General features: G+C 44.7%; 2 protein-coding genes across 2 annotated transcripts in view; one reads left to right on the top strand and one right to left on the bottom strand.

Annotated features, from left to right (window-relative positions):
- The window catches only part of Dnah6 (dynein axonemal heavy chain 6), a 205,615-nt gene extending 195,151 nt beyond the window's left edge, over window positions 1-10,464 (bottom strand). The window contains exons 1-4 of the mRNA XM_087907121.1: window positions 10,337-10,464; window positions 8,417-8,652; window positions 3,697-3,858; window positions 1,672-1,934 (exon numbers count right to left, since the gene is read on the bottom strand). Of these exons, the coding sequence (XP_087763247.1) occupies window positions 1,672-1,934; window positions 3,697-3,858; window positions 8,417-8,644 (653 nt within the window). The 5' untranslated portion in view covers window positions 8,645-8,652; window positions 10,337-10,464. The remainder of the gene's footprint in view (window positions 1-1,671; window positions 1,935-3,696; window positions 3,859-8,416; window positions 8,653-10,336) is intronic.
- A 16,583-nt stretch (window positions 10,465-27,047) lies between these two features.
- Window positions 27,048-55,457, top strand: Suclg1 (succinate-CoA ligase GDP/ADP-forming subunit alpha). Its single transcript, XM_048416452.3, has 9 exons — window positions 27,048-27,203; window positions 35,605-35,708; window positions 39,868-39,984; window positions 41,771-41,983; window positions 42,197-42,254; window positions 47,068-47,151; window positions 48,865-49,016; window positions 53,297-53,485; window positions 55,237-55,457. Exons 1-9 carry the CDS (start codon window positions 27,107-27,109, stop codon window positions 55,261-55,263), a joined length of 1,041 nt encoding a protein of 346 aa, XP_048272409.1. The 5' UTR covers window positions 27,048-27,106; the 3' UTR covers window positions 55,264-55,457.
- Window positions 55,458-71,364: the final 15,907 nt, after the last annotated feature.

Below are 71,364 nucleotides of genomic sequence, written 5' to 3'. Positions count from 1 at the left end.
CTGCTTGAATCCACCAGTCACTTTCCATGCTCTCACAGTAGGAGCTGAAGTCCTTGCAGTGACCAACAGGGGCAAGCAGTCCACCCCAGTTCTCCTTCGTCCTGTGGCTGGGCACCAGCCTCCTCTGCCCCTTCAACATCACAGGTATCTTCCTACCTCAGGGAAACAGGGTTCAGCCTCCTGCTATCTGGAATGTTCTTTGTGCCTTCACATAATTCCTTCCTTTTCCTTCAACTTCTTGTTCAACCACACTGACCATCCTGGTTAGTTTGCCACCTCTCTCCCGGCACTTCTGATCTCTTTTACTTACTGGTTTTCCCATGTATATCACTTTTAGCCTCTATGAAACTAGTTCATGTGCTGTGTTTGCCATCTTTCTTTATTGAGATATACACTATCCATCCTACAAATTATTTCTATTATTAAAACTTTTGGGATTCACAACAAACAAGAATATTAGTTTACATTTTCATGAAAATAGTGTCTCCTCTCACCAGAACAGTTTTTTCAGTGTAATCTGACGTACAGATCACTATAGTTTAAAGGAGAGTCTTTGATAAGGAAAACAAGAGAGCCAACGATGAGGACGATAGCTTGAGAAACTGGGGTCACAACCAAGCTGTTATCCCCGTGAAGGGAAGACTTGACAGTATCTTTCAAGTTGACTGAGTAATGGAGAAAGGCAGCATCATCTTTTGAAGTAGGTAGAACAACTATCATCTATGCTTCTGACCTTTGCTGCTTAATAGCTCCAAATCATCAACAGCCACATGATACTTCAGATTATAGCAACAGCATGTATGCTCAGTGTCAACGGAGAGAGTGTGTGTCCCTTTGATAATGTCTCCTATTCCTTGAAACCCTTATTTCTACTCTATAAAGAAAACCTGATGTAAGCTTGGAGAAACAGCCAATCAGTTAAAAGTACTTGCACAGCATTTGGGAAGCAGAGGCAGGCAGATCTCTGTGAGTTTGAGGCCAGCCTGGTCAACAACTGGAACAAGAGCCAGTTCCAGAATAGGCTCCAAAGCTACAGAGAAGCATTGTCTCGAAAACAACAACAACAACAACAACAAAAGAAAGAAAGAAAAAATAAGACAAACAAGCAAACCAAAAGCACTTGCAAAGGACCTCTGTTGGGTTCCTAGGATCCACATAGCAACTCAGCAGTCTGGAACTCCAGTTCCACGATATCTGATGCCCTCTTCTGGCCTCTGAGGGCACTGCATTAATGTGGTACATGTACTTACATGCAAATACTCACACACATAGAACAAAACAAAATTTAAGAAAACCCAAAGTTATATGTAAAATAAATCATGTATCATCTACTGTTTATAGTTTGATATTTTTCTCAATAATAAAAAGACCAAAATGTTTACATATTGATCAAAATAATGCTGTAATATTATGTTAAGTTAATGCTACATAAATATATGAGAAACACAGTAGTGCATTGTCCTGTAAAATAGTTAATTTTTATATCTAGAAAAAAAAGATAATGGGAAATACAAATAAAATTACTGCATGAGGTTTCACTTACCCTTGGGAGACAATTAACATTATTTTTGATCATATCTATCACTAGTGCCAAATCAATTATGGATAATATTTGCAATCTTATTTGTGATTTGTTACACTAAATGAATTGCTTCATAAAAAGGAACTCACTTTAGATTATATGTATCGTATTCAATGGAAGACTTGGGCACTGCAGAAATCAAGTAAAGGAATCCGAGATGCTCGTTCTCATGGATGATCTTGATGATTTGCAAAGGGTCTCTAATGTTGGCCTTAACGACTTCCTCTCGGTCGTGGAAGATGTATTTAGGGTAAGTCGAAGACCTCTTTCCGAAGAGCCCTCTTCTCCCAATACCAGTGCGCGGCACTTTAGAAGGGGAAGGAGCAAACATCTCAGCAGAGGAGCGCTGGAGCTAAACAAAGACAACTGGATTAAACTCGACTTTCTGCCAAAGGGAAAACGAAAAAGGCAGAAAATCCCCAGAGAGGGGAACATTCTCCAGTGGAAAACTCTCAAACAGTGCTTGAGGTGCGGTTTCTCAGTCACACCACCGCTCCACCACACAATAGCCCCGCTGCCTTCTCTTCTGTAACTCCGTGCACATCTTCCCCAAGTGCTGCTAGCTCTCAGGAGCCCCTGCGAGCTCACGCCCGCCCCCTCAGCTGTGTTGTGTCTGAATCCCCCCCACCCCCCGCAAGCCTCAGCACTTAGTGACAACCTTGATGCTCTTTGAAGAATGCAGTCTTCAACAGCTGCCATCATAACCTGTAATGAACCTGACTTCTTTGTGGAGCTCGGGGACGGTCACAGTGAGTCCTGGAAATCATTGCCGCTACAGCTCTTGGGAAGCATTTATTTTATTAACGGATACTCGCCTGTTCCACGGACCCGTGTTTCTCAGATGTAAATGTACATGTGGATAGGGGGTGGGGAGTGGGCTTGTTTCAAAGGCAGGTTCTGATTCAGTCCTGCTGGGATGGAGCCTGGAATTCTGCGTCTCTAACCTGCTCTCAGGAGTCCTGGAACTGCCTAGTATCTGGGTCGCATTGTGAGCGGGAAGGCCGAGCTCAAAACCCCAATGCAGAATTTCAACAGCTTTCTGGGTAATCCATATTCTGAAAAAATATCATTCTCTTTCTCCTGGCATCTCCTTTTCTTCCACATTTCTCTTTAACCCCTTTTAGCAAATTCCTTCAATCACATCTAGCAGCTGTGCATTGCTCAGCAGCTACCATTCCTTCCGTGTAAGATGGCCACAGGATTTCTCCTTTCTTCTTAACTCTCAGGTTGTGAGGCCCATTTTATACCAAATGAACAGTTTATAATAAAGTCAAACATTTTCCTGGCTCTGCTTCCATTGTCTCCTGAGAAGGAGCCCAGTTTCTCTCACCTGTATCTCTTTCTTAGTTATCTACAATCACTTAAAGCAGCAGTTGTTGTGACCCCTTTGGGGGCCAAACAACCCTTTCACAGGGGTCGCCTAAGACCATCAGAAAACACAGATATTTACATTACGATCTATAACAGTAGCAAAATTACAGTTATAAAGTAGCAACAAGGAAATTTTATGGTTGGGGGTCACCATAACATGAGGAACTGTATTAAAGGGCCTCGGCATTAGGAAGGTTGGGGACCACTGACTTAAAGTCATCCTCTGACAAGCCTTTCTTAAATTCATTCCCAAGAGAACTATATGGCAGTAAATCAGCTTTATAGTTTCCACTGACTTTAAGGTATCTTTTGGTTCTGCTTTGTCTCTATCTTTTGAAGTCACTATGTAGACTAGGCGGCCTCAAACTCACAGAGATCCACCTGCCTCTGCCTCCCGAGTGCTGGGATTAAAGGTGTGTGCCAGCACACCTGGACTGATCTCTATTTTATTGCCCTTCTTTAGAGTTTTCCAAGTTTCCCACTTTTGGTATAAAAACTGTTACAAATTACAAATAATTATATACAACATTTGGGACACCATTAACATGCAAGAAAATGTCAGAAGACAATAAAGACAATAAAAATCTCTCCATGGTTTTTCCATCCTGTGCTCATTTTCCTTAGAAACATCCTATTTTCCAAATATGAACAACCTTATCTATATTCTTAGGAATTAAAAGTGAGTGAGCAACACTACACACGTGCCACTTTTCAAGATTGCTTAAGCATTTGACATATCTTACCTGCTTCCTTTTCAGAGCATCTGAAGACTCCTCAACGGTAAGCAAAGACCTGTCAATCATGCTTGGTGATGGCTTAAGGATCCCAGATCTTATTAGTTGTTGCCGATTCTGTTCATATGTGTATTCTGGCTGCTTATGGTCTTGGTAGACTTTCAGCACTGGCTTTGGGGGGTAAGAGATGGGGTAATTTTGTCAGCATCTTTGCAGACTTCATTCTTCACTGCAGTTGAACCCTTGCCCTGTTGGAAATAGATCCCCTCTACTCTAAGTTTCTATGCCAAGCCACAGTACTCCTGCATCCTGTCCCTGATCTGCTGCTCGGACAAGACTCTGATGCTTGATGTCAACAAACACTTCTAGAATGAAGATGAAGAAAAGTTCAGAATGGTGAATCACATACCCCTAATTAACTGTGATCATTTTACTACCTCTCAACTGTTGGGAGCTAAGAGCAACAACACACAAGTCTGTGTGGTGACTGAAACAGGACCAAGGCTCTAGGAAACACAAGGATGCCTAAAGATTCCCAGCAGACACTCATTAGAAAGGAGGCCAATCTCTACCATGATTGGTCTTTGTCAGGTTGACACAAACCAGAGTCAACTGAAGAGAAAACATCGTTTGAGGAATTGCCTCCCTCAGAATGGCCTGTGGGCATGTCTATGGGGCATTTTCTTGACTAATGATTGTCATGGGAAGACCTAGACCACAGTGACACAGATTGACCTAAGAGGTATAAGAAAGGGTTGGACAAACTGTGGGGAGCAAACGTTCCTTCTTCAGTTCCCACCCCGAGCTCCTGCCATGGCTTCCCTGGACGGTGAACTGCTACTTGTAAGTGGAAATAAACCCTTTGTTCTCCGGGTTGCTTGTGGCCATAGTGTTTATCATAGCAACTGAAAGAAAAATTATGATAGTTTCTCAAAATTTCTGTTTTGGGTGAGAATTATGAAATTGTGAATAATTATATTCAAAATACTGTTGCACCTTTTTCTACTATGTGAGGGGGGAAATGAGAAGATGTGTACCTGGTAGAAGTGTCCTTTAAGATTTTTATCTACTGTGCAAGTTTTCCTGAATACAATTCCCAAAGCCATACACAACCTGTCTTTGTTACTGTTCTATTGCTGTGAGTGATCCTATGATCACAGTTGATTTGGGAGTCCCCTTTGTGTGCTGTGGTTACCATTAATAAATAAAGAAACTGCCTTGACCTGTTAATAAGGGCAGAACTTAGGTAGGCAGGGAGGACTGGACTGAATGCTGGGAGAAAGAAGGGCAGAGTCAGGGGACACCATGGAGCCGCTGCCACTGGAGATAGATGTGCTGAAACTTTGCTGGTAGGCCACGACCTTGTGGTGATGCATAGATTAATGGAGATGGGTTAAACTAAGATGTAAGAGTTAGCCAATAAGAAGTTAGAGCTAATGGGCCAAGCAGTGATTTAATGGATACAGTTTCTGTATGGTTATTTTGGTTCTGGGCGGTGGGACAAACAAGTGGCTCCTTGCAACACACAGAAACTCTGAGTTGGGGGCTTTCTGACAGTTTCAGAGGATTAGAGTCCACTGTCATCATCATGGTGAGCACAGTGACAGGCATGGTAGGGATGATGCTGGAGAAGTAGTCGAGAGCTATATCCTATTCACAGGCAGAAAGGAAGAAGGCCTGAGCTTGGCAGGGGCTTTTGAAGCCTCAAAGCCCACCCCCAGTGACACTCTCTCCAACAAGGCCACCTCTACTCCAACAATACCATGCCTCGTAATCCTTATAATCCTTTCAAATAGTTCCATTCCCTGGTGACTAAGTATTCAAATATGTGAGTCAGTGTGGGCCATCCTTATCCAAACCACTACACAGCCTCATCAATAATAAGTTTACCATGAGATTAGCTGTGGAAACTAGGTATAAATCCTTCAAATTCCAGTCTCTAGATGTTAGAGGCAGACTGAAGATGTCAGAGTAGTGTGGCTGTAGTAAGCTTTCCAAGATCTATACTAAGACAAAGTCCCAAGTGGGGAGCAACTTCAGACTAGATTCAATGCAGGAAAAATGAGCAGAACACAGAAATAACACAAGTTTTTGTTTGTGTTGTGTTGTGTATATACATACATGTTCAAGTCCATGTGTATGTTTATATGTTTATGGGGGCAGAGGGGCACTGTGGATGTTATTCCTCGGGCGCAATCCACCTCATTTTTGGAGACAGGAATCTCATTGGCTTGGGACTCACCAAATAGACTAGGCTGAATAGCCAGACAGAGAAACCTCCAGTTACAAATTGATTTAGTTACTAGGAAATAAAATCAGGAATATTAGAATTAATAATACTTATTATATAGCTTGAAAACAAAAGCTGAAAATTAAATATGAGAATTTAAAAGGATATTACTGGCAATAAACAGAATTTTTAAAATTTTAATATGTGTATGTGTCTGAGTATATGTGTGTATGTATGCTACATGTGTGCGGGTGCCCATAACAGCCAGAGTGGGGTTGTTAGATCCCTGGAGCTGGATTTACAGGTGGTTGTGATAAGATCAAACTCAGGTCCTTCAAAAGAGGAGCAAGGGCTCTTAGCAGCTGAGTCATCTCTCCAGACCTCCAACAGGGCTTCTTTAAAAATAAGGAACAAAATCAAAACACTCCACAATCAATTTTATAAGAAAATGATAGGAGTTTATTATAGAAAAACTGCTAAACCACCAGAAATAAAATTAAAGAATAAAAAGAGCCAAATGTGAATTGTGGGAAATATGACATGGAAGCATTTATAGATATATAAAATAACTAAATAAAAATGTAACACTTATTTTAATAAAAAGCATTAATTAAATGTGATATAAATTACATCAACATAATACTATTATAAATCCATTTGTATAGCAAAAATAACATCCAGTACGCAAATGTGTGGGTGTGCGCACCCTCACCTCCATTAAAAGGCAAAAAAGTTTTTCTGGCGGGCAACCCAAAGCACTTTTCAAAGTTAAAAGTGTTTATATTGAAGGCAGAAGCAAGCAAATGACTGTAAGATCAAGGCCAGCCTAGTATGCATGACAAATTCCAGATCAGCCAGGGCTACATAGTTAGAGCCTATCTGAAGAACATTGTGTGTGTGTGTGTGTGTGTGTGTGACATGACTTATAAAATACCACTGCTAGGAATCCATCTTTATATCTGTACATGTACAAAGGAGCATTATATATCATAGGAAAGTAACACATCACAAAATAAGAAATGACCTAAATTCCCTTCCATTGGAAAGCAGTTAATGGGTGTTTACTACAGTGCAGCTAGGCAACAGTATGTAGCAGTCTGTTGGAAAAGAACCCTTCATCTGGGTGTGGTGGCAGATGTCTATAATAACAACACTCAGGAGGCTGAGGCAGGTGGCCTTTGCTTTGCGTTCTATTTGTAGTGATATTTCATTTGTATTTTAATAAATAAAGCTTGCCTAGAGATCAAAAAGCAAAACAGCCAGCCACTGGCTCTTACCTCTATCTCAGTCTGAAATGGTGATCCTGCCTCCAGGAACCTCAGAAGGAGACTGTGTCAATGAGCTGTCTCTTCCCATCTTACATTCCTCTCTAGGGCTGGGATTAAAGGCATTCACCATCCGATTTCTACGGCAAACTAATGTGACTACTGGGATTAAAGGTGTGTGTTACCACTGCCTGGTCTGTAAGACTGACCAATGGGGCTGTTTCACTCTCTGATCTTCAGGCAAGCTTTATTTATTAAAATACAAATGAAATATCATTACACTCCATAGTAAGACTCCATCTAAGAAAGAAGGTACCACCAAATGCATGGGTTAGAATAATTTCTGCATGTGTTTAATTGAAACAGATACTCTAAGGGCTGTCAGGATGACTCGGTGGGTAAAGGCACTTGCTGCCAGCCCTCAGGACCTGAGTTTGTTCGCTGGGACCTGCAGGTTGGAGGAGAAAACTGACTCCAGTAAGTTGTCTGCTCACCTCCACACACGTGCTCAAGCCCACACGCTCACCTCCACACGCGTGCTCAAGCCCACACGCTCACCTCCACACGCGTGCTCAAGCCCACACAATACACATACGTACAAAAATATAATTTAACAACATATTCTCAAAAAGACAAGAGGAACTTTGGAGATCAGTATGCACTATAATAACCTTATTTTAAAGTCACCGGTAGAGCACTCAGTAGAGACAGTCATTGCAAGTTCCAGGATGGCCAGGGCTACACAAAACTTACCTCAAAAAAGATTTTCACACACACACACAAAATTAACAAACATGAGGCATATACTTGCATAAAACTTTGTCAGTGTGCATAAGACTTTTCCTAGCATTAAACATTACCTGAGAAATCCTCATAAAGCATATCACTGAATATCAGAATTACACAGAACCTTCTAGAGGATTTATCCACTAGGAAGCTTAGGTCATCATTGTGCTCCCAACTTAAACGGTGTCTAAAACTTTATGTTTGTTGAACAAACATCTGTGTTATTTACAATGTTATATAAGCAAGTTCTTAATTAACTTTTAAGGTTTCATCTGCTCTTTGCCACTCAAGAGTCTGGGATTCAGTCTGGTAAGGCAACTTCACAACTCCTTGTGTATGTGAAAAGTGGCCCAAATGCCTGTTCTTGTCTGTGGGGGTGGTGTGTGTGTGTGTGTGTGTGTGTGTGTGTGTGTGTGTGCCTGTGTGTGGTTTTCTGTTTTGAACTTACCAGAGGCTCCAGTTTTACAGGTTGCTGCCGTTTTCTTGTCTTCTCTTGGGCCTTTGTAGTGTGCTTGAAAGTCAGGGTTTGCAGTTGAGGTTCATTTTCTTTGTGGGTTGCATAATTCAGAACGCCTTTTGCCTTGATACTGTTTAGTTTGGTAAGCACAGGATTTTCTTCTTGCCGGCGTTGGACATTTTTCAGGTCAATTTCACTCTCTGGGGCTTGGAAAGCCATCTTTACTCCTGCATGAATGGGGTAAAGGAAAGGAAAGAAACTGAGATGTGATGTTGAACAAAATGCCTGGGGAGAGATGTAGGAAGTGGAGAGAGGATTAAGGACTAGGGAGGACTGAACTCACCTGCTTCCGCCAAAGGAAACCAACTAAAGCACTCGAAGTCTTTCCCAACAGAGTGCTTGAGCCGGAGGAATAAAAACTGAGATGTGTGCCTAGTCCTGAAGGAGGCCTGGTTTGGGGACTGTACTGGCTTGGATTTGGAAGGATGAAGAGAAGGGCATTGAACACTAAATTTCTCAGACCTGAGTATGCAAAACATCTCCCAAGAAACTTGTTTTATAAAAAATGGATCTAAGGGGCTGGGGTGATGGCTCTGTCTGCAAATTGCTGTTTCACAAGTGCCTTCGGGTTTCTATTGCTGTGCTAAAACATTGACCAAAAGCAACTTGGGGAGGAAAGGGTTGACTTCATCTCACAACTTGTAGGCCATCTTGAAGGGAAATGAGAGCAGGAACTCAAGGCAGGAATTGAAGCAGACACCACGGAGGAACACTGCTTCCTGACTTGCTCCTCGTGGCTTGCTCAGCCTGCTTTCTTAAACCACCTGTATTTAGGGGCTGCACAGCCTGCAGTGGACTGGACCCTCACACATCAGTCATTAACCAAGAAAATACTGGACACACACAACCAAGAAAATAGGCCAGCCTTATGGAGGTATTTTCTTGATTGAGAGACCTTTCCAAATGATTCTAGCTGTACCAGTCAAGTTGCTAAAAAGCCAAACAGGACAACAAGCCCGAGGACTTGAGTTTAGATCTCTCGCATGCACATGAAAAGAAGTGCTGCATGCAACCCTAGCATTGGGGAGTAGTGGCAGACAGGTGAATCCCAGGGCTTGCTGGCCAGCCAAGCTAGCCAAGCTCCAGATTCAGTGAGAGACACGGTCTCAAAATACAGTGTGGGAGCTGGTGGTGCTGGTAGTGCTGGTACACACCTTTAATCCCAGCACTTGGGAGGCAGAAGCAGTTGGATCTCTGTGAGTTCGAGCTAGCCTGGTCTACAGAGCAAATTCCAGTCAGCCAAGATTATACAGAGAAACCATGTCTTGAAAAAACAAAACAAACAAACAAACAAACAAAAAAACAACCCACAAAATAAAACACAAAAACAGAGTGGAGAAGCAATTGAGGAAGATAGTCCAATGTCAATCTCTTAGCCTCCCATGTGTATATGCAAGGGTACACACATAGGTGTATACACACACACACATACACACACACACACACACGTCATGTAGTAAAAAGCATCTTGAATCAGGTGTTGATATACCTACGTTTTAACCTAGCTCAGTGACAATAAGAATCAAAAGCCCCTTATGTAATTTTAACTTCTCAAGTAACTCCATTAAAAACGAGAGGTCTCGATTTTAATGATGTGCTTTACCTAGCAATGATGCTGTGTGATGCAGGGTTATATTTAATTTTTGCGCGTGCATTTTATATCTGGTATCTAGGAACTGTCCTATTGGTCAGGATAAGTCTAGATTGGTCAGTGTAAGGTCCTGTGTAAGCCTGACATCTCTAGTCCTCACTTTCCAGTCCCCCGGGGTAGTAAGCTACCACCAAATCCATCCTCTCTGAGGCTTTCCATTTTCCATCGCTGGGGAAGCGATGCTGGGTGTCTGGACTCACCCAGCGGTCCAACTGCGGCCGTTCCTGAGGGGTCTCCAGAGGTCGACGCAAGTGGTCCTGGGACAGAAAGCTGGGTCCCAGTAGGAAATGTTTCCCGTTGCGTAGCAACCACTGGGCCTCCAAGGACGCTCGCTACGCCTGGGAGGAGCCAGTCACCGCGGTCGTGCCTTGGCTCTCCTCAGCTCTCCTCCAGGAGCGCGCCAAGTAATTGGGCCAATCAGCGTTTCTGGGGCGTTTACGTCACTAGTTGGCAGGGAGCAGGAATCCACCCGGAAGATTGCTCCTCTGGGATGGGATTAAATCTCTGGCTGTGTAGACAGCAGGTTTAGGAGGTCTGGTCGGTTGTGTATGTTCTCTCCTTAGTGGACGGTCCATGATCGTTGACCCAACCTCTAACAGAAGTCTGTTGTTCCTCAAGAGGCTCGAGTCTGACTTGACGTTCGCCCACATCTTTAAAATCTCGAGGTGAAAGAAACGAGCTTCAGGAGAAGGCTGGGTGGACTGTTGAAGCCCTTTCACCTGCCATGAACCACTGTCTCGCCGGTTGGCAGAGACTCGTTTTCAACCTTTGCTACAAAAAAGAGGGCGGATTGAGAAGCCAATGATAATGACACCGGATTTGGATTCTACTGCCTGTACTGGCTTTTTGGGAGCCTAATCTGTTTGGATGCGCACACCTTCCTAGACCTGGATGGAGGGGGGAGGGTCTTGGACTTTCCACAGGGCAGGGCACCCTGACTTCTCTTAGGACTGGAGAACGAGGGGGAGGGGGAGGGGGGAGTGGGAGGGAAATGGGAGGATGGGAGGAGGTGGAAAATTTTAATTAATAAATAAATAAAACAAAAAAATGTAATCACCGCTGGAAATATCTTCTTTTTTTCTTCCCTCTGTTACAGTCTTTGCATCTTGGGTGGCGACCTCCTAAGTGAAACTGAGCAGACAGCGGCACCTACCGCATATGGCATGCTGGTTTGATCCCACCTACCTCCAAGAGGATTAGCTAGAGCTGGAGTGTAGATTCAGATCATTCAGTCTAACCCACCTCCCCTCGCACAGCATCTGAGTATTGAGCTGGCATTAATCTCTTGCCTTGCTAAGTTTTCAGGAAACGTGTGTGTTGAGGGGGAGGGGTCTAGTGGGGGATGTCCTACAGCGCGTATGTGGAGAAGAGAGGACAATTTACAAAAGTTCAGCTCTCTCCAACCACTGTGTGGATCACAGGGCTGGAAGTCGGGTCACCAGGCTTGGCAGCAGGTGCCTTTACCCACTGAGCGACCTCACTGGCCCTAGGGAGTATTTAAACAGTATTTTTTTTTTAAGTTGGCAATCTGGCTTTTTAGAAGTTCATAAAATGAACATCACACGTTTTATGAGTGCCCACTAATTTAGCAGCAAAGGTATTAACGAAGGCCTGATGTTAGAAAAAAATAAACAAGAAAAGACTCTTAGCACGCTAAGGTGAGAACTTCAGCCCTGGACCCAAGGCGGATCTCTGGAATGCCCCAGAGCCTCTGACTCTCAGCCATCTCACCCCACTCTTTGACTTTTGCACCCGCATAGGGTGCGGTCCCTTCCCAGGCCTTCAGCTCTCCAGCATGAACAGGCTGTATGTACACCATGTGCTCGGGAGGCTTCCCGGCAGGTAGGATTTTGTGCTCAAACTCCAGTCCTGGGACTTTAGTGCTTCATTCTGCCTTTCCTGGAGTCTCACAGAGTCACACACACACACACACACACACACACACACACACACACACACACACACAGAGAGAGAGAGAGAGAGAGAGAGAGAGAGAGAGAGAGAGAGAGAGAGTGCAGCCGCATGTGTCAGAAGGCTGAGGTGCCACACTCCGTTTTCGCTGCTCGCAACAGAAATTTCCACTCTGCCCCATTTGGCAGCTTGTCTGGACATCATCTGGCCTCGAGGCTCTCAGCCTGGATTCTCCAAGGCACCCTGGCCTGCTATTTATTCACAGCGTGTTCGAAACAGTTTGCCACTCTGTATAAAGTGCTGGCATTTGTGTAAGTTGGCTTTTAGATGGGGGGAAAGGATAGCTTGTTTTGCTGTTGTTGTGTTTCTATTTCTAGAATTTAAAATTTTTAAAATTAAGAATACTGGTTCTCCACTTTAAATGATCTTCATTTGTAAGCATATGATCTTGCCTTTGCAGATAATATGCTGAGTCAGGAGGCAGAGGCAGCAATTTCAAGTGTTCAAGGTCGTTGTTGATTATATCTCAGAGATGTTCATTAACCTGGGATCCCTTCCACCCGTCCCAAACTAAGTCAATAAGATAAGATACACAATAGAGTTCAAGACTTAGAATGTAAGATATAATGGAAAATATCTCACTATTTTTATATTGATTACATGCTACAGTGATAATATTTTAGGTAAATTTTGTTAAATAAAATATATAATTAAAATAAAGAACATAATGTGTTAACACCAATGGATTTTTTTTCTTTTAAAAATTACATATACAAAGGGGGGTTTGGGGAGATGGCTCAGTGGTTAAGAGCACTGGCTGCTCTTCCAGAGGTCCTGAGTTCAATTTCCAGCAACCACATGGTAGCTCACAACCATTTCTAGTGGGATCTGATGCTCTCCTCTGGCATGCAAGTGTACATGCAGAACATTTATACATGAAATATAAACTTAAAAGTTACATATACATTTTATTTATTTACTTATCTATTAATTTTGTATGTGTTGTCATGGCACACATGTGAAAGTCAGAGGACAACATGAGAATTGGTTCTCTCCTTTCACTGTGTGGATCCTGGGGACCAAACTACAGGTTGCCAGACTTGGTGGCAAGCACTTTTACCCTCTGAGATAACTAACCAGACCCACTAATGGTTCTAAAAATTATGAATTTTCCATTAATGCTGTTGAGTGCAATGAAAAGCAGAATTGCCTATATTGACATTATTTTGAAGTACATTAAGTATCTTTTTAATTTTTAACTTTCATTTTATGTGTATGAATGTTTTGCTGCCATGTATGACTATGCAACCACATGGGTGCCCACAGAGGTCAGAAGAGGGCATCAGATCCGCTGGGTCTGGAGTTAGAGATGGTGATGAACTGCCACGTGGATGCTGGGCATCAAACCTGGATCCTCTGGAAGAACAGCCACTTAACCACTGAGCCATCTCTCCAGCTCCTGTATTCATATTTTTATAATGTGACAAAATTAATTTTTGGTGGTACATCAAGCCTAAAAATACATAAACTGCATTGGTTTCTCAGGCTTTGAAGATAAAATGGTACTGGCTTTCACTGAGAATCTGAGGGGATGGGGGTATCTTGTGGCTAGCTGGTTTTTGAGGTATATTTTCTGTCATTCACTTCCCAGCCCCCTCACTGGCTGCAATATCTTCTTCTTCAAATCCTTTTTTTTTTGGCTTTTAAGAAATCAGGCACATGTGGCTGTGTCTTATTAATCATAGTTGACACAGAAAAAATACATCTATGCATTGATGGGCACTGTGGAAAAACCTTGGGGCCGCTGGAGTCCCAAAAGAGGCCATGGGGCAGCTGCAGCGACAGCTGCCATCTGTGTAAGTGTTCTCTGTACTTTCTTTCAGCTTTTAAAACTATATAAAACAAATATGAAATACATACCAGACCTTATTCCTCAGACCTAAGGCAGCCTGCTACCCATTGGTCAACATTTCCTCATTTCTACCTACCCATCCCCACCTCAAAATACTGGCTTTTTCTTTTTAGCTGCTAAATGATATTTTTAGAAAATATCCAGGGCGTCCTAGCTAGTTTTAATGTCAACTTGTTACAACCACCTGACACAGTCATCTGAGAAGAGAGTCTCAGTTGAGGGACTGCCCAGATGGACTGGCCTGTGAGTGTGTGTGTGTGGAGAGAATGTCTCGAGTGTTCATTGATGCAACAGGGCCCAGGCCGCTGTGGGCGACATCATCTCCTGTACAGGTGGTCCCAGGTTATGTAAGAAAGCCAGAGAAGCATGAACTTAAGCAGGCCAGCAGGAAGTGCTCCTCCTTGGTTTCTGCTTCAAGGGATTCTAGGCATTGAACTCAAGTCCTTCCTCATACTTGCAGGGTAAGCACATTGCCAACTGAGATAATATGCCAGCCTCCTCCTCTAGTGATCCCCTGCCTCAGGAAAAACATAATCACTGTGCTGGGTAGTTCTATGTCAACTTGACACAAGCTAAAGTCATCTGAGAGGAGGGAAACTCAATTGAGAAAATGCTTATGTAAGATCAAGCTGTAGGACATTTTCTTAATTAGTGATAGGCGAGGGTCCAGTCCATTGTGGGTGGGGCCATCCCTGGGCTGGTGATCCTGGGTTCTATAAGGAAACAGGCTCAGCAAGTCAGGGTTAGCAAGCCAGTAAGCAGCATCCTCCATGGCCTCTGCACCAGCTCCTGCCTCTAGGTTCCTTCCCTTCTTGAGTGCCTGTCCTGACTTCCTCCAGTGATGGACAGTAATAGGAAACCTTAAGCCAAATAAGCTTTTCCCCTAAGGTACTTTTGGTCATGGTGTCTCATCACAGCAACAGTAACAGTAACTAAGACATTTTATGTGAATTGCTCCATGGTGTGATTATTTAATTCTCTATAACTTTATAATCACTTTTTTTTCCCTTACCCGCAGATGTGGTTCTTAAGCAGAATCATCCACAGAGATGTTGCAGATCTGCTACTCAGGACACCATTTTTGGATTCTATCTACTAGGTTTGCAGAAGCCTGGAAATCTGTATGCTTCGAAAGTCTTGTCTCTGGCTGAAAGTAGAACACTAAACTATGAGTTCGGTCGATTGTATTGTTGTAATATGTATGACTGGAGACAGAGTGATGGCTCAGAGGTTAGGAGTGCCATCTTGGTGTGGAGTTTCCTCTTGTGTGGTGAAAACATCTTAGAAGTAGGCAGTGGTGGCAGCTGTGCAGGTGAGAATGAACTTAATATATCCCTGCTTGTGAAAAACCAAACCAGTAGCTGGGCAGGTGCTGTGATCGGACCGACGCCTGCAGACTGAATGTGCTTGCTCTCACTTGTGCCTTCTGCTCCCCACGTTTCTTTAGAAACAAGCTGCCTTTGGCTTGAATCTCTGGGCTATAGTCACACCCTGTGGCGTGACAAAACCCTCTGACCCAAAGCTGCTTTGAGAGAGAAGGGGAACCCCTTGTAATCTTAGTGTTGGGAAGGCAGAGGCAGGCAGATCCCTGGGATTCTCTGGCCAGCCAGCCTAGTTTCATCACTAAGCCAACGACAGAAAGACCATTTCTCCAAGGCAGACAGTGCCTGAGAAATAACACCCATGGTACATGTGCGCACGCACACACATACACACATACACACACACACACACACACACACACACACACACACGTGCGCTCACACACAAATAAGACTTTACTTTTGCAAGTACTGATGACATATAAACTCAGGAAGTATATGGAAGAAGACCTTGAATGTTCCTGAGATATATCTATATGATAGCCTTTGTTGTTACGTATTTTAAAACAAAGACCTTTCCTCAGCTGTCACCAAGGTGCTCCATTGGTCATTTCTGAGGAAGCTAAGGACGCATTGGGGTGAAGTCTTCACTTCAGCCTGCGACTGGCACTGTGAGGGCCTTCATCTTTGAGTTCGCTGCATTCCCCCCTTATCCTGCACAACCATGACGATGACGAGGAGATGTCTCAGAGGATGAGATCAATGCCCTCATCAAAGCAGCTGGTGTCAATGCTGAACTTTATGGCCTGACTTGTTTGCTAAGGCCTTGACTAATGTCAACATTGGGAGCCTCATCTGCCTTTAGGGGTTGATGGGCCTGCTCCGGCAGCTGAAGCCGTGCAGCAGGCAGTGTTGCCCCCTCCACTGCTGCTGCCACAGCTGAGGAGAAGGTGGGAGCAAAGAAGGAAGACTCCGAGGACACCGAGGACTCCGAGGACTAAAGAAACCGGCTTTAGTCTTGGACTAAACCTTCTAACACGTCCAATAAAAGCTGAACCTGTTGCTGGGCTGGCCTTGGTTGCATGCCACAGGCACAGGTTCTTGAGGTTTCAAAAACGATATAAGAAACAAAGACCTTATGCTATTTTAACAACCAGAAAAGTTAACTAGGTGTAAAACTGGCACAAGAAAGTACAAACTTTGGCAGAGGCCAGGGAGGAATGGATTAGGAACAGCATAATTTAACCTTCAGTGAAAAGCAATGGTATCAGGCCCAGGAGATGGTCCGGTGGCTAAGCGGGCTTGGCGCCAAGCCTGACGACCCGAGTTCGGTTGCCCAAACCCACTCAGGGGAAGGAGAGAATTAACTTCTGCAAGTTAGCCTCCCCACACACCTACGCGAAATAAATAAAATTTGAAAACTTTTAAAAGAATGTCTCTGTTCTACGAAGATAAAAGGAAAACAGCAGGTGAACAGAGCAAATTGGAAGATTTAGGGCCATATTTTATTCTCCTGATGAAGCAGGAGCTACGGTCAGCTGTTGAGAAGGATGGAACAAAGGTGTCATATAAAGGCAAGGGAGGACTTAAATTTCAGGTCCTGTGAACTGCTTGAAATTGTGTTCCTATTTGCGTATATACTTTTTTATATAAATTTTGTCAGTTCTCAAAGGAGTCTTTGATCTGTTCTTCTTCAGAACTGGAAACGTGGCCTCTAAAATTAGCTACCCTTAAATTTTGACTTGTGTGGGTAGGTGCCTGGCTCAACATTGCAGTGTTCGTGATGAGTATTTTGTTCCTTTGGCGACATCTGGTGGTCAAATAATATATTACTAGATGAGTTTGGAATTGTGGATCTGATTGGTAGATTTTGTAAAAGACTTGAAAGATTAGTGTCTCAGAACTATGAAAACCAATAATCATTATTATTATATTTCCCATACAGTGTTGAGACATTGTTAATATATATAGAACTGATAATCTACAGTCAGTCTTAGGTAATTGTATTCTGGGAATTTTTTGGAAAGGAAAAAAAAAAGATTCCCTGTCCCTCAGGTGATTCCAATGTGCAATCAAGTCCTGGTACCTCTGGCTTAGGTCCTTGCTCTTCATGGTGTGATTTGTGGGCCAGGAACATTGGCGTCATCTGGAACTTGTTAGATACACAGACTCTAACGTCCTGCTCCCAACCTCCTGAATCAGCCAGTGTCATATTTCGCAAGCAGCTCACTGAATGTTAAGTTTTAAGAAGGGCTGTCACGGAAAACAAGAAGGGTATACAGCATCACAAGACAGCAATGGTACCCAGTGGGTGGGCTTCTCCTTTCTTATGACTTCCAGCTACAGGATGTGTGTTACTTTATGACCCCATTGGAAGACTTTTACCATAAGAGATTCCATCTTCAGCAGAACCATCATCTCTCTGTTCCGCGGTGCTCCCACGATCTCTTCTAAAGCATTTGAGAACAATATTCTTCCTTTTGCCTTTCTCCTTTGAGTCCCTCTTCCTCCTAAGCATCCCGTATGTTAAGTTTATATACAATACTTTTGCAGAACTTTTTCTAGAAATTTCACAATAAAAATAGCCGTCAGAACTGAGGGTGATCTGGGAAGCCCTAGCAAGCTAGACTTGACCATCCACCCTCTATAGGTCAATTAAATGGGTGACTGATAGGAAAGTGTAGAAGGGGGGGGATTTGTTCAATGTAGCTGTTTTGGGAAGAAGAAACAAGTCCTGGATTCCACAAGTTCATATTCCGGGTCTCAACATGAGACTTGGCTTTTGATAGAAGGCAGCTAACTAAGGTAACTCAGCAATCCCGGTCAAGGTGCGGTCTGACCCCCACCGTCTGGGCTCTGGTCTCTCTAGCATGGCACTCTAAGTCAGAATCCTACAAACTGTCTTTCTGGAAGACAGTCACCCTCTCTGGCTGGCACGGGCCTTCAGCCTTTTCCTTCTCCCAGCACTAGATTCCAGGGGAAATTTCAGTTTTCTGGGGGCTTCTTGTCTCACGGCGTGGAGAGGCAAGGAAGGGTGAAAGCAAGTGTCTGTCCAGAATATTCCCGTTCCTGCTGGCATGGTTACACACAGAGAAGCTCTCTTCTGCTGAACGCCTCTCTTGCTCCTCTCAGAGTTTTCTTTGTCAACCGTGTGTCTAGTGAAAGCAAACCCCTTCTTTCTCACCATGGGAAAAGCAAACAGCCACGTAGACCTAGGAGGTTGCCAAGTTTTGTGGGCAATAAACGGGCAGACGAGTTAACAATTAACCAGCAGACAGTATAATTCCCCTCAATACCTTGACCTTGGCACCTCTCTTCTCTGGACGCTTGCTTCCTGACATTTCTGCCCAGGATGGTAAGGCGATGAAGGCAGGAAGCCATTCTCCTTCCTCTCTCTCTAAGGGGATCCAGGCAGCAGCAGTTGAAATAAACATGGGGCCCTTTGAAGTGGAAGTCATAGGCAGCCTGGCAGTCGGTGGATCTGGGGCACTTAAAGCTGGAGGGGGGAATTTCAAGAAATTGATGGTTTAAATTCATTTTGTCACCTTGCTGCTTATTAGCGGCCTCTCAAGTCACTGGCGTCCTCATTATTTTGAACTTAACGGTACAGAACTGTGGAAATATTAAGATGTTTGGAAAGCTTGAGGAGCATTGAGCTGTGTGAGGGCTCATGGGAGACAAAAGGCGATCTGAGGTGAAGAAAGGGAAGGGCTAATGGCCGATCACTGAGGTAAGGGTTTCCCACTTTCTCACCCAAAGCTGGTACTGTTATGTAAAATCACAGTGTTAACTTAAAACAAACAAAATACAAAACAAAAGTTAGTTTGGAAACAAGGTATGTATCCACAATGGTTTGGGATTTACTATGTACCCCAGACTGATCTGAATTGGTGACCCTTCTCCAGCCTCAGCCTCCCAAGTGCTGGTTGTAACACCTCAAAGAAACTGGACAAATGGCTCACTGGGGAGCCTGTTAGCACGCTAAAGCCCACACTGGCTAGGCTCACTCAGTACCCGTGATTCCACCAGGCATGCTACCCTAAACCTCTCCAGCCCAGGGGCTTAGCTTGACATCTCCCAGCTTCTCCCTATATAACCCTGCCATTTCAACAAAGCATTCTCTTGGTCCTCCTCTTGGCGCCTTCCTCTCCTGCCCCCCCCCCATGTCTGTCCCCCCACCCCACCCCCATGTCTGTCTCTTTGCCTTCTCTCTTTTCCTCTCCAGCTCTCTCCTCTCATGGCAGGTTCAGACTGCTGGCTGTGTTCAGTCTGCTATTTTCTCTTCTTGCTCTGGATTCTTCCCGATTCCTCTGTCTCTAATATCTACAGTTAAAAACCTTTTTCTCAACTATACTTTAAAGTGATCTTGTCCTCATTTTCATTCACTGGTGATCTCCACTGATAGCCAGGGTTCAGAAAGCACCCCTGGAAGTTCCAGGTTCTTGTGTCCCAGAACAAAGAATTGGACAGAGACGTGCAAATAGAGAGATAGTAGCAAAGTAAGGGAAGCTATTGAGAAAAGATATACCGGGGCTGTGGAGAGATGGCTCACTGGCTCAGAGTACTTGCTGCTCTCATAGAGGACCCTAGTTTGGTTTCCATCACCCTCATTGGAAGACTCATAGCTACCTGTAACTCCAGATTCAGGGACTTAACGCCCTCTATTGGCTTACACAGACATTGCACTCGCGGGCACAAATCCACATACATAATTAAAAATTAAAGTTAAAATCTTTCTTTAAAAACTAGAAAAGAAGGTGGGCAGGGGTGGCACATGCCTCTAATCTCAGCACTAGGGAGGCAGAGGCTGGAGGATCTCTGACTTTGAGGCTAGCCTGGTCTACAGAGCAAGCTCTAGGACAGCCAGGGAGGGCTACACAGAAAAACCTTCTCTCGAAAACAACAACAAAAAAGGAGCATCAAAGAGCAACAAAAACAAACAAACAAGAAAAAAAAGAAAGGTCGTGCATTGCAAGAGAAGAAACGGGCCAAGAGAGTGAGTTCGCTGGCTTTAATAGCTCTGCTACACAAAGCACCGGGCTTTTATACTACCTATCTTGAACTTTGGAGCTTGTTTGCAGTGTGGAGTTTTCTGAGCATGTTCTGTTCGTTATATGCAGTTCTACATGTAATTTCATTCATCACATGTCTCATTAGCTGCTTAAATTTCCACTAGGTTTGTGTATTTTAGTATCACAATGAGCCACAGGTCACCTTCATCCCCTCTGGGTGCCTCTGCACGCCAGTGGTTTGAGCCAGTTTTAGTTGGTCCTGGGTGCAAGTGCTCCAGCCTTTCTCTTTGCCAACTTTTTCATGTGCTCATTCTGTGAGGCTTTGTACAAGGCTTTCTGGACCTTGCTTTCCTCTCTACTGCCGCGCTCACTGGGGTTCCAGGATGCAGCAGCCAGGCCAGCATTAGCCTCTTTTAAAAACCTTAGTTTAGTAGTTTAATGCTCAAACATTTTGTTCTTCAGTGACTTGAGGGGTGTGTGTATGTGTGTGTGTGTGCGTGTGTGTGTGTGCGTGTGTGTGTGTGTGTGTGTGTGGTGAAGAGGTCAGCAAAGATATAGGGGGTTCTTCCTATGTAGCTTAGGCTGCTCTTAAACTCATAAGCTTCCTGCCTCAGTTTCCCAAATGTAATTAGAGAGAGTCCACATTCACGCCTGACATGTGAGTGAAGTTACATTTTTATTTTGCTATCCATTTAAAGTTGGTTTCTGTACTTTAAATCTACTAACTTGAATTACTTTACATCTATTACACTGACATCACAAACTACAAACATGTGTATACATAAGTATATTATGATATATAATATTGTGATATTTCCTATCAATGTAGTCATCAGAATGCACACAGTGGATAAGCTGAAGACATTCACCGGTTGAAGGGACACTAGCCTACTTGAGCATGACTCTGGCAGGCCTTGCCCTTCTCCCCAGTTCCTTCTGCCTTGCCAGAAACCTTTAGATTACTTTCCTAAAGCTAGCCCCCAAGGTCCTTTTCCATATTTGGCCAATCTCTCCTCCTGAGGCTAACTACCAAGGTCCAGCTTTTAAAGTACCGAAATGCAGCAACCCAAAGCCCCCTTTTGGCTCACCTAATTAGCATGCTCAACTAAAAACGGGGGGGGGGGGCGGTGAGGGGGGGTGTGATGTGTGTGTGGGGGGGCTTGGGGAGGGGTAGTGTCCTGCCTCTTTCACCTTTGGAAACCGCCATTTGCCAAGTCTGCCTCCCCTCTATCCAGAGGCAGGCCTGTGTTCCCTCAGGAACAGACATCCCTGTCCCCTTCTCCCCTGTCCTCTGTCTCCTGTGTGTGTCTCTTATTCCCTGTGCTCTGCCCCTTGGGGGCAAGTGAATCTCCTGTGCTGAGAACTTGGCCTTGGAGGTCCCGCCCCTACTTTTCCTTTCTCCTACACCCTTACAAAGTAGGGTTTCTGATAAAAGTCTCAGCTCCATCTCATGTTTGCCTTGTATTATTATTTTTTAATTTTATTTTCTTATTTTTAATGTATCCCTACCACAGTTTCTCCTCCCTCCACTCCTCCCAGTTCCCCTCCCCCTCCCCCAGATGTGGGGAAGACTTTAGAAGATAACATGTCAAATACTTTCAGGTTTCTCTCTCCATTTCATCACAATATAAATCTGGGAGTCAGAATCTAGAGAGAAGTCAGGGATACATTTACATTTGCAAGTCCCACAAATGGCAGGGATAGTGCTAGCGTCGAAGGTAAGTTCCACGGAGGATTCTTATTTAGTGGGATGGACAGATGCTGTATTAGGACCCACTCTGGGCATGAAACCCTAAACTGGGCCACTTAAGAGGCATCAGGCTTGGCAAGATGGAAAGTTTCAACACTGAACACAAAAAAGACAGCTCATGCTGGGAAGGGAATTTCTGTCCCCACAGACAGTGTCGGGCACTGTCCTGTGACCGCAGCTTGCAGCACGGCCCTGCCCAGCCTTCTTCCGCCTTTTCTTGGTACCATCCACTGTCCCATACTCACGCTAGCTCCGATGACATGGTGCCAACCCAGAGTCCAGAGGACTGAGCAGATCCCTTCTTCGATGTCCTGATCAAGTTGGCTTTCATTCCAACAGGGTCAGCCCCAGGTCAACCAGTGCTTGCCACAAGAGGAGTGGGAGAAAAGATGGAGGAGGGGCAGGCGGCAGGGACTTGACTCCCACTAGAGATGATGACGCTTCCTGCAAAAGTGTCGGCGCTGCTGGCCTTTCTCTAGACAGCTATGAGCTGTCGCGCTGTCTTCCCCTCCCCCATTCCCATCCTTGGGCAAAGGGTGCTGAGGTGGCAGAGTTGGCCAAGTATGACCCTGCGACATTCGGCACCTGTCAGTGGTTGTATGAGGACAAGTCCCACCTCCTGGGAATTCATGACTTTTCCTGAAATGTATCGTTTTGCTTCCTGTAAATCCGTTATTATTTCAAAATAGTCTTTTTTTTTTCTGCTTATAAACTTTGTTGTGTTTTTTTTTTTTTCTCTCAAATCCTCAAAGTTAAGAAGGTGACTATAAATGCTGAGAAGTGGAGGGAGTGGACAGAGAACTCAAATCAGTGTGGACTTAACTGATTCACTCTTGGAAATGTTCTTTGACTCTATCTCTCTCTGTCACTGTACTTGAGACAAAAGCCATCCCCAACCTTTCAGATCCCTCTTCCCAACGCTGGAGCTATATCTTCACTCAGTGGTCCAATAGCAATAATCCCAGTTGGATCCTGTTTTATATTCCTTCCAGCATTATCTCATACCCATAACATCCATTCCCACACATATTTCCCAGACTTCCACTTGAAGAAATGAGCGAACTCATTAAGCTTTTTAGTGTGCAGTGCGCCTCCTCATGGCCTACACTTTCTGTCTCTCTGCTAGGAGATTTCTTAGCCTGGTTATCGGTCTAGAAACAACTAACTATTGGTGGGCCATGAGGGGCATCAGTATTGTCTTGCCTGGCATTTCCTTCAGAGAAAGTCACTGCTGGCTTAGCAGACAATAAATACAGAAAAGGCAACATTTCAGGGGATGGGGTGTGAGTACACCTTCTACAAGGTGTAGAGAGACTTCTTTGGGTGACATAAACCCTTGAGCACCTGAAGGTTCAAAGTTCTCAGCTTCAGTGGGGTCCTCCCACACATCCCCATTCCAAGTTACAGGACCCTGTTCTTTACCAATTAATGCCCTCAGTTTAACCACAGAGACCTCCCAGGCTTGGACTTGAATTTTTGCTGTAATTCAGCCAGTCTTATAATGAGGGTTTTGGATTGATTTTTCACATTTTGAGCTCTGTGGCTGCTAGAGAGAAGATTCTCTTTTAGGGCACACTTAGAACCCTTTAGACTGTTGATTTGCATCTGGAGTTGGTTAATTTTATCACCGAATTCATTGTCCTTCGCTGTATTCTGAGATGCTAGAAGTTGGTTAATTTTTTTTATCACAGAGTGCATTATTTTTCTTTCCCAGTTTATCCAGAGATGCTAGAAGTAACCAACCAGCAGTGTCATTTTCCCATTTTTTCCACAAATTGTTTTATATACAGAGTTACTACATCCATCGTCTCTCACATTTGGTGAATCAGGATAATCAAATGTATTTGGCATAGTTTGCCAAATAGTTCACATCACAGGTTTTCAATACTTCCGAAGCTTCTCAGGGAGAGGCTTCAGTAACAGTCGGCATTGGCAAGTTGGAATGCCTGTTCCTGATACTTCAAAAATTCATCATTAGACTTCCGAAGCTGTAGAACCACTTCTCAGTCCGGGCTCGCTACAGCAGTGGTTCTCAACCTGTGGGTCACGACCTCTTGGGGGTGGAGTCTATCAATCCTTTCACAGGGGTGACTTAAGATCACTGGAAATATCATATTTTTACATTGTGATTTATCCTAGTAGAATTATGAAGTATAAACAAAAATAGTTTTGTGGTTAGTGGTCACCACAACATAAAAAAACTATATTAAAGGGTCACAGCATTAGGAAGGTTGAGAATCACTGCTCTAGAGGAACAGAACTGATAGAATATACGCACACACACATACATTTTGTATCAGTATATTATGTATACATATGCACATGCATACATATATGCATACACACATACACACATATATTCATTAATAGAAGGCCCAGAATCCACTAGTTATTTAGTTCATGAGGCTGGATGTCGCTGGTTGTCTTTATCCTGAAGAAGTTGGCTTTAATGCCAATGAAGGAATCGATTTGCCAGTAAGAGCAGGACCAAGCAGGCAAAGAGAACAAGCTTCCTTCTTCTGTGTCCTTTATATATGCTGCCACCATAAGGATGGCCCAGATTAAAGGTGTATCGTCCCACCTCAAAAGATTCAGATTGACAGTGGGTCTTTCTAGTTCAAGTGATTTAATGAGGAAAGAGCTCTTTACAGGTGCACCTAGCCTAGGTTAATTCCAGATGTAGTCCAGTTGACAACCAAGACTAGCCATCACGTTCCTCAAATTCAATTTTCCCCAGGTATTCTTAGATCAAGAGCCGAGGAGGGCTCTTGAGTTCCTGCAGCTTTGTCCAAATGCAGCCTGAAATTCAGTGCTAATCTTTAGGTGAAAGCCTTCTCTCATCAGCTCAGATGGGAGAGGAAGAAATGGGAACTCTAAGCCCAAGACACAGCAGAATCCGCCCCTTCCATCAGTGAATTCCAGTCTTTTGTTCCCACTTGCATGGGCTCTGCCATGAGAGTGGGAATTCTAAGACAAGCTTGGGCACTTATTAACTCTGTAGAGAGGAGGCTCCAGGATCGTCCTAGTTGTCTATGGTAATACCTCAAGAGCTTGTGGCCCTAAGTTTTAGGACTTCAGTCAAAGTTCTGAGACAAATAGAACTGTCCTGTTGTACAAACGCCTGTTCACACCAGTGACAGCGCTTGGAGCATCATGCTACAATCTTATCCTTAGTAAGACCTTAGTTCCACCGGTTGCGTGCTTACAAGTCCTAAGAGCTTGTTGTACTATACTTACCACTTACATTCTTATGAGATGGGAACTTGATCCCGGTCTCACTGGAAAAACCAGAATCCCAGTGGCAGATCTGGAATATGAATCCACTTATGATTCCAACAATCAATCTATGTATAAAGAGTATTATAGTCACTGTCTTGTGTACTGCTCCCTCCCCACTATGAAGTTCAGAATTGTGGTGTGGCATAGTTTTTACATGGGCTTGACATATCTTTAGTCCCATCAAACATTGTGGAGTCAATAAATAATGTGCACACTATTTTCCCTATACATTGGCACACAATAAACTCTTCCATGTGCATGTGTGAGGAATTGCTCTAGGTGCTAGGGATGTATACCTCAGTGTACAAAATAAACTGAAATCTGTGCCTTCATGGGAATTCAGATTTATTAAAGTCAAGGTCCCACCCCTAGATGAAGAGGTACAATGGTTTCCCAATGGCTGCTAAGAAAGGAAGCTTTATTTTCTTCAGGGATATGCTTCTGCATGGTTATCCAATCTCAAGTGGTCAGCCTTGAACACACGTGCATATAAGCAATGCTAAATGGACTCAGTAGGTCCATGTAATACATACACTTATGTATGTAGCAATAGTAATTAATGAGGTCATGAATTTCGGAGGAGTAATACTGGGGGAATTGCAGGGTTGGGGGAGGGCCAGAGTGATGTAGATGCAGTGCTTATACATGATGTTCTCAAAAAAAAAACCCATCGATTTTTATATAATTTATACATATATACCTATATGCAAAATGTGTATTTTAAAATATACATTGTTAATTAAATGAAGCCAAAACTGAAATTATTAAGTAAAGTCTCAGTGAAAATTTTGCTCTTTAAAATTAGTCTTCATACTGAACTTGTTTGGAAAGCAATGATAATATCTAACTTTATCACAAGGACAGGATCTACAAGACAAGGAATGAGCTTGTAGGCATGCTCAGCCAGAGATTAGTGCAAATTAGTGCAAAAGTTCTTAGTGAACTAGAATAGCTTTATTGATGATAATGATAAGGAATTTTAGGAACATGGTCTTACGCAAAAAAAAACAAAAAACAAAAAAAAAACACCTGACTAATCCTTGTGTTTTGGCTCCAGGTCTTATTAAGGCTTTCTGAAAGTGGAGTGAATAGTTTTTTCCCAATGGGGCAAAATTCATAATTTTATCTCAAATTTCAGTCCTTAGGATTTTAGAAAGAGGCATCTATACATTTAACACTAGGCGAAGGCAGTGAGTCGGTTTGTTGAACTAAGAGATTCCTGCTTCAGGAAACTGTCAGCTAAGAAGCTTTAAGTCTTTAGTCTCCTTTCGTCCTCTCTGCCCCGGCCAGTAGTGCCCGCGCATTCGGTCCCTATTACCACAGATAATTTTCGGATCCTTACAAGAAAGGCATGGGAGGTATTATCTCCTCTGTAACCGTCGAGGAAAACCGAGGTGTAGGTCCACGGTTTGGGACATGGCATTGTGGTGGTGCTTCCCTGTCACTGTGGTCGCTCTGTGCCCACGCCAGAACATCCTACCGCTTCCCTTTCCGCATGCCGCCTACTCGAAAAATACATTTCCCACAATCCCACGCGCCGACCGGGCCTCGCATGGGGTGTCCTCAACGTTGCCGTTACGCTTACGGTTACCTAAATCCACATTTCGAGAGAAACTGAACTATTATCTGCTCTTCCAATCGCATTCTTCTTTTTCTTTCCCTTCTGTGACTATTGGTGTCTGAGAGGAGAGCAAGTTTATTCAGGCTACTATTCTGGACACCTTTCTCGGCGAGCAAAGTGCCCTGCTAGCTAGGTTCCGGGGGCCTGGGAGTGTCATTGGGGGATGACCGCAGCCCTAGCTGCTGCAGCTGCTACCGCGATCATGGTCTCCGGCAGCAACGGCCTCGCAGCCGCCCGCCTGCTGTCGCGTACCTTCCTCCGTGAGTCGTGCCTGGGCTCTCTCCTCCAGGTTTCCGCAGCTCTCGGGCTCGACGTCCTGCCTCAGGCCGCAGCAGGCCTCTTCCAGGCGGGCCCTCGGGAGGGCCGAGGGAACCACGGGGCCAGACCCCAGTGGCAACTCTCGGGGGTTGCAGGGGACTTTGTTCGATTGGGCGGTGGATCGGTGGAGGCCAGATTCTGGGCAGGGCGTCCTGCTGACCCGGGAACATATTCTAGTCCCTACGGTGACGAGTGGCGGGGTGGAGGTGGCGTCTAGGCTGGCCCTTTCTTGGAGTCAAGGGTGAAGAAGAGGTCCGGGATGAACTCTGCTGGGAGAGTGAGCGCTAGGGTTGAAGAGGCTGACCCCTGTACCAGAGGGTCCTGCACTTGGAGTTAACCGGTCCGTTGTGTGGTGGGGCCAACGGAAAGGGGGTTTAAGCGACCAGAGTTTGCATGACCCTGTGGGTGCGTAGAAGCTGAGGGTTGGCAGGCACTTTGGCCACTAATGTGTTTTTCACTAGTAATTGCTAGCTAAGCTCTATGAACACCACAGTTTCTGAGAACTAATCTCCCAAGGTTGCTACTCTTTAGTAATGCTGACTCTTGAAAATTGTTGCTGCGTCCAAAGTCTCTGTGTTAAGTATGTCAGGACAACCTTGGAATCGTTCATGTCGTGTTTGTAGTCTCGCTAATCTGTTCATGCTTGTATAATAGTCCTTTTAAAAAACGATTTCTCACCGGGTGTGATTGTTCACACTTGTAATCCCACTCTGGAGGCAGAGGCAGGCGGATCTTTGCGAGTTTGAGGCCAGCCCGCTCTGCAGAGTGCCAAGACAGCTGTCTAGAAAACAAAACAGACCAAAACCAATCAACCAAATGAAAAGACTTCTCAAGTAATGTTTCCAGTCACATGAAAATAGAAGCATATTGCAATGAATCCTAGACAGTGTGGTTTGTGAAATGCAGCCTTGTCCTACCTGCTACTAACAGGAGAAATGATTGCCAGTTAAAATTGTGATGAGCGATTGGTTGTCAGATACATCCAGATTTAAGGGATGTTAAAAACTGGTGAGTGATTTACTTTCATTGTGCAGAATCAGTGAGTCAGTTGGCAACCTGAGAATAGATACTCCGGCAAAAAGTCTTTTCCCTCGATTCCTTGTTTACATTTTGTTTCTGCTTCTTCTCACATCAGATAGTGAGATTTAGTTCCTTTCTTGACTATCCTAAAAGTGTTCAAGGATAAGTGTGCACACAGTAGCTGTACTTTGTTGCCAAATCGTTTGAGGACAAAGGCTTTGCCAAATAGGAAAGAGTTGAGTTTATTTGGGGTAAGTTTTCTGGAGGTCTTTCTTGAACGATTAAAAGGATACAGAATGTGTTCTAGATAGAAGGAAAGAAGGGATCAGTTGTACCAGTACAATTGCTGTTGTCAGGAGGGTTTGAACACTAGTGTGTTGGGTATGGGGCTAATCCAACTGAATTGGAATCGTTTGTGGGTTAAGATGTGGAAGACCAGATGTACACTTTAGTCTGGTCCATGGGAATGCCCAGCATAGTGTGCTCACCCCCACACTGGTGTCCTCTCCTGAGGAGGTCTTGCTGGTCCAAGGCTCTAAAACAGCCTAGCCTCTATCCAGAAGGTCTGCTGTCTTAATGTGAGTGTCTCTAGAAGAAGAATGTCTAGAATTCTGGTTCCTTAAGTTCATTTTTTTAAAAACAAAACTTGGCAATCCTCACCCCAAAGGGATTTCTTCTTAGACTCCCAAGACTGAAAGCCTAAAATCTACTTAGCTTTCTGTTGCTGGAGTCATCTTGGATCTGAGTCACACTATTAAAGCTCTGAGGGGTCTAAGACCTAAACTCGGGTGTTTTTGTATTAGTACTAAGGTTGCAAATGACTGTGTTTAATGGTTAAAAACTTCTGAGTTGGCAGACCTCAGATCCTTTCACACCAGCCATATTTCCAGGCCACTGCAGTGGCCACATTGCCTTACAAGCTGCCACTTCCCCCTCCTCCTCCTCCTCCTCCTCCTCTTCCTCCTCCTCCTCCTCCTCCTCCTCCTCCTCCTCCTTCTCCTCCTCTTCTAGAAAGTTACAAATTACTTAGGTTAAAATAACTAGAGATGATAAGGCATCCCACCTCCCACCCTTAAATGTTAGCTGATGGCACTTTATGTGTTGCGGTCCCAAGTTTCGCAATGTTGGTTTAAGTTAAAAAAGATAAAAAGACAAACAGTCCTAGGTGCTACAGGGCCCTGTTGGAGGACAATTAGAAATGCTCAGCTGCGCTTCCCACACTTTTATGGCTTATGAAAGAAGGGTAAGAATCCTGTTGCTGTAGGGAGGATGGATAAATGGGAAATGACAATCGTTTCTGATGAGAATGTGTAAGATTTTATAAGCACCACTGAGGCTGAAATGAAGTTTTAAAAGAAACCTAAGTGTGGTAGGGTCTTTTAAAGTATGAGTTGGGAGTTTCTGTAGATCATATTTTCAGAGTAGTAGTAAGAGCAGGTAATATTTTGATCCTTAGAATTACGATATTGGTGTCAGAAAGCAGACTTTGCGATCTGGTTAGTTCTACTGTTTTGTTTGGCAAATGAGGAAACAAACACTGAGAATTTCCCAGGTAGTGTCCAAGGAATCTCAGAATCCAGGTCTGCTGGCACTGTGTGGGAAGCTTGACCCTTCTTGTTAGAAGCAGGATTTTGGCGCGCTTGGTGACCTGCTCAGAGGAGCTACTTGCCTTTCTTATATCTTTGCCAAGTTACACAGGCTGTTTGTAGACTCTGAGAAGCATTTGGAAATGTGTGGAATAAGACATACTCAGCAGTTGGTATTACCGTTTCTAGTCTCTGTTGCTGTTTGTGTCTAAGAACTCAGCCTTTATTTCAGAAACAGAAGCCTATATGCAAATGCCTTCCTTGATGTAGCCCTGAGAAAAGAAACTTGATTTTCTGGGCTCTTAGTTGCTTTACGGCAACACTGAAGTTTTTAAAATGATTTCTCCTGGATATAGGGGAATAATTTGAGTTTGCCACTTGGCAGCTATTTTGTCGTGTTAGACCCATTTATTGATTTTTACTTTATAACATTTATAAAATTGTACTGTCTTCTCATTGTGGATACATCATAAAACATTGAACACATTATATCCTTCTGTTTACACTTAGTTCTTAAAAAATGAGGAGTGTTTTAAATTTTATGAAACATGGTGCTATGATCTGCTAAGACAGTAGTATCGAATGTGTCATTAAGATAAGTGAGTGCAGAGCTTTGTCTTTGGGATTAGGAGGAAGTGGTGCTAAGGTACTCCCGTGTGTTGTAGGTCTGGTGTAAGTTTCCTCTGCCGATAAAATACCATCCTGCTGGAAAGCTCCTTAAGCAGGAAGGTAAACAACTCAAAATAGCTTTAGGAAGGCCCTAAAACTGACCAACTACAGGAGGCTCCTTCCTGTCAGAGTAATAAAAGCTGAGCCTCCCCTTCAGTCAGAAGGAAGCCAGGCTACAAAGACTGTCAGACAAGCAAGGCCACAGAGACTCTCGGAGAGCAGGCTGGCTTCTGGGAAAAAGCAGAAACCAGACAACCGAGGCACCAGGAAGGACACTCTCCAGCCTGCTGGGCCGCCTGCCGGCTGTGCAGTGCGCTCCAGGTTCCCAGCTTTGTGAGCTGTCACCCGGGCTGCCACCAGTCTTTGGTGGTACCTCTGTCTTTGAGTCATTTCCAGCCCTGTCAGTAACCCCTCACCCATATTCCGGAAAGTAACCCCAGTAAAATTCATTGGTTCACCCAGTTGCATTTTGTTGGTGTTTCTATTTTAGTCTGTCCTGGGCTCCCGATCTGGGCTAAGTAGATGTGTGAGTTGTGTCTCCCCGGGAAAAGTTTTGGCACACAACAAGGTCTCCTCGTGGGGACCACTGTAACTTGTATTTTGCATATGTAATTCATGGTTACTGCTATGTTTAGGACACGCTTGAGTGTCCCCCAAGAGTTTTCATGCCAGGTGTCTCTGGTGTGGTGAGATCTGGAAGGTGCTTAGGTCACTGCGATCACGGTACCTAGAAGAGATTTCTGGTAGTCTGGGTTACTCCTGAGAGTGAGTTACCGTGCATGGCTGTCCCATGTGCTTGGCCGGCACCTTGGCATTGTGTTATTCCCTTGCTGCCCCTCCACCAGCAACTGGACAGGTAAGGCCGCTCTGAAGTAGTGGTTCTCAGCTCCTAATCATAATATTATTGGGGCTTATGGCACTTCATAACTGTGATTTTTCTATTGTTATGAATTGTAGTGTAAATATTTGTTATGTAGAATATCTGATATGAGATCCCTGTTAAAGGATGGTTTGACACCCCCCCCCCAAAAAAGGGGTTGCCATCAGAACCACTGCTTAAAGTGTGAGCTGAACAAACTGGTTTTCGTTGTAATTAGTTACTTTGTTCAAAGTCACTTTGTTAAATCAGCTGCAGGTGGGCCAGTATAGTTAAAGTTTACCTCTGTTGAATTCATGAATTCAGACATAGCAGTAAAGGAGGAACAGGAACATAGTTTTCAGAGTTGAGTTGAAGAATATTTTCATAAGCATTCAGGTTATTGAGTAGGGATGCACTGGACACAAAAGACTGTTTAGTCCCTCCTGGCAGGTGCTCTTTGACTGTAGATTGCAGCATTAATAGCCCCGGGCATTTTATAATACAGCCGCTACCTATAGGAGATAGGATGGACAAACCCATCTTCTCCGTGGAAAGCATCTTTCTCAGCACCCAGTCCTTTTCCTTTGGCAGCTTACTTAGTTCAGTTTGTCCTTTTATAGCTTCTTGGCTAACATTCGGTTCTCTTACAGACCCAGAGGGCTCCTGTGGGTAGGACCTGAGTCTTGTCTTAAGTACTCAAGAACTTTAGCCCCTGGTGGATAGCTGCCACACTGGTTCTTACAGCAGTTCGACCTGCTCACTCTGCAGCAGGGATACTAATGCTAGTAAGATCATGATTAGTGATGCCACACGTACTGTACCCTAGCACTGTTCTGTATGCGGTTTATAAACTTACTCACATCAGCCAATGAGGGACGTAGTAGTATCTGTATTTTCACAGACGTCCAAATGTTCCTCTGTGGAAAGCTTCCCAGTTTCTATGTGAATGCTTCACAGTCTGTGTCGCCGAGGTTTATTTGTGTAGAATGTGCACGGGGCAGGCCAGTGAGATGGCTGACCACACAGGTCTGATGACCTGAGCACCATCTGTGGAGCCCAGGTAAAGGAGTAAGGAGAGAACTGACTGCAGAGCTCTTCTCTGACCTCCCACGCTGATGATAATGTCTGTCTGTCCGTCTGTCCGTCTGTCTGTCTCTCTGCCTTTTTAAAAGAATGTACATAGAGAAGAGCATTTCTGGGTGAGTTTAATGGATTTTGAAGTGCGAACCTTATGTTCTTTCTTTAGACTAGTGGTTCTCAACCTTTCTAATGCTGCGACCCTTTAATACAGTTCCTCATGTTGTAGTGACCATCAACAATAGAACTATTTTTGTTACTACTTCATAACTAATTTTGCTACTGTTATAAATTGTAATGTAAATGTCTGTGTTTTCTAGTGGTCTTAGGCAGCCCCTGTGAAAGGGTCCTTTGACTTCCCCAAAAGGGTTGCGACCCACAGGTGAGAACCACTATTTTAGGGGAAGCTTTACCTTTGTGCCTATGTAGGGTTTCAGGAAAGTCCCAGGCACTTTGATGCCTTGTATACAGCCATCATTCCATGGTAGCAGCACACCTCCCTGTACACAGCTGTTAGCCCATTTACAGACGAGAACACTAAGGCTAAGGAGATGAAAAGCATTGCCCTGGTTTGCACTGCTGGAGACCACAGAGCATGAACACTGGCCCAAGCCTGTCTGGTTCCTAGGAGTGATCTCAGCTGCTCTCGGGAATAGTACCAAGGCTACACTGGCCAGTGCTAGAGCCTCTGGAGATGGCCCAGGATGTGGCCCTGATAGCTCTCACCGTCGGCATAATCATGGCCACCTCCAGGCTTGCCTGCTGTTTAATTTAATGTGTTTGTTTTCTCTATTAGTAAAGTTCAGAATCTCACTGTAAGTTCCTCTATGACTGTCATCAGTGGTATTTCTTGTTTATGGCCTTTATGGGTAAATCTGTGAACTAAGGGCAAAGATGATCTGAGTAACATCCCTGGGCTCTGCTGCATAGTGCAGTGGGATCAGCTGTAGGCCTTGAGTCCCTGTTGTGGGATCTCTTGGCTCAGATCAGGTGCTTGGCTGTTCCCTGGGAGCCAGAACTTGACTGCAGCGTGGCCCCTTGTTCAGCCCAATATGGTTCAGGGCTACAGCTGTCTATGTACATGTGGTGCAGCTGTCTGTGTACATGTGGTGCAGCTGTCTGTGTACATGCGGTACAGCTGTCTGTGTCCTTGTGGTACAGCTGTCTGTGTACAGCTGTCTGTGTACATGCGGTACAGCTGTCTGTGTACTTGTGGTACAGCTGTCTGTGTACATGCGGTACAGCTGTCTGTGTACATGCGGTACAGCTGTCTGTGTCCTTGTGGTACAGCTGTCTGTGTACATGCGGTACAACTGTCTGTGTACATGCGGTACAGCTGTCTGTGTCCTTGTGGTACAGCTGTCTGTGTACATGCGGTACAGCTGTCTGTGTACTTGTGGTACAGCTGTCTGTGTACAGCTGTCTGTGTACATGCGGTACAACTGTCTGTGTACATGCGGTACAGCTGTCTGTGTACATGTGGTGCTACTGTCTGTGTACATGCGGTGCAGCTGTCTGTGTACATGTGGTGCAGCTGTCTGTGTACATGCGGTGCAGCTGTCTGTGTACATGCGGTACAGCTGTCTGTGTTCATGCGGTACAGCTGTCTGTGTACATGTGGTGCTGCTGTCTGTGTACATGCGGTACAGCTGTCTGTGTACATGCGGTACAGCTGTCTGTGTACATGTGGTGCTGCTGTCTGTGTACATGCGGTACAGCTGTCTGTGTACATGCGGTACAGCTGTCTGTGTACATGTGGTACAGCTGTCTGTGTACATGTGGTACAGCTGTCTGTGTACATGTGGTGCAGCTGTCTGTGTACATGCAGTACAGCTGTCTGTGTACATGTGGTGCAGCTGTCTGTGTACAGCTGTCTGTGTACATGCGGTACAGCTGTCTGTGTACATGCAGTACAGCTGTCTGTGTACATGTGGTGCTGCTGTCTGTGTACATGTGGTACAGCTGTCTGTGTACATGTACAGCTGTCTGTGTACTTGTGGTGCAGCTGACTGTGGACATGCATTATAGCTGACTGTGTACATTGGTGCAGCTGTCTGTACATGCAGTGTGGCTGTCTGTACATGCGGTACAGCTGTCCATGTACAAGCAGAACTCTCCTTCCCTAGAGGGTCAGGCTGAAATGTGAGCCTGTGTCTTTTCTGGAGGGTTGGCTCTCCAGACACCCCTTCTAGTAGGTGCTTCTTCAGCTGTGCACTTGAGGTCTGAGCACGAGGAAGTATGAAAGTGTTCAGAAGTGGGGGAAGGTGCTGAGAAATACCTGAGGAGACAGATTTGCTCAGGAGCTAGTTCTCATGGGCTCCTCTGAGTTAGGAAGACGACCTGGCTTCATTGAGGAGGTAGGGATGGGCCATAGAGAAGACAGGCTAAGAGTCTGTGAAGGTTTAGAAGGCAACTCCTAATTGTGAGTCATGTGCTCTTTGACTGACTTCTGAAGTAGGAGTGGGTTATAGGAACTACTGAGGCTTTCTCAGTCTTCCTTGAGGTGGGTTGCCAGACATAACTTAGGAATGTGACTTTTTGTTGGTTTGTTTTCATATTTCTCTTCTCATCTACTTTAGAACTCATCTTATTTTCTCTGTTTAACATGTTTGCATTTGAATCCTACATCAGAAGGGCTCAAACTAAGTGATCTTGGGTTGCATCTTAGACAGATTTATCTCACGACTTAGCCTTTCCTGCATCGCTCTTCCTGAGGGGTAAGGTGGCTCTTACATTCCTAAAGGGTGCCCCAGCTCCCCTGGTTCTCACGGGTACTGCGGCTCATTGAGGAGTTGGATGCTGCACTTGGTAAACATTATAAGTAATAATTTCAGAGTTTAATTGAAACCCTTAAATTTGAATCCCAGGTTCCCTTGGGAATGAAAATTACAAATTTCAGCTTTTCTTTCTCTGTTCAGAAAATAGTAGAAGATTGTGCTTCTCTGTCACAAGGGAAAGGCACCTGTGTTTGCTTTTCTAGTTTGTGTCTGGTGCACACCTGTCTCAGGGAGTGATCACAGCGTTGCTCTTATGTTAGGAGCTTAGTTTTGGAAAATTTGGGTTATTAAATTTCATTCATGGCTCAAAAGGTGTGGGAAAAGTGTAACGTGTCCTGTTCTCTTTACTTCTCAGTGCAGCAGAACGGGATCCGGCACAGCTCTTACACGGCTTCCCGGAAGCATCTCTACATTGACAAAAACACGAAGGTCATTTGTCAGGGTTTCACTGGCAAGCAGGTATGTGCATCTACATTTTTATAAAGTGCAGACTAAAGATGTAAAAAAAATTTCTGTTTTTATTAACACAAAAATAGTACTATGTGTATGACTGGAGTAGAACTATATTGTAGCTCAGAGAGGGCGGTGTGTTAGGAAGGCAGGAGGTTTCAGAAGCCTGTGAGATGCTGATTGTGTTTAAACATAGCTTGAGAATGCACAGGGGTGACAGTGTCGGAGACTCACCTTCTTTCAGCAAGTACAGGACTCCTGTTTTTCTCCAGCACTGCGAGAGACTTCTGTTCCTTTGAGTACTAGGTAAACAGACTGTAGAGGAAACCTTGTGTTAAGCATAGAATCCACAGCTCAGTGTGAGGAAATACACAGATGCAGAGAGGCTTCTGGAAAGTGGCAGATGAACCCACAGGTGACTTTTCTCCCTGGGTACCCTCTCTGGGGCAAGTGGTCGCTGAAGAAGACAGTGGGCGAACTTGCTCTTAATTATCGGAATTGGTTTTCATTAGTTTCTATTCACACCTTCTCCCTCTCCCCACTTCTGTCATAGAATTTGCGTTAGTTGAAAGGTACTATGAATTGATTCTGCAATAAAACCATCATAAGAGTCTTCTTTTCCTCTTTCCAACCATTCTGCTCACCAGGAATCCTCTGTTAAGTTGGCATATGTCCTTCCAGATGAAAATACAGGTACCCCAGTTTTCTTTCTGAGGAGTAAGAAGATAAACCTATGTAGCTGTTGTCAGTGAAGAGGTGATCCTGGAAAGGGCAGGGCTGCTGTTTGCCCTTGTGATTTATTTCTGTGGTCTGTATGTCTCATTTTAAAAACACACGTCAAGTATTTTGTATTTATATAGTACATCTTTTACAGCATTTATTGTCGAGTTGTTCTAATCCAGTGTAATTTACAAAAGCAGACGCAGGCACAGTCTCCCAGATTGCCAGGCCTTAATCTGGAGGCTGATAGCTGAAGGCCAGCCAGATTTCACAAATGTCTGGTCACAGACATCCTCAAAAGTAATATTGCACATCCTGAGGGAAGGAGGTGCGATCTGTACTTTTTTCCAAGTACAGTCTAGTTTTGTGTGTGCTACATTAGCATATAATCAGATTATTTTTTAAAAATGATTTATTTGCTTATTATGTATACAGCGTTACACCTGCATGCATGCCTGCAGGCCAGAAGGAGGCACCAGGTCTCATTACAGATGGTTGTGAGCCACCATGTGGTTGCTGAGATTTGAACTCAGGAACTCTGGAAGAATAGCCAGTGCTCTTAACTGCTGAGCCATCTCTCCAGCCTCTCAAATTCTTGAGGAACTTCTTTATGCTTTTTTTTCCCCTTGAACTTCATATGCCATTCTTGTGATACTTTAACCTCTGATATCTTTGTAAGATCTGTGCTCCATATATAAGCACTGTTTGGAACTGACTCTGCTTCCTACATTTGGGAACGATTTGCTCAAGTCTTTTTATTCAGTGTTGGCCGGCCTGCCTGCCTGCCTTCTTTTTTTGGAACAGAGCCTCACTGTGTAGCCCTGGCTGACCTAGAACTCACTGTGTATATCAGCTGGCTTTGAACTTATGGAGATCTGACTACCTCTGCCTCCTGAATGCTAGTTTTGGGTTTTTTTTGTTTGTTTGTTTCAGGGTCTTTTCACTTCCCTTGTGTTTGCATTTTTAGTAATTGTGACTTTTAACGGTCTCAGTTTCTGGTTTTGTTTGTTTGTTTGTGTTTTTGACTGAATATTGAGCTAAGTGCCACAGGAGCTTGTGGTTTGTCACCTTAGTTCCTAACTCAGTGCGTACCTTGTTGAAGTAAACCAGGAATGTTTGTATGTTAGAGTAGATTCTAGCCGTGCACATTTCCAGTGGGTGCTGTGGGTTCTTTACTGGCTCATAGGAACTGCAGAAATGGTTCCTGGGCTACACTGGTGACCATGAAAACTGTGAAAAAGCTCCTTTTGCATGGGAGCACCCTTATGTAGTAACACCGCAGTACTAAAGGGCAGATTCATTGTTACTCGACTGGATGTGTAGTCCAGGCCACTGCTTCTCAGACTCAGGAGTAAAGGACCTGCTAGGTTTTGACTTTCTGATCCAATGTGGATCGGTATTTTTGTGAAACACAGTAAACATTACAGTAGTGTCCACTGTTATGCTTGTGAACATTGTTTTAGACTTTTATTGCTTTTCTCTTGGGGTCTTTTTCTTTTCCTTCTGTCTTACTCATTTTTCACTCTTGATCAGTTGGTCTGTAGACCACACACAGAATAGCACTGTTTAAATCGAGCGTGCAGAGCATTGACTCAGCTCTTTCTAAACGCCATCTATCACTAGCTTCAAGCTAGTTACTTCATTTGTTTAGGGCTGAGTTTGCTAGTATAAAGAGAAAAGTTTAATTAAAAACTTCCAAAGTCTTTAAAGTCACAATTTTTATATTAAATGATTAAAAACTTAAGTAATCAACTCAATACTCTTAGGGCCTGTCACATCGACCCTCCCCTGTTGATTGGTCATTGTTGAGTGTCTGCCATACTGTCTTCATGGAGTGTACCTCTCAGCTGAGAGGAGGAAATACATCAGCAAAATTCATGACTGAATTATGTGATTCTAGAAAGTCTAATCACTATGAAGGAACAAACCGGGGAAGGAGAAAGAGTATGTCTGTTCTGTGTGGAGTCATGTGGCTGGTGTGGGGGAGAAGACTTACATCAGGTGGTCAGGGAAGGTTTGCTGTCTGAGCCAGGATCCAAAGGAGATTGTGAGCGAATCCTGGAGAACCTAGGGAGTGTTTTATGCAGGATGCACAGTAAGCCCTTCAGGCAGGCACATACCTGCCGTGTGGAAGCCGCAGATAGGCATTCGCGACAGTAAATGTGAGCTGACAGGTATGGGCTCTGCCGTGAGGGCACGTGGCATGTTAACTTTCATATTTAGTGAGCTAGACAGATGGAAGGATTTTCCTCGGGTTTTATAGGATAACCCTTGGTGATGTGGGGAATAGATTCAAAGGGAGCAACAAAAATAAGCTACTAGGAGTTGAGGTGATGTCAGCCAACACAGTTCCCAGCAAAAGGTAGGGGAGAGACTGGCTGTTTTGAGTATACAGTGGTGAGATTTACTAATAGCTCTAAATTCAGGGTTTAAGAGGAAGAAGGTGTGTGTGATGTCATACTTTTAGTCTGAATGTCTATGGGAGTGGAGTCGTCATCAACAGATGGAGCAGATTGAGAGGAGGGTGATCAGGAACTCAGTGTGAGTTCAGTTAGAGATGTTCAGTTAGAGATGCCTGCCAGCTCTGTAGGTAGGCAATGAGTACGTGACTGCAAGCAGAGGGCTCGGCTAGTTGTGTGAGGAGTGTGAATGGCAAGGCTCGCCATTTAGACTCTGCTTGCTGCCTTGGTAAGGGTGGCATCACAACAGGCATGAACTGAGATAGAAGGGAGAGGAGAACAGGAGGCAACAGAGGCCTGAGTGTTAGTGGGTAAGACTCTCCCAATCTCTGGAGCCATTGTGTTGTGCTTGTTACAACTCTGTGTGTGTGTGTGTGTGTGTGTGTGTGTGTGTGTGTGTGTGTGTGTGTGTTTTGTGGGAAGAGTCTGGGAATAAGGCTGCCAGAGAAAGTGAGTTACAGGAAAGTGTCAGGGAGGTCTGACAGACTCGCTGCCGATTGACTGATCCTTAGTTAAAGTAGACTAGTTAGCACAGCTGTGGGTTTTCTCTAGTTGCGTGCATGTGTGTATGTGTGTGACGGTGGGTGCTGGTGAAATAGATTAAGCCAGCTTGTGCTTTTGCTATGCATGTAATTTAAAGGGAAAGGCCAGAGTTGGACAAGTGTAGTGATCCATTCTGGATTTGCAGTTGGGCAAAGTGGGGTGCAAAGAGATGAGGAACAGGGAAAATGGGATGGCCTTTTAACAAGCAACAGGGCATTTCAGATCAGCAGCCAGTTACAGCAGGGGATAGGAAAGGACCTTTGCAGAAGCCAGTTTGCTTCAGTGTTGACAGCAGTGCTTACAGAGTGGGTGAGAGTGCTGGGCTCAGGCCGCTGCCTGAGAGCACTAACATGGTTGGTTTTCGTTTCCCAAGTTGCTGGGATTGCCTTTACTTCTCCACTGTCCCCTTCTGTCTTTTTCATGGGTTCTGTGCTTTTTCCTCACAGGGCACCTTTCATAGCCAGCAGGCCTTGGATTATGGCACCAAACTCGTGGGAGGAACCACGCCAGGGAAGGGCGGCAAGACACACCTGGGCTTGCCCGTCTTCAATACTGTGAAGGAAGTAAGTACTGGCTTCTGGGTTTGTGGAGAAAAAGCAGCAGGGCAAAGACAGGCGTTCCGTGGGTAAAGACAGGAATTCTTGGAGAAAGACAGGCATTCCGTGGGTAAAGTAAAGACAGGCAGGGATTCTGTGGAGAAAGACAGGCATTCCGTGGACAAAGACAGTCATTCTGTGGGTAAAGACAGGCATTCTGTGGATAAAAACAGGCATTCCGTGGGTAGAGGTCTCAATTGTGTGCCTTTTGGGAGAGTTGCTTGCTGTCTGAATGTCCAGTAACCTAGAGAAACTGGGATTGCTAAAGATGTGCACCATCCGTCACCTTCGTGCCCCTCTTCTCTCTCACTGAACAAGGCCCTTCTTCCCAAGGACTCGCCTTCTTACTCTGAGTCTTCATGTGTGTGCCCCACTGAGTTTAACTGGAGTAGTTTGTCTGAGCCTGAACTGGAGGCTACTTTTTAGCAAGGGTACCTTATCAGTGGCTGCAGCCCTGAAGAATAAAACGGCTCCCCTTCCTGCAACAAACGTTAACTGCTGGTAGTCCTTCGGGGAGAAGGAGGCCTCATGGACCCCTGCCGGGCTTCAGCATCTACATCTGTAGACTGGGATAATGGGGTCCAGGAGTATCCCCAAAACGGATTCCTGTGTAGAGTCTTCACAGGGCTGCTGGGGAGTGGCTGCTGCTCTTGCAGTCTGAACTCTGTGGCTCCAGGACTTCCATTAAAGAGGGAGGCACGGCCACACAGAAAGGTGGTTGGAGAATTGGGCTGGGTGGTACGTGCTGTTAGTCCCAGCAGAGACAGGCGGATCTCTGTGAGTTGAGGCCAGACTGGTCTATATAGTGAGTTCAGGACAACCAGCGCTACATAGAGAGACCCTGTCTTAGAAAAACAAAAACAAAATGCCAAAATCAGATGATGAGTAGAAGAATGCACATGCACCAAGGCCACATGTGGAGGATCAGGTCATGACCATAGAGAGCACAGGATCAGAGGCACACCCTTAAACTTAATGCCTATTTAAGCCTCGTTCTTACTCTGTTGCCTTGTGTGTATCTACACTTGCTGTGATTTGTTGATTTCTAGTAAGAATGGATTAAGTAAAATGTCAGATAAGAACACTTCACTTAGGCACTGGAGAAGTGGCCCAGTGGTGAGGTTGAGAGCTCTTGGTGCTCTTCTGGAAGACCCAAGTTTGGTTACTTTCCAGCACCCACACCTGGACGCCTGACAACTGCCTATAGTTCAAGCTCCAGGGATCCAACATCCTTTTCTGACCTCTGAGGGCAGGCGCAGGCTTGCATGCATGTGCGCGCACGCGCGCGCGCACACACACACACACACACTAAATATGTATTAAAAGGAACAGTCTACTTTCACTGTTTGTTGATAATATTTACCATGGATTAAAATAGGTGCTTAAAAGCCAAGTTCTGAGCTCTTTTGTTCCCTGGCTTTTCTAAGGACTTGCAGAGCCTGAAGCTGGGTAGGTGGCACAGGATCTTGTTAGTGAGTCTGGGGAGGAACCGTGATGCTGTGCATGGTCCCAGGGAGAAGAGAACGCAGGTGCAAATCAGGCAGTGCTCTCAGGTTTACTGTCCTTTTATAGGGTAAGATGTACTGAACCTTTTAATTCCCAGTGACATTCAAAGGGGACAGAAAAGAGTCTAACCATGCCATGGACTGCAGAGTGAAGAGAGCCTGACCATGACCCCTTCCTAGACACTAGTCAAGTCAGGTTGTTGAATGCATTTTGTTTATGATTCAAGCAATTGTGGTCAATGTTTCAGGCCAAAGAGAAAACAGGAGCGACGGCTTCTGTTATTTATGTGCCTCCTCCTTTTGCTGCTGCCGCCATCGATGAAGCAATTGATGCAGAGATTCCTTTGGTTGTGTGCATCACTGAAGGCATCCCGCAGCAGGATATGGTACGGGTCAGGCACAAACTGACGCGCCAGGGAACGACGAGGCTAATTGGGCCAAACTGCCCCGGAGTCATCAATGTGAGTGCAAAATATGAAGGAAGCCCAATTTAGTCTTTGTGAAGCCAGACAGCTTTGAGTCAGTTGAAGCGTGTGTGCATGCATGTGTGTGTCTGTGTGTGTGTGTGTGTGTGTTTGTGTGTGTGTGTGTGTGTGTGTGTGTGTGAGAGAGAGACTTTAGAGTTAGAATTTTCTTTAGAACGTTTCTGAAAACTACACTTTACTTTCCTCCAGCCCGGAGAATGCAAAATTGGCATCATGCCTGGCCATATTCACAAGAAAGGAAAGATAGGTGAGTAAATTTGTTACTTTCTGATAGATTAAAAAGTGAAAATTTCATCATTCAAACTCACAGGGAATTTGTGACTAAATAAATGTGTAACTGTAATAAATCAAATTCATTCTTACAGTGAGCCAGTGATCTATCCAAAATTTAATGGATCTATTTGAGAATTGGTTCTGATTCTGTAGGCCCATTGATGATCTCTGGAATAGAATAGCGATTCCTCTTCCGTTCAGACTCTGAATTCTGTGTTTTCTGTATCTATAGTGAATGTCAGCTTCTGGCTCAGTCGCTGTCTGTTTTATGTGGCATCGCCACCGTTGGTTTACCCATTTTCTCTGTGGTCATTTAGGCCTTGCTATGGATACACTTTCGTTTCTGTTGGATAACATTTACAAGAACACAAGTTAAGTGTGTTAGACTTTTAAAGAAGTTGCCAGAGAGTTGTAGGAGGTGCCTGTGCTGTTTTGTATTCTCATCAGTAGAGAGTCCCAGTCACTCCTCATCTTCCAGTGTTCTTGTCTTCAGTGAACTTATTCTTTGCGGGATGAAATGGTATTACGTTGAGTTTTATTTTCTGTCCCTGATGACTGGCGTTGAAGAGTGCCTTCTTACTTCTTTACTCTTGATCAAGAGGGTGCACTTGGGAGAGCAGACACACAGAGACAGGAAGTGCAGGGGTTCGCCTCACAGTCTTTAGTCAGTTGGCTAGTCTGAAAAGAACTGGCACACAGGTCACCACTCCAAGGAGACAGGTTCCTGCTCTAGGCCATCAGATTCCTAGAATAAAGCTATTGGCCTAAAACCAAAGTTTTACTAGATGCTGGTGGGGGGATTAAAACATTTACACATAAGGTTTTCAAGGTGGGAGATAAAAGGATTTTAATTCCTTGTCCTTAATGCAATTTTTTTAGAATTTGATGGAAAAGTCTCATATTTGACATTTCTTATGAAGTCCTCTTTTTTCTGTGAACACTCTTTTCTTCAAACTCATTAAGATGTGCTAAGAAACTAATCCTGAGGTAGGCTTTCGTTAGCATGATTTAGGGTGAGTCTGCCTTCCTAGGGATGGTTCCTTGGAGACTTACCTGGCCCTTTGGAGTGTTGGGTCTATCTCCAGGCCAGAGTTTCTGTTCTCTTGACTGGAAGTGGTTTTCTCTTATGGCCTTCATCTCAGCTTTAACGTTCCCCCCTTCCCCAAAGAGGTAACTAGAATCATCCAGGAACCAGATCAGAGATCAGAGCTCTTAAAATACTTTTGACCTCTAGCGGGGATGAAGCTGCTAAATGTCCAAATCAAAGTCCATTAGAATCTCTTGGGCTCACAAGAGCCTCCATCTATTGGGCTCCTTGGTTTCCTTAGCTTCTAAGGTTGGTCTCCAGGGTGATAAACTTGCAATCCGCTTTGCATGCTCTTTGATAACTGCTAAAAGCCTGATGTCTGTCCTGTGTGGCTTCACAGACGTTACAGCTGTGGACTCCAGGTGTGGTCATCTGGATGTGCTGTGGCCTTTCCTCCACCCACAGGCACAAACTGCTGCTTGGCCTCCTTTTATCCCACTTGAACGTTATGTAGGCTGAGATCAGATGGAACTGTGACTTCCCACGTTGGCAGGAATTTAGGACCTTTGACAACCAATTTGTTAAAGTAGTTAACCCTGATTTAAAACACTAGTAGCCTTGTGACACTTCTACTAATTAGAAAAGTAGCTTCTGGGCAGCATCTTCTAAGGCAGTCAGATTTACTCTTATTACAAGACTGACTTTGTTGCTTCTAGCAGACCTGACAGAAGGATTCCTAGGTTCTCTGAGGTAACTGAAAGTTCTAGGTTATTTTCCTGTCCTGGATTCTTGTGCTCAGTCCTCTTCATGGAGGTTTCTTGTACTGAGTTTCATGTCAAAGGCAGGTTTTATCTTTTGGATGCCCTGACCACCAATGGACTGCTTTGTTTTTGCCACAACACTTCTTACCTTTGGCCTGTGCACAGAATGGTTCTTGTTCCTTTCCTTGGGCTCTCCCTGTGTAGTCCAGAGACTACCAAACCTAGATTCCTTTACTAACTTGGAGGATGCCAGAGGCCCAGTATCCAAGAGCCACCAGAAAAGGATCTGGTAGGGGATCTGAGGTACTCCTTCAGGTGAGGTAGTTTCCTGAAGTGAGCCACCAAATTATTAGAAATAATTTTGGGGTCGCAGTGAAAGAGACTACCATTTCAAGGAAAGGCAAACTTTATTCCTGATCAAGAGGTGTACAGGAACATTTTTCCATTACTGTTTCTGTGTCCCATCTGGAACTTATTTTACTTTCATTAATGTCACAAACTTTCTCAAAATGCCTTGGGAGATTGTGCTGTACTTGTTTGGCTCTTTAAGGCCATGGCCAATTCACAATTCAAAGTTAGCTGTGCTAGTCTTAAATTAGACTGTGCAGCCAACGTTGACTGATTGTAGTAATGGCTGGTGGCAATGTTCATCACTACCTTTGACCATAACTGTCAGTGCTAAATAGGAATAGTTGTCAATGTGGGGCATTGCTGATGGTGTAGTCTGCAGAATTAGGTTAAACATCACACTTTTTGTTGATTACTTTTTTCTTTGAGCTTGTCAGCCCTCCTGCCAGTGGTTCATAAGGAAGGGAGGTTGCAGGAGCCCCAGTAGGCCTGCTCCATACAGCCTTTAAGTTTAAGTAGTGTTTATATTCTTTGGTCTGCTGTAGTGAGGAGCAGCGGGCCACTTCCTGCAGCCTGTCTTCCAGCCACCTGGCTAGTTTATACCCTGAAATAACAACACACAAATTGTATTCATTTAAACACTACCTGGCCCATTAGCTCTAGCCTCTTACTGGCTAACTCTCACATCTTGATTAACCCATTTCTAATAATCTGTGTGTCACCACGAGGTGGTGGCTTACCAGGAAGATTCTAGCCTACGTCTATCTTGGGCCGGAGCTTCATCGCATCTGCATGACTCTGCTTTCTTCCTCCCAGAATTCTGTTCTGTCTACTCCACCCACCTAAGGGCTGGCCTATCAAAAGGCCAAGGCAGTTTCTTTATTAACCAATGAAAGTAACACATAGAAGACCCTCTTACATCATTGCTGCTAATAGTTTGTAGAATTTGCTACAATACCCAGAGAGAACAAAATAGTTACCCATAGGTCACTGAGGCTACTGAGTATTGTCTTCACTAGCCCTGACCTCAAGAGGGAAGGGAGTCCATGTGTTCTTCTGCTGTGCTGTATGGTGACCCGTTTAGTGAAGAAAGTTGTTCTTATTTGGAAATATTTAGGGTTGCATTTGTGGTACATAAGGCATAACGTCTCTCGATGCCCCTCTCTTAAGAGCTGTAGGAAGCAGAAACGGTAAGGAGTCTGAGGGAAGCAGATCCCATCTCAGTCCTGTTGGGGCAGTCCTGGAGGACCTATGTGGGAAAGCAGCACCCAGACTTTGTGTGGCTTTGATGGATAGTTGGCATGTTTGTCAGAGGGTGGAAGGGAGGCGCTGCATTTGAAGCAAAATGAATGGGAAAAGGTAGGGAAGCATGATGATAGTGGAGTAACAACACAGCTCTTTAAAAGGTGGAAGTAGTAGGAAACACATTAAGGGATAGGCCAGGGCTGTGGGAAGGAGTTGTGCTCAGCTAGGGAGTTGGTACAGAGTTTTCCATGAGCTGAAGTATTGTCAGGAAGCTGTGGGTCTGGGCAGCCGAGAAACAAATGAGCAGTCTCCACCTACAGTTTGGGACTCATCTAAAGAACCACATGGTGGCATGCTTGCTTCCAGTGTGGCTTTTCATGTGGAGAATCTGCAGTCTGGTGTCCCTGAGTCCATAGGGCAGAGGTGTGTTTGCATATGTCATGATCATGAGTATACAGTGACAGGAGACAAAGCACTTTGCCTAAGACTAAACATACTGCCCTGAAGCTGAGGTTAGCTGATGCTCATGGTTTTGGTGTTAGTGAGACAAGAATTCTCCTATCTATATGACCCATAGGAGGCCATACTCTTAGGACAAAGTCTTACCCAAGGCAGGAGATTCAGGGCAGCCACCCATGGACATCCTAGAGCTGTCCAAGCTTCAGAGTCAATGCTCTGATATGTTTTATGTGACATTCAAAAACTTAATCCTTTGTAACAACCAAAGTTAGTTAAGCTGTGTAGAATTAGGAATCTCTGCATTGTGCATTTGTTCTTGTAAGGACTGCATGGATTGCTGCATGGCACTAGTTGCCTTTGGGAAGTGCAGGGCAGCACAGCAAGCCTGGTGAGCTCGACTGGACTCTTGCTGCTGCCCCTCTCCCATATATCTTGGTTATGAAGTTAGGTGCTCTCACCACAGGCTTGGTGCAGTGCGGAAGTTAAATGGGAGGCTAGCTGAATCCAGAGGAAGCTTGCCTATATATTATGTGAAAATTCTTAGAAAAATAGTTGTGGGAGGGTAGATAATGTTAAATACAATTAATGCTGTTTTTATGGCTTAGTGGCTAGCGTACCTAACGCCAATCTGTTCCACTGCCCTAAGCAAGATTATGCTTATCAAGTTCATATTAATATTATCCTCTCCATAAAGAGTCTCAGAAGGGGGATTTTAAGGGTTTTGTTGTTGTTGTTGTTTGTTTCTTAGTCTTGGCATTAGTTTCATCATCAGAAAACTGCCCTAGCTAATGAAATACTTCCTTGTTTGTCTTCATCATTTGAAGATATAGTTGATTAAAGTGGCAAATTAAGATGTGAATTTTTTTTACAATCTTATGTTAGTTTCAATACCAATTGGCAGTCTCTCATTCACACAATCTGAGAGTTTTTGTTCTCTTCCTTTTAAGGTATTGTGTCCAGATCCGGCACACTGACTTACGAAGCAGTTCACCAAACGACCCAAGTTGGCCTGGGGCAGTCCTTGTGCATTGGTGAGTGCTTGGCTAGAGTCTTTAGTGGAGTGGAGCATCCTTAAGGAACAAGCACGGTGACAAGAACTTATCAGATGGTTTATAAGAGGCTTTGATAACATTTTAGTAAGAGGATGTTACGATCTTACACTTTCTTTTCTTTACTGAAGTGTGGTGCTTTCTGTATGTTTGGAGGTTTGATTTCTAGGTCGAGGAGTGCACATTGCAGTACAGGTGGCTGTGGGATGGGCATCACTAATTTCATTTGCTGTGAAGACATGGCTCCTCACATTTGGCTTTCTGTTATCACAGTTTTGTTCTGTGTTTTGTAGTTAGTGCATTTCTTGCCTCACTGTCTCTCTGGGCAACCCCTGAGGCACCTCTGAGGCAAGGCTGAAACATGTACCTTACTGGGCAGAGAGTCAAGGTTGAGGATGGCTATATGCCCTGCGGTTTCTCTGTGTGTCACACAGCACTGTCTGACACTGTAAAAAGTCAGAGTGGGTTTTACTGAGTATCTGTCTTTTTTCCTTCCTTCCTTCCTTCCTTCCTTCCTTCCTTCCTTCCTTCCTTCCTTCCTTCCTTCCTTCCCTCCCTCCTTCCCTCCTTCCCAAAAACTAGATGTTTCTCATTTTAAAATCTTCAGATCCTCAGAATACCTTTTAAAAGTCTATTAAAAGCATCTTTTTATAATAAAAATTATAAAATAGAGCCCTGCAATATTTTTATTATACGCTAAATAAATAAATTCAAATTGAAAGCATGAATCAAGCCTTTCTATTTGCAGGACACAGTGTTAGGCACGAGATCATTTGGTGTCAGTGAAGACTAAGAACTGGGTTTGAAACAGACTTGCTATTTCCATCTTCTTGAGGTTCAGTTCTGGTAACTGGAGGGTGATACTGCCCTTTCACAGAGGCTGGGCATTGGCCGACGCCAGGTCTGGTGCTTCTGAGGCAGAGCGCAGGGCTTGACACCTGGCTGCCACCTGAGCAGCACTGTTACCTCTTCTCAGCTTTATTTCTGAAAGATGTGTTGAAAAGTGAAAATCATTCTCATCCTCAAGAAGTCTGTAATTTAAAAACTAAAACATTGGCAGGCAGAGAGTAGGGAACATTTGCTTCATTGCTCTCTAAGTTCTCAAATATCATGTGCTCAGAGTAGAATCCTGTGTGCAGGCTCCACCATTTCCTACTTGGGATCTGCAGGGCCAGGGAACCTTCCATCCTGTTGCTCACTGACAGTGCATTTTCAAACTTAGTCTCTGCAGCGCTTGTCAAGAATTCCTCTGTGCAAAGACACTTGCTCATTGTTTAGTCTTGCCGTGTGGTGTACATCAGGCAGATAGCTGACTCTGTCAGAGTAGTGTTTTCAAGTTCATTACATATGTGCTCAAAGAAGTAGAGTCAAGAACAAGTGTCCCAGGGAGACTCACTCCCCACACTCCCACTTTCCTACAAGGCACACTTGTTAGTGTGGAGTAGTTTCATGGGTTGTGTAAAGAGGACTGGTTTGTGAAGATGGCCAGCCAACCACTACTTACATACATACACCATTGTGAACAGAAACAAGTGTCATTTGTGATCTTTCAATGTTGAAGAGTAATTTTGTAACCTGAAAATATTAAAGAGAAAGGGTACAGAGAATAAAAACCAAGTTAGAATATTTCCTGACCTAAGTTCCATGGTTCATCCTAACATTTTGACTAATACTGACATCCTTTGACCTTCTCAGGCATTGGAGGTGACCCCTTTAATGGGACAAATTTTATTGATTGCCTTGATGTCTTCCTCAATGATCCAGCCACAAAAGGCATCATACTGATTGGTGAAATTGGTGGTCATGCTGAAGAACACGCTGCCGAATTCCTGAAGGAACATAATTCAGTAAGTTTGTGTTTGGAAGAATACAGGTCTCTGCTGCTGACTGACACTGGGGCTTGTTTTAGAAATTATCTTTAATTTTTCATGGATTAATCTCTCAAGAAAACATGGAAGCTACCTTTAAACCTAGACTTTCTATTCTATAACACTCAAATAATTCTAGATTCTGAACTCGTCCTTTTCTCTGCTTTCTATAATGCTGTTCTCTACTTCTCTACCTTGAACCCTTCTCCCCAGACATCACCCCACACTGTGTAGTCGATACATTGGCTTCATGCTAAGTGGAGAGAATTCAGACCGTGGGTGGAAGCCCACACCTGACTTGAGTCTTAAATCCAAGGTCCCTGGTGTTCTGTCTTTAAATTCCAAGGGAAATAGATGCTCTTTGTCTTTCTCAAGGTTGACCCTCTAAAAGAACCTTTCCTTTATAGCCTTCTCGGTGATCTTTCCCTCCTGCTAGCTTTAGTCTGTGCTAGTAGGAAGGACTCAGCTCCATAGAGGTAGAAAAAAGCCTGTCTGTATCTTCCAGGGAAGCTTCCCTGTTGCCTCTGCCTTAGAGTTAAATCAGTAAGGAGTAGTGCGCTGTTGTGTCAGCATGCTGCTAATCTACGGAACCAAGCTGCTCTGTTGGGATTTGGTAGGCGAGGGGCGAGGGAGGAGATGCCACTGTCCCAACCCCACTGAGTTCTGGTAGGTGTGTCTGAGAGCTGGGCAAGCAGGAGAGGGTAGATGGGACTGGTGAGGTGGCTCAGAGGTAAGAGCCTTGCTGCTGTTGCAGAGTACCTGGCTTCAGTTCCCCACACCCACATGGTGGCTCACAGTTATCTGCGAATCCAGTTCTAGGGAATCTGGTGCCCTCTCCTGGCCTCCATAGGTACAGGCACATTACTTCATGAACATTCATACACGCAGGCAACACACCCATACACAATAAAGTAAAAAGTAGAGAGGGGAAAGAAGCTCCCTCAGTGCTTGTGGAAAACCCAAACAAATGAGGAGTGCATGGGTGAAGTGAAATAGTGAATATGGCCATGTTAAAGGAGCCAGTGATGATACCCGCAAGCCTGGTACAGTGTTCCTTCATTTATTTGTACTTCCAGAAACTTCCAAGGACTTTTTAAGCATTGTTGATCTTCTGTGGGGATTTGTAGTTGTAACTTGGTTAGGTATGGCACAGCCAGCCATCCCCTCACTTCTGCATCTCATTCCTTACTGATCCTCCCCTCCCTAGCACTCCACCCACCACTCCCAGCAGTCTCCTTTCTGTTGAGCACATTAGCATTGCTGCTTAGGTCTTCCCATTGGCACAGGCCTGCTGGAGTGTGCGTGTGAGGTCACAGAGTCTGGAGGACACAGTCTCGGTGAACTGAGCTGCCGGTACTCTCCTGATGTGTTTATAGAGGTTCCCAGGGGCTCCACTTAGACCTCAGGTTTCCTTTGTCCCCTGGGTGCTTCTCATAGTTGTCTCCTTGTTGCTCCTCCCCATCTGTTTCCTGTGTCTGTTCCTAAGCAGTGTGATTAGGACACACAGCTTACGTGTGCCGATCTGTAGGACTCTTGAGTGCTGGCTTTCCCTCTCTCACCCTCTGTGTCCACGCAGTGATAGCCTCAGCTTGCTCACTTGGACTGTCCCAGCGGTGCTCTTCCTGAAGTCTCTGTGCCTCCCCAGCCACCAGTCTCTCCCCCAGGCCATGGTATCTTTTGTTTCTGGTAAAAACCAGTCAGGGTTTCCCACTGCACGTGTTGTGCTTTGGATATGAAGTGTCCCTGTAAGGTCACGTGTGGAGGACTTGGTCCCTGGCTGGTAGCACTGTGGAGATTCTGAAGCCTTAGGAGGTGGACCTAGTTGCAGGAAGCAGGCCACTAAAGGCAGGTCCTTAAGGCATTATTTTGCCCTGGCCCCTTCTCGCTCTCTCTGCTTGCTGACTGCAGAGATGTCAGCAGACCACGTTTCTGTGCCACACACACCATAGTGAGAGCATGCCTAGTGTGGAGTGAGCACACCCTCCGAAACAGTGAGCGAAGTGAGATCTCTTAAGTTGTCGGTTGGAGTCTGTGTCACGTATGACTGTAGGCCCCATTTGGCACATGTTCTGGCTCCTTGCAGAACTCCCTGCCACCGCCTCAGATCCGTGCTCCATATGGCATGCCAGCTTGCTGCTTCTGCCTGTCAGGGTGCTGGTCTCTTTGCCATAGTCCCTAGAAAGCACTGTGAGTGCTGAGAGATGTGCAGGTTAGAGTTTTAGCTGCTATCGTAAGTTCAGAAAAGTTTGAAAGTTTAAGTAATACCTGACTTCTCTTTAGAAAAAATCAGATACTCTGTTCCACTGTTAAATTAATATTAAAGTGTATTGACTCCCAACTCTGATTCCATAGCCAGTTTGCAAGTTTAGTGGGAAACATGCACATTTTTTCACTTATTATTTCTGGTTGGGTTTTGCAGAGTTTGTTTGTATCTTACTTATTTTTTTATTGGAGAATCTGATCTGTACGTGGTTCAAGGTTAAGCAGCTTAAGACAAAGTGTTGCATAAGACAGATCATACATGGTGTGGCGTAAACACTAAGTAGTGTCTGCTGAAGGTTGGTGCAGGCAGATGGGGAGGGACGGAAGAGTCCTCCTGGGCTGTGCAGAGCGCTGAGCCGTCGCAGCCAGGCTTGTGTGTAGACTTTTCGTATTTCTCATCACTTGGTCCTCATTTCTCACCACACTTCCTGCTGCCTCATTCCAGTTTTCTCCCCTTCAGAAATCTCCATAGACAGAGCATAATTTTGTTTGACAGTCAAGCTTATAATCCTTCCCTGGTGCAGCAGCATTGCCATTTTAGGGGGCTATTAGGGAGCAGATGAAGTAGAAGTTCCTACCACACAAATAGGAGATTCTCATAGTCTGTGCAGGGACCACGGGGGATGAATGAATGACTGGAACCTGTGTTCTCTGTGTTCTCTATCTCAGGCACTGCAGTGGTGCTGGACTTAGGGAACTGAGGGAGGGTTTCCTGTTCAGGGATCTCATACTTAGTAGGAGAGCATGGGAAGAGAGCTCAGCCAGCGTGCTGTGTATGTGACAGATTCCTGTGAGGGCCAGAGCAGGGCCTCAGGAGCCCGTCATCCCAGGGCATCGCTGAGATGTGGGAGGAGGCAGACGGCTTCTGTCGGGAGGGAGGGATGGGTCACACGTGCAAAGCTGCATATGTGCACGGAGGGGGAGGAGCATTTTGAGCCAGGTGCAGAGAAGTCAGGGTGTTACATCTGCAGCAGGGGAGAGCTGTGGGTGCTAGGGCCAGAGCCAGCCACAGCAGACCTGCAGAACCTGGTAGAACCTGCAGAACCAGTGGGCTAGGTCCAGGGATCTGTTTCTAAAAAGAAACTTGGTTTCATTTAAGAATGTTCCCAGTGAAGCAAAAGCATTATTAGCTTTATTAAACTGTGACCCTTGAGTGAAGTCCTGATTCCATGCTTCAGACTTGTTCTTGGATTCCTTGTGAAATCTGGCTATATAGTCATGGGTTGCTGTGTGGTATCTCATGATGGATTGATATGTAATCATTTGATAGTATTTCCTCAACTGCAGTGTAAGCCCAGAGCTTAGAAACCACTGGTTCCTTTGTGCGGGATTTAAAAACTTTAATAACGAAATCTAGTACAGTGATAGTTAATGTAAATGAGTTTGTGCTCGGGCTGTATTTTGTTGACCAGTCAGCCTCGACCATGTTAGACAGTAGAACTTAGAGCAGAAGGAGCTAGTGGCTATCGTCCATTTTGTTGCATATGCGAGGAGGCCCAGATCTATTAGTGAGGGGCCTGGTCTGAGAACATGCAGCCTTAGTAGGGAATGGAGTCCAAGTCCTGGCTCTTCCCTGTGCCCACCACCTTCATCTTTCTCTTTGAGGACATTTGTTAAGGACGGGGATTATATAATAACTCGACATGAAGTTTTGTAAAAGTTAAACAGGTAGACTGGTTGAGCTTGGATCTTAATTTATTGTCACAAGTCATGAAGCAGAATTTTGAGGTCGGTATGCTCTTTTGGTTATCAAAAGAACGGTTCAGTTGTGTGGAACAGCTCATGGTGGTGACAGTGCCGGTACTTGGCAGGTCAGGTTCTCAGGGCAGCTTCTGTGTTGGTGTGGAAAGCTGAGTCTCCAAGGAGAGTACTTCAGTGTTGGGGTTGAGTGACAGACTTTTCCTTCCCAAGCCACTTCCTGTTTACCAGGTCATGGATTTCAGGTCCAGTTTGATTGACTTACTCTTCAAGTATTTAACATGCTTTTCTCTCTCCAGGGTCCAAATGCCAAGCCTGTAGTGTCCTTCATTGCTGGTATAACTGCTCCTCCTGGCAGAAGGATGGGCCATGCAGGGGCAATTATTGCTGGAGGAAAAGGTGGCGCTAAAGAGAAGATCTCTGCCCTTCAGAGTGCAGGGGTTGTTGTCAGCATGTCCCCCGCACAGCTGGGGACCACCATGTATAAGGTGAGCACAGGGCTGTGTTCCTTCTCTTTCCGCAGCTTAATGTTCTGATGCCCTAATGCCGCGGCTCTCTACCAGGACCATCCTGCATCAGATACTGACATTATGATTCATAACAGTAGCAAAAGTCTAGTTACAAAGTAGCAACAAAATAATTTTATGATGGGGCCACACAGCATGAGGAACTGTATTAAAGAGTTGCAGCATTAGGAAGCGATAATGTAAAACTTCTAAGCCAGGCGATGGTGGCACACACCTTTATTCCCAGCACTTGACTTGGGAGGAAGAGTCAGGTGGATCCCTGAGGTTGAGGCCAGCCTGGTCTACAGAGTGAGCTTTAGGATATCCAGGGCTACCCAGAGAACCCCTGGTTGAACCCTCTGCTTCCCGCCCCGCTAGAAATCCCCCCAAAAAAACTGATTTAAATGTAGGCATCTGTTTTTTTGTCAGTGACAAGGCATGGTGTCCACAGAAGCATTTCAGAGGTCACAGGCACACTCTGATGTGCAGCCTGGGATGTGGAAGGGTTGTAGCTCTGTTTTCATGTTTGGGGTTTTCCAGGAAATTGGGATGTAGCCATCTTAACCCCACAGGTGTCTGTTTCCAGAATGTGGCTACAATTTACTAAGGAAGCAAACAGTATAAAGGTGGTGGGAGTCAGGGCCTAAGGAGGGTGGGCTTGTGCCTTACCCTATGCCGTGACCGCTGTGCCGTGAACGGCTATGCTGTGACTGACTGTGTGGTGCTGTCCTGTCGCTTGCTGGTTAGAGGAGCTGCACTGCAGCTGCCATTGCTTTTCCTTTCTAGTAGGATGCTGTGGTACAAAACCCACATCCTCAGTTGATCTGTTCCCTGTAGTCTCTGCAGCGATTCTCGGTATGTCTAGAACATCATGGCTCTCTCCCCCTCTTGTGTTTTACTGTTTTCCTCTTTGCTCTATGAGAGTTTTAACTTTGGCAAAACAGAAAGAAAAGTAGATAAGACAACAGCTCAGTATGGCCTTGTCTCTTAACAACAAAACCCTATGTCTTGAGCTGAAAATAGGCACAAATTATTTTTCTAGAAGGGAACAGTTATCAGAGAATTAAAAAATTCTGCTGTCGTGTATACTTTGCCCTCATCTTAGGGATTCTAAAAGACTCCCTGTTTGATCAAGTCTTTGCATATCTTGCCTTCTGAAGATCATATTCCATATATGAGGAAGTGTTCTTGAAACACAGGAAAGGGTAAAAAGCAAGCACTTTTTGTAGGGTTTCCCACTCTGTTCCTGCAACTGGCAGGCGGTGTCGGTTCCGTTTCTCCTGCCTGCCTGCTAACGTGGCTTTAATTGTTTAGGGCAATTGTGTGTTTCTGGCATTTCTAAGGTTTTTGACATTTTGTTCAAATTCTAGCTGAATCAGTGTTGAGTTTTATTCCCTGGAAAAGTCTTTATTGCCTTATTAAAGGGCCTGTTGCATTTGCATACATGGCGTTACAGGTTTGGGTAAGCAGTGGTGCCCATCACCCCCTAGCAGTAATTCTGCAGTGAAGACAGGATTGTTACAGCCTGTGGCTCCGGGGTTTACAGGAAGCAGTCACACTCTGTCGCTCTGGCACTGATGCGGACTGATTGGAAAGTAGTTACCCTGTGCACAAAAGCCCCACGTCCAGTACATTTACCTGTGCGGAGTCAAGGTCCTAGAGGTGATTGATACTTTGAAGGTCACGGTCCCTCGAATGTAATATGTGTCTTTTCTTCTCTCCTGTTTGTGAAGGAATTTGAAAAGAGGAAGATGATATGAAGGACACAAATGAAGTTCTCTAACGCTGTGCAAGGACTCGCCTAGGCTGAGAGCCAGGCCAGAGTGTCAGCCCAGGCATGTCAGGCTGGCCTCTCAGTCCGCGGGAAGCCCAGGCAAATCTTAGAAAGTCCTAAATTGACCTATTTTCACTTACTGTGTAACAGAGACATAATAAATCTGTCATTTGATTTGAACATGGTTGTGGACACTTGTCATTGTTCTGGGAGTGGTGGGGATGGAGGGGTGTGTGAGTGTGCATGCGTGGTATGTGTATGTGCATGCACGCATACCCTTACTAATGGCTCTGTGGAAAGCATAAGAGACTTTTGGCAGAATGAGACTATAACAACTCTGTCATTTGTCTAATTCTAGACTAGACCTTAGATCTTTGAATGATAGGTAACTCATTTGCATATGGAAGTCTTCACTGTCTGGTTCACCAGGGAGTAGGACATAGGAAGGCAGCCTGGCTTCCTCCGGAGCAGCTCCCATCCCTGCCATCGCCACTGTAGCTGTTGCAGGCTGGAAGCTCCTGCACTCGGGAAATGGGGAGTGCTCACTAAAGTACACCACTGCAGCCAGGCGCGGGGCATCTCCTCCTTCCACGTCCTAGCTTGCGGTTTGGATTTTACTGCAAGAAGGAAGAACACCATTGGCTGTACAGTCTTGTGTTTAATAAAAACCTTGTTGACTAGAAGTTCCAGTGGGAATCTGACATACCCAACCCTAACTTACATTCTGCAGTGGGAATATAGTCTCAAGTTGTGTAACCACCCTGAAAAGAAGCGGTAGCTTTAAAAGGAGAAGTCCCTGTGGGAAGGCAAGGTGGAGTCTTCCTGGACACCTTGGGCTGGAAAGGGAAGGCAAACACCCTGGGGGCTAAGAAGCTGGTTGTAGAAGGGCAGGAAGGAGTGCTGGTTTTGAGGTGTTTGAAGAGCCAAGGGAAACATGGGCTGAGCTCACGTGGCTGTGTGGGCTACTGCTGAAGGCACAGCGAGCCTGGGAAGACCACGGGAGTCAGCCCAGGCCTAGGGGATGCACCGTGAATGGCTTTGGAGTACAGTAGGCATGCTTTTATCACCTTGAACACAGATGTGACTCATCCCACAGGACACCTGCTAGACTATAGACCTGTGTAGGCCAAAACAGGTTTGCTCTGTATCCTGGACAGGGCCTAAATTTACCACCTAGGCAGACTGGTGGCAAACTAATTGTAGACCTCCTGCCTCAATGCTGTGTGCTCTGGGATTATAAGCACCCAGCCTTAACAGTGTCTTTGAATGAGCTGAAGCTTTTAAATTATGATAGAAAGCAAGCATCTTTTTCTTTGTTTTTTGTTTTAACTTTCTCATCCTGAGTACTGTGTTTCTGCCCCATGCTCACAGTAATATTCTTGTCATAACAGCCTAGATATGTAGCTCACATCACTCTTGTTGACCTTGTTGACCATGTTGAGTAGCACGAGGTGAGGTCGTAGCCAAGACTGTCTTTCTTTCCTTGTAGTTCCAACCTGGCCTGGTGTTAACAGTTCTGCCTTTGCTCTTGGCACATCTTGCTCACTCCTCATCTTCCCAGGGGTCAGTCATCAAACAACACAGTCTCATTTTGAATACTCCACAACTTAGGCTTGTTGTTAAAGATGTATTTTTAATTATGTGCATGTATGAATGTCTGTGTGTGTATGTGCATGTCTGTGTGTGTGTGTATGTGCATGTCTGTGTGTGTGTATGTACCTGTCTGTGTGTGGGTATATGCATGTCTGTGTGTGGGTATGTGCATGTCTGTGTGTGGGTATGTGCGTATCTGTGTGTGTCTGTGCATATCTGTGTGGATATATGTGTGTCTTTGTGGGTATGTGCATGTTTGTGTGTGTATGTGCATGTCTGTGTGTGGGTATGTGCGTGTCTGTGTGTGTCTGTGCGTATCTGTGTGGGTATGTGCATGTCTGTGTGGATATGTGCGTGTCTGTGTGTGGGTATGTGCGTGTCTGTGTGAGTATGTGCATGTCTGTGTGTGGGTATGTGCGTGTCTGTGTGTGGGTATGTGCGTGTCTGTGTGTGGGTATGTGCGTGTCTGTGTGTGGGTATGTGCACGTGAATGCAGTGCCCACGGAGGGCAGAAGACGGCATGGGAGTACCAGGAGCTGGAGTTACGGGCTGTCGTGAGCTCCTTGCAAGCTCTCACAACTCATTCTTCTCGTTGGTGTGTGGTGGACTTGCCAAGAGGCACCAGGGTGTGCTCAGGGTGACAGTGAGCTCAGCGGTACCTTTCCTTGGTCGCACCGAGGACGCAGAGAAGTCCTGACCAGGGAACTTGGTCTTCCAGGTTCACACAGTCTTCTTCCACAGCAGGCTGGCATGTGGACTTCCCTCCTCAGGCCAAACTCCCCGTTTGAGCACTGCTGCCAGCTCAGAAAATCACTTTGTGTTTCTTCTGCATCTTAGTCCCAGCTGCTCACGAGGTCCCCATCTTCAAGATGAAACACATCAACAGGCTTTGACAATGTCTTAGCAGTCACTGTCACAGGGGTCCCCGGGGAGAGATTCTGGTGTCACTAGCGGGTGGGACTCCTGCTTCCCCGACTCCGACTCCGTTCCTTTACTATTACATCCTTCCACCAGCTCCTCAGCACCAACGCTGTGTCCGCAGTTTGGTCCAGTTCGGACCCTACCTTCCTGCATTCACTAGAAACCCCGCAGGTAAGGGCAGCTGTCTCACAAGGTGTTCCTTCCCATGCCAGCTGCAGATCCTGGCGTCGCCACTGGGCTTGGTTTTAGGTTGGAGACTTCTTTGTGTAACTCTCCTCAGACTAATGTGCCGGGATGACTCAGCCTTGGAAGTACAGTACTCATGACTGCAGTTTCATTATAATACCACTCAGGACCAGCCAAGTGGAGGGGAGGATCACAGTAAGGTCATGAGGGTAGGACAAAGGAGCATCTGTGCCCATGGAGATGGTCAGGAAGAGAGAAGGCTGGGCAGTAAACACCCTTCATGCATGGTGGCGTATTCCTGCCATCTAGCCCTTTGGGTGTTGGAGGCAAGAGGATCAAGAGTTCAAGATCATGTTCATTCAGCTGCATAGCCTGGGCTACATGAGACTCTGTTTCAGAAATGAGAGAGGCTTGGGAGGGGAGGAAGTGAGTAAGTGAACTATCAGCTTTACCGCAGATGTCCAGTTTGAGCCTCTGATCCCTTAATTTGGGTCCGGTGAGTTTGGGCACCAGGGTTATGATGCTTGGTTAAAACTCTTCTCTGAGGAATTTATATTTAACCCCGAGTTCTTGGAGAAGGAGAGAAGAACCTGAGAATTGCAGAATTTACTGTGTCCCTGTACTCTACTTTATCAAGTCATTGCTGTTGCTTAGAAGGAAGAGAATGGTTTCCTGTGGATGGTGCCTTAGAGGACCTTGGACTTGTTTATGATAGGGTTTATTTGGACTCCCGTGTTTAGGTTCTTACCTGGTTGTCAATTTATTAGAATTCTCTCTTCTGAGCAGGTCATGAGTTAGGACTTCATATCTTGCATGCTTGGATGTTGGCTGTCCTTTGAACTTTGCTTTGAGAGACCGTTTGGTCTGTAGCACCCCGAGTTATCACAGTAGGAGTCTAACAGATGACCTATTAAATAAGAAGCACTCCCAAGTCAGCAATTGTAAGAAGCCCTTACCAACTTTAGATCTTGATTGACATGTGCTATGTGCTGCTTCTGAAGCTGTGAGGCCAGTGCTCCATGTGAGGTCAGAGGAAGAAGTAGTGGCCTGCACCGAGGAACACAGCCACTGTTCAGGAGGGAGGGGAATGCATACCCTGGCTAACTCACCCCGTCTTTAATCTTCTGATAGGAGGGTTGGCTGGAACCTACTAGAAGGCAGGGAATGTGCAGACTCTGATGATGCCATGCATGGGGTAGTCTCTCAGGGCACAGAATCATGGCAAAGGTGGAGAATGGCTCAGATGACCAATTAGAAGCTAGAGTTTTGCCTTCTCACTCATATTTAGCCAGGGTTGCAGCTGGGGTGGAGTGAGGGATTATATGTTAAGTAGTGGCAGAGGTAGGCTACAGGCTATGTTTGGAACAATACCATTGACTCCAGGAAATGTGAAATTACCTGGTGCAAGTGAGAAGGAAACATGGAACACACAACAAACCTGCTTAGGAGTTTATTAGAGGGGTTGCATACACACCTGGGAATCGGTGCGCAGAGGGGGGGGGCGAGGGGTGGGGGGGGACGACACAGAAAGAAAGAGATGGCGCGTCCAGCCTTTAAAAGCTGCCTAGCGCATGCGCACGGGGGGGGGGCATTGGCATGACTACGTCATACACAGATGACACAGATGACAGGTTCATGCATGTGCACAAGGGTTTAGCTGAGTCATACATGGATGGAACTATGCATGCATGCGCGTGGGTCACGCGGGGCCATTTAACATTCAGGCATCTCTGCGGCGCCAAGGGTCCGTCTGCTTGTGTTCGCCTTTAGAACCCAGAAGTGCAGCCTTATCTGTGGCTGAATAATTACAAAATGCTTGGTAGATGTTCGCTTTTGAAGGACAATAGGTCTGACTGAGGGGCAGGTCAGGATTCTGGGCCAATTCAATGACTTCAGAGTGTTCATCTGTATTGCTTCTCAGAGTTCTGGTCATGACTGTGTGGTGGCAGGCTAGCTTTTCAAGGGGTCCCTATGAATTCCCTCAGCAGGGAACATTTCCCCACCAGAGGACAGCGGCAAACTGGAGCTTGTACCTGAAACTCACAGGTAGGTAACACTGGCCAAGGACATAATTGTCCTGTTGTCATTCCTGGATGTTTTTTGTCCCTGTTGATAGAAGAATGAGCTGAAGATTGCCCTAGCCTCAGGTCTCAGCTAAGATCCAAAGAACTGAAATCTAAATTCATAACTGAGTTGGCAGAAAAACTGAAATTCAGCCTGAGGTTGCTTCTCCCAGATCCTAGCCCATGCCTCACTTGGCAAAGGGCACTAGAAAGACCTGAGCCAATCACTGCAAAGTGGGGCAGAAGTGAAGGGAGGAGCTGAAAATAGCCAGCATCCTTGGGAAGGTCGGGGGCCACAGACAACAGCCCCTCAAATGTGTGATGTATGCACGGGACCCACCCTCTGGAAATTTCCCATATTCTAGAAGTGGGATGAGATGGTCCTGAGAGCTGAGCACAGCCAGAGTGAGCTCTCTAGTCAGGAGACGGAGTTCAGCTGGAGGGCGTGGTGGGAATCAGGACTTGGTATTTTGCTTTAGTGGCTCAGGGCTCAGCTCTGCTCTCTGATGAGCTATGCACAGATGGTTGAGAAGGACAGTTCAGTTCTGGGGGCCATGACAGATTTAGAAAGAACCCCTGAAGAGGGAAGTATGGGTTCCATGGCCAATTTCACCTTATGAAGAATTCTGCCAAGGTCATAGCTCGGCTGGCAAAGTGTTTGCTGTACAAACATGAGGACCTGAGTTCGATACCCAGAACCTGTGTGAAAAAGCTGGTCACGTGTACACTGGGGGAGACAGGTAGATCCCCGGGGCTCCCTAGCCATCTAGTCTAGTCTAATGGATGAGTTCCTGGCCAAGTAAGAGATCTGTCTCAAAAACAAACAAACAAACAAACAAACAAAAAACACCAAAAAACAAAACAAAAAGCAAAAAGCAAAAAAAACCAAAACAAAACAAAGCAAAACAACAAAATGAGATAAAACAAAAACAAAGGGGGCAACAGCATTTGAGGAACAACAGCCATTGCTGACTTCTGGTTTTGAACATGTGCACACACACACACACACACACACAAACACACACACAGAAAGAGAGAGAGAGAGAGAGAGAGAGAGAGAGAGAGAGAGAGAGAGAGAGAAGGAGAGAGAGATGAATTCCATCAGAGTTTCACAGGGCTTGGCATCTCTGATATCAGCTCTGTTCGATTTGGATGGAGATTTGAAATCGCTAGTGATCAAAAGCCTGGTTCGGCATGCCGCAACTCAAGGGAAAATTGAACTTGCAGTGTGAAGGTGAGTGACTTTTCTTCAACTCCAGGAGTCTAAGCTTTAATAACTTTTTAGTTCATTAGTATTCCGATGTGGCAAGGGAGGTATCTTCTCAGTGCCTGAATTAATGTTTCAATGTATGAGTACTTTTGTCACAGGGAGTTGAGGGGCTTTCTGCCACGTAGGTGGGTTGGTGCTGTGGAAATTCCAGGCAGCGAGGGAAGGTGAAATGGTGGTTTGGGTGAGTGTGTCCCCCATCAGAAGTTACTTGCTGGCGAGAGGGCTCCAGCAGTAGGTAAGATCAAGATGGTGGTGTGCCGAGTCCACACAAGCAGCCCGTGAGAGTCATCCTTAATCACCACCAAGACTGATGCTCCAGTTAGCCAAGCTTGGAGATGAACCGCACATGCTCCCTTCTTCCCTTTGCCCACACATAGGCTTAAAAACCCATCTTCTCAAAAGCCTAAATCACTCCTGTTCTTCAACCACACTCTTCATCCTAAAGCTTTTAGGGATAGTGATCAGCATTTGCCCTCCTTGAATTATCCGTTCCTCATGGTGCTTGGCTGGTCCTATCATTCGTCTTACCTATAACTGCCTTGTGCTCACAAGCAGACTGTTTATTTCTGAAGGGCACAGCTTGCATTTTATGTCCGTGTGGCTCTTAGTGTCATGCCGTACCCTTCCATCTAGTTCGATAAATATTAAAGGAAAATGGTCCTTTTTAGACTTCACTTGGCAGGTCTCAAAGGAATTGTTTTATGCACAAAGTTCAAAAATAAGAAGCCAAACCCCAGCGAAATAATTTCCTTTTGCATTCTTCATTTTGATGGTGTCTCTAAGGTGTGGTTTCCTAGATTTTTTATATCCCTAATATAGTCCAAATTACCTTATATTTCTGTTTTATCTAATAGAGAGGTGGTGACAAGTAAGGGTACAGGGCCCCCGGTCACCTTGAGTCATAAACCAGAAACTGTTGGAGTAGTTGCAAAAACAGGTCACAGCAGAACATTTCATTAAAGACTTTAAAAAAGTACCTTGTGCTAGGCAATTATATCCCATAAAGTTAATTCACACGGGAAGGAATCACCAGGAGTTCTGGCAACCTTGATGTAACGCAGGCAGCAGGGACAAGGGAGGTGAGGGCTGTTCTGGGTGAAGCCATGGTGCATCATTCTGATCCAGACACTTGGAGGTGACTGAGCTGCCCCCTCTGAGATACTTTCAGACACTAGGGAAGGAGAAAAGGGGAAAAGCAGACGATCCAAGTTCTGTCTGATTTATTTATGCCCGTAAACTCTACAACTCACTCCCATGTAAGGACATCCGACATTAATCTGCTGACCCTCCACTCTGAAATCAAACGAGCCTTTCCTCCTCTTCACAGAAGATAGTGATAATTGTTGGGGATGCATCTCCCTCTTGATACATGTTTTCTCTGGAAAGAAATGGGGGCTGGAGTGATGGCCCCGTAGCTAAGAACACTTACTGATCTTTCAGAGGATGTGAGTTTGATCTGAATTCCAATGTTTGATTTGGATTTGATTCTAACATTCATGCTGGGCTGCTCCTAATCATCAGCGATTTCAGTGCCAGGAGATCTGATGCCCTCTTTAGGTTTCTGCAGGCACCTGCACGCACAAGGTACATATAAACTGGTACAGGCATACACACATGTGCATAAAAAAATGATGGTGGACCCTACGTTTGTTTTCTTCTCTGAGTCATTAGTTACCTCAGGTACTTCATGGTAATTGATCGCTCACACTTAGCTCCAAGGACCACAGCTCTTGTTACCAGAGTCAAATTCTGTCCTCATTTTCTCTGTTTGTAAAGACACACTGGGAGAAAACTACCTGCAGAGGCTGTACCCCTAAATCCCCTTCGGAGACTCTGTGTCTGTTTATAGGAATAGGCTAGTTGCTAACTGCAGTCTAATGACCTCATCACATGGAAGAACAGACTTAATGTGTGGACATGGTGCCTAGTACATGGCATGTGCATATCTGTCTTTGAAGATTATATACATTTACATACACACACACACACACACACACACACACACACACACAATTCTTATATGATAAACCAAGCAGTAGAATAGTTAAGATAATGCTCACATTATTTCCTTCACACAGCTGTCTTTGTGAAATTCTCTGAAATGGTTCTGTTTTTATAGAACAACCTCTGGGAGGTTGTTACAGTGATCTGTAGGTGGAATTTTCCCACCTCAGAAGCTGCTTTCAAATTACCACACTGTGGCTTATATTACCTATAAAGATTTGGCTGATAGCTCAGGCTCATTACTAACTAGCTCTTACAACTTACATCAATGCATTTTTATTAATCTACATTCTGCCATGTGGCTCATGACTTGTTATCTTGTTTTCTACACATCCTGCTTGCTCAGTGTCTCGCTAATGTTTCCTCTCTGATTCCATCCTCTTTCTTCCTATCATTCTCACTTTGACTTTCTTGCCTAACTTCCTGCCTGGCTATTGGTCTGACAGTTTTTTATTAACCAATGAGAGCAATACATATTCATGGCGTACAGAAGAATTATTCTACAGCATTTCCTTCTTTCTGTCTAATTAAAAAGGAAGGTTTTAACTTCATCATAGTAAGATTATATACAACAAAAACAGTTATTAAGAGTTATAGTTATAATATCCAGTCCATTTGTATTTGACAAAATTGGAGAAAACACTCAATTATGTATTCTGTCTTGGTGAGTCTAAAGTTTCACATCTAATTATCTTTTATCATAACTAAGAAAAACTATAACTATGACAATCTAGTCTTCAACTTCATCAGAGACCCCAGAAGAGTGAGATGATATCTAGTGATAGGGACATCTTGATGCCTGGACAGTCATTCAAAATTCCTCTGTAATGTTGGGACATCCAATTCTGGCCTACAGGCCTGGCATATCTGACAGACTTTCCTGTGAAACATGGAATTCTGAAGGACTGTCCTACCTCGTCTTAGCAAGTTCAGCAGATGCTCACTGCTCTGCTCATGCTGCCTTCTTATAGAGGAGCCCAGGACCCCCAGCTCAGGCCTAGCACCACCCACAATGGCTGAGCTCTCTTTCATCAATCACTAATTAAGAAAACGCCCTAAAACGCCCTAAAACGCCCTATAGGTTTGCCTACAGCCTGATTTTATGGAGGAGTTTTCTCAGTGGAAGCTTATTTCTCTCTGATGGCTCTAGGTTGTGTTGAGTTGAAATAAAACTAGTCAGCACACATATATCATTCATAATTCGTGTACAGTTCAGGATCCTCTGCATAGGGTTGGGTGGTCCCCACAGTTGGTAGGTCTTCTCACCTCAATTCATATGATCAAGACAATCTTCTATAGACATGGCCATAGGTCAATTTGATATACAAGACCCCTCACCGAGACTCTCTTCCTAGGTGACTATAGATTGTGACAAGTTGACAATTAAACCTAACCTTTAAAATTTGGCAGAGACAGGTAGATCTCTGTGAGTTCAAGGCCAGCCTGGTCTACAAGAGCCAGTTCCAGAACAGGCTCCAAAGCTACAGAGAAACACTGTCTTGAAAGACAATAACAAAACAAAACAAAACAAAATACCCAAAACCAAAACCAAAAACAACTCTCATTCAGTGAATAAGGAGAATGGATGTTATTCACTAGATTCTTGGGAAGACTAAATGGGTAATATTCTAAAAATGCTAAGCATAGTAGCAGGTGCATGCCAACCACTCGTCAGAGGTACCTGATACTAATAAATTCAAATGTAAGTTCTCTGAATCTCTATACATCTACCCTGGGGACCTTGGTATCAGGATTCATTTCTCTTTCAAAGACTCTGATGTGGAGCAAATATGTGTGGCACTGAGTGGACTAGATAGCAGACCTCTACCTATAGTAAGGATGGATGAAAAGGATTGTGGGAGCAAAATTTTTCACTCACTTAGGAAGAATTATACTGAGAAATGTACATGGAACCTTGTGCTTACTTCATAGTTCAGTGGATTTTAGATTTAGTGTGCACCAGTCACTCAGAGACCTTGTTATAACAGATGTCTGGGCTCCACTGCAGGGTTTTTGATTCAGTAGGTTTGGCAGGCAGCTCCTATAATGGCCTCTGATCATTCCTTCCCCTGGTGCTCATGTTGTTGAGCATGGGTGGAACCTAGTGGCTCACTTTCAACGGACAGGATGTGGTGAAAGTGGTTGGATGTCACTTCTAAGATCAAGTAACAAAGATCATGATGCCAGTGCTGTTTCCTTTGAGGAAAGGCAGCTGTCTGTTGTGAGCTACTCCACGGAGAAGCCCCCTCCTCTAAAGCTACCACCAGCCATGCCAATGAAATTGGTCCTTGAGATGACTACTAGCACACACTGTGGCTGCTGTCTTGGTAACAGAAGTTGAACTGGGGGCATCCTGTTAAGCCATGCCTAGGTTCCCACCTGTGGTGATTTGAATGAAAATTGTCCCATAGGCTCATGTTTTTGCACGTTTAGGCCCCAATTGATGAACTGTTTGGAAAGGATTAGGAAGTGTGGCCTTCTTGGAGGAGGTTATGTCACTGGAGGTGAGCTTTAATATTTCAAAAGCTCACATCAGGCCTAGTAAAAAGCAGGATGCAAAGCTCTTCCGTGCTGCCCCAGTGCCATGCCTTTCTGTTTCATGCCATGATGGTAATGGACTAACTCTCTGGAACATAAGCAAGCTCCTAATCAAATACTTCCTTTTGTAAGAGTTGCCTTGCTCCTGGTGTCTCATCACAGCTTTAGAATAGTAATTAAAGACACATCCCTCAGGCAATGTGTCTATTTTTACCAGGTTCCTGAAAATGTGGATACTGCTTGAGGTGGTTTGTATAAAAATGGTTCCCAAAGGCCCAAAGGGAGTGGCACTTTTAGGAGGTGTGGCCTTTATCTCAGTAAAAATGTTAACTTAAAAACATCTTTTAAATGTAATACCTCCTGGAATTCTTTAGGAAACCAAATGGAACAGCGAAGAAAGAAGGTAGAGCCATTAGAGGTTAAAGCAGTTGCTTAATTGTACAAGGAAGCAAGGTGATAAGTGCTTTGAATTCATTTAATCAGGTTCTACATAACCACTGTTGTCTAGTCTCACCCTTCACCCAAAGTCTATCCTTTGGGAGCAGATAACTTACTATGGTAAAGGTTCTTAACAGTGTTACACATCAGGCAGGCGTGCTTTTGGGTTTTTGGTTTTGTTAAGGACATATGGCAGTTGTGTGACTTTTCCTGAAGAAATATCTTCTGTTCAGCTCAGATAGCACACTGATGATAGATCAAAGGAAGGATTTCATTGAAGGCTAGCTTCATGAACCAGTGGGTTTACTGGGGCATGGGTTCGGGCCGCTTTCAGGAGCGTAAGTATCTCAAAGGCAACCGCATTGGCAGAAGCCTGTCGTCCATGTGGCGGACGACTCTGGAGAGCACATTCTTGGAGTTCTGTGCCCAGTATGCAGGAAGCTCGACTGGACAGTCTCCTCTTCCACAGCAATTGCTCACTGCTCACATCACCTTGGGGAAGGACCTTGAGTCGCTGAGCATGGGAACCTTCCAAGTTTGATTAGTTTCCTCAGAGCCATCCTTCTGCCAGCAGAGGATGTTGTAATTCCCAGGCAATAACAGCAGAAAAATGGCTCAGAAACGTGGAGAAGAGTGCCAGAAGGTACAGGGACAAAATGACTTCTTCAGTCTCTCCTGTGCCATCTGGGCTGTGTCTCTTTACCTCTTGGCTCTGTTTTCCCTCTTCTTCAATTTATCCACAAACTTTCTGCCCCCTCTCCTGGACTTTGATTTATTTGGCTTTGATTTATTATGTTGTTAACTCTGTTTCTCATTCTGCAATGACTCTTCACTTCAAGAATACAACTCTAATTGACTAGAGAGTTGTCCCTCAGTTCCAATGACCAAGCCAAGAAATATTTGTTTGGCTCCCCAGGCCTGCGACCCCTTGAGGCACCCTCTGCTCTCTACCTGACCCCAGCTATGTACCACTGGATGATATATGTCTGAAAATTCACTTGACTGTGTCGCTGTGAAAACCAGAAGTTGACAAACCTTCCGTATGAAGGGCTAGACAGTAAGTAATGTAGACTTTGCAAGGATGTTTACTGTTACCACCATTCCATGCTGCTGCTGTCGCAGGGCTAAGTAGTGTGGGCAATACTTCAGTGAATGGATGTGGTATGTTCTAGAAAAATGTTATTCTCATAAATAGGAGTAGACTAAATGCTCAAAGCCTCGCCTGGTGACTCTGTTACCACATGAAATTTGGAGAACACTTTCAAGCGGCATTATCCTACAAGACAGAAGTGGCAATCATTTTTCTCTATTTATTCACCATAGCCCTAGCCTGGTCAAGGCTCAACATTGCATCCTAACAACCGTTGTGTAACAGTTGCCACACTGCAAAGATGAAACATTTGGGAGCTTCCTAGAGACTGTCATCATGTAGGTCAGCCAGTCTACAGCCAGAATGCATCCTTCATTTCCTTCACAGAGGGCAATGCTGAGGTACACACTGTACACACTGCAGAGTCTCACTTTTTGAGATGGGGTTTCTCAGTGTAACAGCCATGGTTGTCCTGGAACTAGCTGTATAGACCAGGCTGACCTTGAATCACAGCTCTGCCTGCCTTTATCTCGAGTGCACTGCCCGGCCCTCAAATTAATTCTTTTTTTTTTAAGAAAGTAATTTTATTAAATTATAAAAGTTTCCATTTCCGCCCCTCCTCCCAACACCCTCCCACTCCCCCTACTCCCTCTCCTCCTCCCTCTTCTGTTCCTAAGGGCAGTCAGGGTTTCCTGCCCTGTGGGAAGTTCAAGCTCCTCCCCCTCCCTCCAGGTCCAGGAAGGTGAGCATCCAAACAGACTGGATCCCCAAAACCCAGTATATGCAGAGGAAACAGGTCCCAGTGTCATTGTCAATGGCTTTTTAAAAAGACTCCGGGCCAGCCACATTCAGAGAATCCGGCCACATTCAGAGAATCTGGTTGGATCACGTCCTCGTTCAGTACCAGTCCAACTGGCCTTGGTAAGCTCTCATTAGATCCGTTCCCTTGTATCAGTGGGTGATAGCATCCCTCGCAGTCCTTATTTCCTTTTTCATTTTCTTCGTCATTCTGCTCCTCATTTGGATCTTGGGGGGCTCAGTCCGGTGTTCCAATGTGGGTCTCCGTCTATATTGCCATCCATTGCCAGATGAAGGATCTGTGGTGATAAGCAAAATATTCATCAGTATGGTTATGGGCCAAGGCCGGTTCAGGCACCCTCTCCTCTGTCCAGTGAACAATCTGGGGATCTCTCCTTGGACCTGGGATCCCATATATAATCAAGTCTCCTGTAAACCCTAAAATGACTCCCTTAGTTGAAATATATTCTTCCCTGATCCCATATTCATCCTTCCTCCCTCCCCCCCATCCCGGTCCACCGAACTTTCCCCATTCCTACCCTACTCCCTTCTCTCTAACCCTCTCCCCTTCCAACAACCCTCCCCCCCTCATGCACCCGAGGTTACCTGGGACTCTTGTCTATTTCCTACCTCCTGGCGGATAGCTAAATAATCTTCATCAGGTTCATCTTCTTATTTAGCTTCTCTAGGATCACGAATAATAGGCTCAAAGACCTTTAATTATGGTTAGAATCCACTTATGAGTGAATACATACCGTGTTCCTCTTTTTGGGTCTGGCTTACCTCACTCAGTAAAGCGTTTTCTATTTCCATCCATTTGCATGCAAAATTCAAGATGTCATTGTTTTTTACCGCTGAGTAAAACTCTAATGTGTATATGTTCCACACCTTTTTTAACCATTCTTCTATTGAGGGGCACCTAGGTTGTTTCCAGGTTCTGGCTATTACAAATAGTGCTGCTATGAACATAGTTGAACAAATGCTTTTGTAGTATGTTAGGGAATCTCTAGGGTATATTCCCAAGAGTGGAATTGCTGGGTCCTGAGGGAGGTTGACTCCCAGTTTCTTGAGAAACCGCCACACTGATTTCCACAGTGGCTGCACAAGTTTGCATTCCCACCAACAATGGATAAGTGTTCCCCTCATTCCACATCCTCTCCAGCATAGGCTATCAGTGGTGTTTTTGAGTTTGGCTATTCTGACAGGTGTAAGATGATATCTCAAAGTTGTTTTGATTTGCATTTCCCTGATCGCTAAGGAGGTTGAGCATGACTTTAAGTGCCTTTTGGCCATTCGAAGTTCATCTGTTGTGAATTCTCTGTTCAGATCAGTACCCCATTTTTTAATTGAGTTAATTAGAGTTTTAGTGCCTAGTTTCTTGAGTTCTTTGTATATTTTGGAGATCAGACCTTTTTCTGATGAGGGGTTTGTGAAGATCTTCTCCCAGTCGGAAGGTAGCCTTTTGGTCTTACTGACAGTGTCCTTTGCTTTACAGAAGCTTCTCAGTTTCAGTAGGTCCCATTTATTCATTGTTTCTCTTATTGTCTGCACTCCTGGGGTTCTGCTTAAGAAGTGGTCTCCTGTGCCTATATCTTGTAGACTACTTCCCACTTTCTCTTCTATCAGGTTCAAAGTGGTCGGATTAATGTTGATGTCTTTAATCCATTTGGACCTGAGTTTTGTGCATGGTGATAGATATGGGTCTATTTTCATTCTTCTACAGGTTGACATCCAGTTATGCCAGCACCATTTGTTAAAGATGCTATTCTTCTTCCATTGTGTACCTTTAGCTCCCTTGTCAAAAATCAGGTGTTCATAAGTTTGTGGGTTAATACCCGGGTCTTCTATTCGATTCCATAGGTTGACTTCTCTGTTGTTATGCCAATACCAAGCTGTTTTCAACACTGTTGCTCTGTAATAGAGTTTGAAGTCAGGGACAGTAATGCCTCCAGAAGTTCCTTTCTTGTATAAGATTGTTTTGGCTATCCTGGGTTTTTTGTTTTTCCATATAAACTTGATTATTGTTCTCTCAAGGTCTTTGAAGAAGTTTGTTGGGATTTTGATAGGAATTGCATTGAATCTATAGATTGCTTTTGGTAGAATTGCCATTTTTACTATGTTGATTCTCCCAATCCAAGAGCAGGGGAGGTCTTTCCATTTTCTGGTATCCTCCTCAATTTCTTTCTTCAAGGACTTAAAGTTCTTGTCAAATAGGTCTTTCACTTCCTTGGTTAGAGTTACCCCAAGATATTTTATGCTATTTGTGGCTATCATGAAAGGTGATGTTTCTCTGATTTCCCTCTCTGCTTCTTTGTCCTTTGTGTATAGGAGGGCAATCGATTTTTTGGAGTTGATCTTGTATCCTGCCTCATTACTAAAGGTGTTTATCAACTGTAGGAGTTCTTTGGTAGAGTTTTTGGGGTCGCTTATGTACACTATCATATCGTCTGCAAATAACGAAAGTTTAACTTCATCCTTTCCAATTCGAATCCCCTTGATTCCCTTATATTGTCTTATGGCTATTGCTAGAACTTCAAGCACTATATTGAAGAGGTATGGAGAGAGTGGACAGCCTTGTCATGTTCCTGATTTTAGTGGAATGGCTTTGAGTTTCTCTCCATTCAATTTGGTGTTAGCTGTTGGCTTGCTATATATTGCTTTTATTATATTCAGGTATGATCCTCGTAAACCCAATCTCTCCAACACCTTTATCATAAAGGGGTGTTGAATTTTGTCAAATGCTTTTTCAGCATCCAATGAAATGATCATATGGTTTTTTCTTTCAGTTTATTTATATGATGGATTAAATTGATAGATTTGCATATGTTGAACCAACCCTGCATCTCTGGGATGAAGCCCACTTGATCATAATGGATGATTTTTCTAATGTATTCTTGGATTCGGTTTGCCAGTATTTTATTGAGTATTTTTGCATCAATGTTCAAGAGTGAGATTGGTCTGTAATTCTCTTTCTTGGTTGTGTCTTTTTGTGGTTTTGGTATCAGAGTAACCGTAGCTTCATAAAAAGAGTTTGGCAATGATTCTTCTGTTTCTATATTGTGAAATACATTAAGGAGTATAGGTATTAGCTCTTCCTGGAAGTTCTGGTAGAATTCTGCATTGAAACCATCTGGTCCAGGACTTTTTTTGGTAGGGAGATTTTTGATAACAGCTTCTAATTCTTCA

This window comes from Myodes glareolus, chromosome 6 (assembly GCF_982192425.1).
Source record: "Myodes glareolus chromosome 6, mMyoGla1.1, whole genome shotgun sequence".
NCBI lineage: Eukaryota > Metazoa > Chordata > Mammalia > Rodentia > Cricetidae > Myodes > Myodes glareolus.
Note: the sequence above shows the minus strand (reverse complement) of the source record. Positions and strands in the feature narration are given on the sequence as shown.

Excerpts from the sequence above, each read along its gene's own strand:
- Suclg1 (XM_048416452.3), top strand. The coding sequence starts at position 27,107 with ATGACCGCAGCCCTAGCTGCTGCAGCTGCTACCGCGATCATGGTCTCC. Across the intron at positions 41,984-42,196 it reads ACTGCCCCGGAGTCATCAAT|CCCGGAGAATGCAAAATTGG; the intron begins GTGAGTGCAAAA and ends ACTTTCCTCCAG. Across the intron at positions 47,152-48,864 it reads GGGGCAGTCCTTGTGCATTG|GCATTGGAGGTGACCCCTTT; the intron begins GTGAGTGCTTGG and ends TGACCTTCTCAG.